The 72,089-nt window shown below is 42.3% G+C and overlaps 4 protein-coding genes and 3 pseudogenes across 5 annotated transcripts; 4 read left to right on the top strand and 3 right to left on the bottom strand.

The window, feature by feature from the left end:
- The first annotated feature begins 37,919 nt into the window (after window positions 1-37,919).
- LOC125536212 (uncharacterized) lies at window positions 37,920-40,667 on the top strand. 2 transcript variants are annotated; one of them, XR_007294936.2, is made up of 2 exons: window positions 37,920-39,555; window positions 40,412-40,667. XR_007294936.2 is itself a non-coding variant. In XM_048699393.2 (2 exons), the coding sequence occupies exon 1, from the start codon at window positions 38,054-38,056 to the stop codon at window positions 39,227-39,229; it is 1,176 nt and encodes a 391-aa protein (XP_048555350.2). In that variant the 5' UTR covers window positions 37,921-38,053; the 3' UTR covers window positions 39,230-39,246; window positions 40,412-40,667. The 2 variants fall into 2 exon arrangements, 1 of the variants encoding a protein (XP_048555350.2); XM_048699393.2 differs by having other exon boundaries at window positions 37,921-39,246.
- Window positions 40,668-44,717: 4,050 nt separating this feature from the next.
- On the bottom strand, window positions 44,718-45,434 carry LOC147984237 (uncharacterized; annotated as a pseudogene).
- On the bottom strand, window positions 45,158-45,295 carry LOC125541930 (small nucleolar RNA Z247; annotated as a pseudogene).
- A 1,171-nt stretch (window positions 45,435-46,605) lies between the features above and the next one.
- LOC125536211 (Clathrin adaptor complexes medium subunit family protein) lies at window positions 46,606-54,150 on the top strand. The gene is made up of 14 exons (XM_048699392.2): window positions 46,606-46,808; window positions 46,907-47,001; window positions 47,759-47,962; window positions 48,183-48,299; window positions 48,424-48,552; window positions 49,234-49,360; window positions 49,758-49,861; window positions 49,955-50,059; window positions 50,150-50,244; window positions 50,351-50,438; window positions 50,604-50,664; window positions 50,752-50,825; window positions 50,980-52,213; window positions 53,858-54,150. The coding sequence occupies exons 1-13, from the start codon at window positions 46,751-46,753 to the stop codon at window positions 51,076-51,078; spliced, it is 1,356 nt and encodes a 451-aa protein (XP_048555349.1). The 5' UTR covers window positions 46,606-46,750; the 3' UTR covers window positions 51,079-52,213; window positions 53,858-54,150.
- On the top strand, window positions 53,858-54,150 carry LOC125536209 (dolichyl-diphosphooligosaccharide--protein glycosyltransferase subunit 4C). Its single transcript, XM_048699389.1, has one exon. The coding sequence runs from the start codon at window positions 53,858-53,860 to the stop codon at window positions 53,966-53,968; it is 111 nt and encodes a 36-aa protein (XP_048555346.1). The 3' UTR covers window positions 53,969-54,150.
- Window positions 54,151-54,815: 665 nt separating this feature from the next.
- LOC125535304 (wall-associated receptor kinase 5-like) lies at window positions 54,816-59,896 on the bottom strand. The gene is made up of 3 exons (XM_087543441.1): window positions 58,905-59,896; window positions 56,319-56,462; window positions 54,816-56,247 (listed from the first exon to the last, which is right to left on the bottom strand). Exons 1-3 carry the CDS (start codon window positions 59,809-59,811, stop codon window positions 55,052-55,054), a joined length of 2,247 nt encoding a protein of 748 aa, XP_087399567.1. The 5' UTR covers window positions 59,812-59,896; the 3' UTR covers window positions 54,816-55,051.
- A 6,257-nt stretch (window positions 59,897-66,153) lies between these two features.
- Window positions 66,154-66,255, top strand: LOC125541228 (dolichyl-diphosphooligosaccharide--protein glycosyltransferase subunit 4A pseudogene; annotated as a pseudogene).
- Window positions 66,256-72,089: the final 5,834 nt, after the last annotated feature.

Here is a 72,089-nt window from a genome sequence, read left to right as displayed (position 1 = left end):
TGTTAGCTGAATGTCAATATGACGTTGGGGGTCTTTTACGTCACCGGTGTACTCGCACATTAAACCGGAGTGGCGACTTAATGGCAAGATACTCCAGGATATCCAGCAATGGACAAAGTCCACACCTGTTAAACCGTTGGCCATGAAAGCTTTAAGATTGGTGAGTTGTGGTGCATACGAGGCTCGTTCCTTGGCACTTAGTCGTTGCGGGAGCGGATGGGTATTGGCGAGCCGGTGAGCACGGTAACCCGGCAGACGGTTCTCATCTTCAGGAGAGGTGTCCATGCAATAGAACCAAGTTTGATTCCACTCCTTTGGGTGACTGTGAATTTTGGCATGAGGAAAACTAACATCCTTCCTTTTCTGAATGGAGACGCCACCAAGTTCAGTATTGGGCCCGTCTACGAATTCAATGCGACGGTTTAAGTGGAAGAAATCCCGGAATAGCTCGACAGTTGGTTCTTCTTGTAGATATGCTTCACAAAAAACCTGAAAGTTGCAGATGTTGGATACAGAGTTGGGTCCAATATCTTGAGGGTAGATCTGAAAGCTGGCAAGTATATCTCAGAAAAACTTAGATCCAGGCGGTTTAAAACCACGGCCTATATGATCAGCAAACACCACTACTTCACCCTCTCTAGGGGTAGGAGGATTTTCCGGCCCAGGAACTCGCCACCGGATTTCATTTTTCTTCGGTAAGGTACCAATTTTGACCATTCCGTTCAGTTGCTCCTCAGTAACCCGGGAAGGGACCTAGTTACAGGAATAGAATTGTTTGGCCATTGCAAATGAAGAGCTGGAAAAGATTACTGCCGGCTTAGGATTCGTAATTGACAAGGCATAAAGCGTAACAGGGTAAAAAGAAAGGAATTTAAGCAGTTATGAATGATAAAGTGGTAAGCAGAAGCAGAGGTATATGCATGTTCTTAAACCGGAGTTTAGCGATGGAAGAAGTGTAAGAATAAATGAATCGGTGGTTTAGGAGGGGACTAATGGTATATGCCGGATTATCATACTTCCAAAAGTTAAACCGCCTATATTGGTATGAAGAATACAGATCTACAAATACCTAAGTAAAGGAGAACAAGTTTCACAAGAGTTATATGATGATTACAGATCTGTGGTACGACAGAAAACAGGAATATATTCAGACTTAAATTTCAGATACCAGTTCATCAGGTTCAGATGAGTTTTTCCTATATGAAGGGGATGGTCTGATAAGGAAAAGGTAGATTATGGCTACGGTCGCACAAAGAGTTAATAGATCTAACTAGTCTTTGATGCTACTGGGAAGAAAAGAGAAGAACAGCACCGGAGCTTCGATGAACTCCGATGAACACTGAAACCCTAAGTGGATCTACAAAGAAAAGGGGGAAGACTTACCGAAGCTGTTGAAGCCGAGGAGGTGCACCGCGTTTTTCTGATCCAGTCAGGTTGATGCAGCGGCCGGTGATGAGGCAGAGGTAAAGCTCGACGACGGCGGCGGCGCTCGGGTGCAGAGTCGTTGCGAGGAGGAAGAAGAGACGAAGGGGCAACGCAAGGAAATGGAAGGGGTCCTCCGCCCTATTTATAAGGACAAAGAGATAAGCGATAGGCGCGGGAATCGAGGAGCCCAAAAAATGGATAGATAACGAGATTGTTGCCTCGATTTTCGAATGCTCATTAATAAAAGGGGTATCTTCGGCTTTAAATAAGCAGGTGATGTCACAGCGGTTTACTACAAATCCGGAGGATGATGTTAGGGCGGCTTACAAGATTTATGCGAAGGTGCAAGGGCAGGAATTTTTCTAAGTATTAAGGATCGACATGAACAAGTTCAAATCAATCTAGGGCCTAATGTTGGGGATATTACTACTAGACGTAAACCAGCCAGGAGTGGCCGGGTTAACTCTATGAGGATTAGAAGCCCAGGAAGACAAAGGATGGTGGCGCTTTATGAAGGCCCAAGGCCCAAAGGTGGGTTAAGGCCTGTAGATGTAAACCGACATTACCATGTAACTTGTATTGTAAGATAGGAGGAATAGAGACTGAGTTGGACACGTTGATGATCCGGCCTCGGGACTCTGTAAACCGACGGGCGTCGACCTATGTATATAAAGGGACGACCCAGCGGCGGTTTAGGGACAACACACAACAACTAGAGACCCAGGCAAAGCGGATTCGCTCCCTGGTCATAGAAACCCTAGCAATTCCATCACAACTGGAGTAGGCTTTTAACTTCATCGTAAGGGGCCGAACCAGTATAAAACTCTTGCGTCCCTTGTCCGCTTTAACCCCTTTAAGCTAACCTGTAGCGATGGCTCCACGACTAAGTCCTTTCACAAGGACATCTGCCGTGACAAAACCACAACAATAAGTATTGTGATATAATGTGTAATAACAGCCCATAATGCAATAAATATCAATATAAAAGCATGATGCAAAATGCATGTATCAACTCCCCCAAGCTTAGACCTCGCTTGTCCTCAAGCGAAAGCCGATATCGATAAATATGTCCACATGTTTAGAGATAGAGGTGTCGATAAAATAAAATATGGACATGAGGGCATCATGATAATCTTTAGAACAACAACATAAAATGGCATATAATTTCTTATGCTAAAGTAACAATTCGTTCACAAGGTAAAGTATGAATCAGGAACTTTATTGAAAACTAACAAACTATGATCTCAGTCATTGGAGCAATTGCAATTTATCATAACATCAGAAAGAGTCAATATAAGAGCTTTTCAGCAAGTCCACATACTCAACTATCATTTAATCTTTCACAATTGCTAACACTCACGCGATACTTACGGGTACAAAGTTTCAATCAGACACAGAGAAAGATAGGGGCTTATAGTTTTGCCTCCCAACTTTTTACCTCAAGGGTAATGTCAACAATATTACTTTATGAAAACCTACATCTGAGGGGATATATATATATCCAGATCTCTCCAACACATAGATCTTGCCAAAGGAAAAAGTATAAAAAGGAAAAGGTGATGATCACCATGACTCTTGTATAAGGGTAGAAGATAAAAGTAAAAGATAGGCCCTTCGCAGAGGGAACCAGAGGTTGTCATGCGCTTTTATGGTTGGATGTACAAAATCTTAGTGCAATAGAATGTCACTTTATATTGCCGCTTGTGATAAGGACCTTTATTGTGCAGTCCGTCGCTTTTATTTCTTCCATATCACAAGTTCATATAAAGCTTATTTTCTTCACACTAATAGATCATACATATTTAGAGAGCAATTTTTATTGCTTGCACCAATGACAACTTACTTGAAGGATCTTACTCAATCCATAGGTAGGTATAGTGGACTCTCATGGCAAAACTATGTTTAGGGATGTTTGGAAGCACAAGTAGTATCTCTACTTGGTGCAAAGAATTTGGATAGCATGAGAGGGAAAGGCAAGCTCCACATGTTGGATGATCCAAAACAATATAACTTCTATTCGGATATAAGAAAACATAACCCATTATGTTGTCTTCCTTGTCCAACATCAAATTTTTAGCATGTCATATTTTAATGAGTGCTCACAATTACAAAAGATGTCCAAGATAGTATATTTATATGTGAAGCCTCTCTTTCTTTATTACTTCCTATTAATTGCGACAATGACCAAAAGTATGTTTGTCAACTCTCAATAACTTTTATTCATCATACTCTTTATATGTGAAGTCATTACTCTCCATAAGATCAATATATTATCCTTTTTATTTCTTTTTTATTCTTTCTTTTATTTAATTCCCTCAAGATCATAGCCAAAAGGCAAAGCCCTTAACTCAAAACTACTCTTTATTATATATCTCATGGACTCGATTACATAGAGGGAACATAAAGCAAAACTCAAGGCTGGATCATACTGAAACTTTATTCTACTAGATCAAGATATAACCAAAACGATCGAACTAAGAAAAACGATAAAGATAAAGATGTGATGGTGATATGATACCGGGGCACTCCTCCAAGCTTGGCAGTTGCCAATGGGAGTGCCCATACCCATGTAATTAGATCTCTTTCTTCGGAGGTGGTGATGTGATATTCTTGGCGATGATGCCCCTTGGGATACGATTCTCTTCTTTGAGCTTATTAATTTGCTGCTTAAGATCCATTACTTCCTTGCAAGTTTACCCGTGACGGCTAGAGCTCCATCCACACATGGATGTTTCCTTGCTGCGGGAGAAAAAGCAACACTCTTTTTCATATTTTCATAAGAGAGAAATCTATCATTGGGAGGAATAACAAAATTTGGTTTTGTTGAGCTCTAAAGTTCCTCCAGCATGAATCTGGTTTGAAGGCGAGAGGTAACTTCTTGATCCTCCTCCATTGGCATCCACTCTTTTCAAGTCAGCCTCCATCTCTTCCTCCGTTGCTGGCCCAAAGTGGTTAGCATCGTTGTATGCTCTTGGACCTGGTGCCGGGTGAGATACCTGACTCTCCCCGACCGACTCTTGCGAAGACATCTTGCTCCAAATCTGCTGCAAGAACAACTCAAAATGAAAACAGAGGATTTTGTCGTGGTACTGTGGTCAAAACCATTGGGAGATTATATAATGAATTTTTACCGACCAAAAGAAGTATCGTGCAAGAAAACGGAGTCTGGAGGGCACACGAGGTGGCCACAAGGACGGGGGCGCGCCCTCCACCCTTGTGGTGGCCTCGTGTCTCTTTCAGACTACTTTTAATTTTCCTAATTTTTTAAATATTCCAAAACGGAGAAAAATTATCATTGGAAACGTTTTGGAGTCGGTTTACTTACCGTACCACATACCTATTCCTTTTTGGAGTCTGAAACATTCTAGAAAGTGTCCCTTATTTACTCCTCCGGTGCTACGGTATCAATTATATTGGTCTCAACATTTATGGGAGTACCTCAGATGTAATGTTTGATTCCTTGACTGTTTACCACCTTCGGATTTGTGCCTTCGGCGTTGTTGATCTTTATGGCACCGGAACAATAGACCTCCTCGATAATGTAAGGACCTTCCCATTTAGAGAGAAGCTTTCCTGCAAAAAATCTTAAACAAGAGTTGTATAGCAAAACATGATCACCTACATTAAACTCACGCTTTTGTATCCTTTTATCATGCCATCTTTTAACTTTTTGTTTAAACAACTTGGCATTCGCATAGGCTTGGGTTCTCCATTCATCAAGTGAGCTAATGTCATATAACCTCTTCTCACCGGCAAGGTTGAAATCATAATTGAGCTCTTTAATAGCCCAATATGCCTTATGTTCTAGTTCAAGTGGTAAATGACATGCTTTTCCATAAACCATTTTATACGGAGACATCCCATAGGATTCTTATAAGCGGTTCTATAAGCCCACAAAGCATCATCAAGTTTCTTAGACCAATTCTTTCTAGATCTATTAACAGTCTTTTGCAAATTTAATTTAATCTCTCTATTGCTCAATTCTACTTAACCACTAGACTGAGGATGATATGGAGATGCAATTCTATGATTAACATCATACTTAGCAAGCAATTTACGGAAAGCACTGCTACCTCTTGAGCACTGCGTTGGTTTCCCTTGAAGAGGAAAGGGTGATGCAGCAGAGCAGCATAAGTATTTCCCTCAGTTTTTGAGAATCAAGCTATCAATCCAGTAGGAGGCCACGCACGAGTCCCTCGCACCTACACAAACAAATAAACTCCTCGATAAAGGGGTTGTCAATCCCTTCACGGTCACCTACGAGAGTGAGATATGATAAGATAATATTTTTGGTATTTTTATGATAAAGAGAAATAAAGATGCAAGTAAAATAAATGGAAAAGGAAATAACTAAGTATTGGAAGATTAATATGATGGAGAATAGACTCAGCGCCATAGGTTTCACTAGTGGCTTCTCTTGAGAGCATAAGTATTACGGTGGGTGAACAAATTACTATTGAGCAATTCACAGAATTGAGCATAGTTATGAGAATATCTAGGTATGATCATGTATATAGGCATCACGTCCGAGACAAGTAGACTGACTCCTGCCTGCATCTACTACTATTACTCCACACATCGACCGCTATCCAGCATGCATCTAGAGTATTAAGTTCAAGAGAACAGAGTAACGCTTTAAGCAAGATGACATGATGTAGAGGGATAAACTCATGCAATATGATATAAACCCCATCTTGTTATCCTCGATGGCAACAATACAATACGTGCCTTGCTGTCCCTACTGTCACTGGGAAAGGACACCGCAAGATTGAACCCAAAGCTAAGCACTTCTCTCATTGCAAGAAAGATCATGTAACATCCCAAATTTTCAATTTGGAATGTTATACATTAGATCATCATTGCATATCATATTTTATTGCATTTTGGTTGATCTAGAAATTTCACGCAACTCAAGGACCCTCGAAGAGAGTTGGGGATTTCGTTATTTTCATATTTGAGTTTTTCTCAAATTTTGAAAATAGGATCATTTGATTTTATTTATTTTATCTTCAATTATTTCTATCACAAAAATATGAGAGAGGGAATAAAATGACTTTCCCAAAATAAATAAATATTGAGGATTTAATAATAAAATCAAATAAGATTTTATTTTGGTTTTACTTGCTATTTTATTTGAATTTAGGAAAAATGCGCGTTTTTCAAAATTGCATTTAGGCCCCAAATAAATGTTCATCCTGTGCGGCATGATTTTAGAAGCTGGGGAAAATTTATTTCAGGATTTTTAGAGTCCATTTAGTATTTCTTTTGTTTGTTTTTCTGCATGAAATTATTATTAAAAAAACGGAACTGACTACGGGCCGGGATCAACTAGGACTCCCTGGCCGGGGCCCTTTATATAGCGCCGCCCCGGGCCGCTCCAGCCCACCCGAGCCGCCGCGCCTCCCCAAACCCTAGCCCGCCCGAGCCCCAGCCGCTGCCCGCCGCCGGACCCGCCCGACGAGGTTGACCCGCCGCCGGTTTTTTTAGAAAACCGTTGGTTTCGCCGGTTTTTTCGTTCGGTTTTTTTTAGTTTCCGTTTTTTTATTAGATCGGTTTTGTTCCGGTTTACGTTAATTAGCGAGTGTTTGCTCGTTCGTTCGTTTTAACGAACGCGTTCATCGTTTAGATCCAGATAACGAACGTTCTTTCATTAATCTGTTTGTCGTTTTTCTTTTTCTCAGATTTTCCGCGATTATTTCTGATCGTGATTTCTGATCCGATTTTCGTTCTGGTATAACTTTTTGCTCGTTTATCGGAATGAGGCGATTCAAGCGCCTAGAGTTTCGTCTCGAAACCCCCTTTCCGTTTAACCAACTCAAACAAGTTTTTGCCTCTGTAAAATTTGAGTTAGATCCAGAATAGTAAGCGAAGCCTGTTTCTTTTGTCGTTTGTCTTTCGTTGCTTCGTTCGATTTGTTTCTTTTTGCCAACCGGAGTTCTTAAGTTAAACTTTCTGGTTAGATCTCTTATTTGAGCTTTACCCGTGCATTAGATGAGTACTTATTGTATGCTTGTTTGTCTGCGATAGAGTAACCGGAGTGCACCGCTTGCTACTTCGAATCGCTAGGTTTTGCGGATCATCAGCAAGGCAAGTAACACTTTGATCATACCTCCTACTACCCAGTTTTTATTGCATTAGATCAATCCTCAAATATTGCATGATTAGGATCTAATTAAATTGTGGGTTTGGGAAGTAGATGAGGTAGTACCTATTACTTGTTTTATTATCAAACCCTGGGAGTTACTTCTACGTTTTCTTATATTGCTATGCTGTGCTAGTAGACATGGATTGGTTGAGTGTATCCATGACAGATGTGAGATTGATAATTAATGGTTTATCTAAGGTGGCAACATAAACACACATCTGGGTGGATTGACGCACCTGCGTATTCCAGCGGTTGCATGTTTTTCTTTTGGACCGCCACCCAGGCTCAAAGGGATCATGAGATTATTCATACTAGAAACTTCCGTGTGCAGCCACAAGCTACTATGGGCTCTAGCATAGTTGATTAAGTCGTGCGAACTCTTACAGTGGTAGACTAGCAGATGTAGGGGAAAGTAGGTGTAATGGTCTACCCGATCGTAAGGTGCTAGCGCTTCTGAAAGACTATGTCTCGGTCATCCGTTTCTCAAACACCATGTAGTGCGAGAATCCTAACGGAGGAGATCGAGTCTTGTGGGGAAAAGTGCGCAAACCTCTGCAAAGTGTATAAACTAATCATGGTTAGACGTGTCTCCAGTTATGGACAACTTGAGTATATAGTACTTGGATTATCATGTGAATCTCATTATGTTACTTTAATTAATATTGTTGGGTTTTAATGTTGATGCTTACTTGGGATTGAGAGCGTGTCTACACTCTCAATGTTTAACAACTACCATGATAGTTAAATAAAATTTATTCCTTTGCAGTAGGGAAAAATTGGCTTTATGCAAAACTGTAACCATAGAGCTTTCCACCAGCCAAATATGCATGTAGTATAGTCTTATTCTTTCATTACTCTCTATGTGTTACTTTGCCAGCATATTCCATGTGCTGACCCGTTTCGGGCTGCAACGTTCATGTTGCAGACTTTTCAGATGATGAGTAAGGTGCCTTAGGTCGTGGTTCTATACTCAGTGATGCCGTTGGAGTTGATGGACTCACTTATCTTCCAAGCCTTCCGTTGTTATCGTTATTATATGGCCTTAAGCCATATTTATTGTAATAAGTTCTCTTTTGAGACACTCGTTGTAATAAGTGTGTGATTGCTACTCTGTTATAAATCCTTCAAGTACTGTGCGGTGTTAGCATTACTGATCCAGGGATGACACTGGAGCACAGAGATTGGACCGTTTGAGGTCTGGTCGCTACAAGATGGTATCAGAGCACACACTGACTGTAGGACACGACCACTAAGCTAAAGCCCTAGATCACTACTCACTCTTCTCATTCTGACTCCTCATCTTTTCTACTCTTTTAGGATGGCGGATGCAAGGAACAAGTTCATGCAACCGGATGAAGATACACCCTTTGGACGTCATTTGAAGGAAGCCACTAGATACCTGAACATCAGAGTACCAAGCTTCACCAGAACCTACAACGCCACTTTACCTGAAGAGGAGCGCTGGATGATTCAAGTTCAAGTTCCAGGAAGGACGTTCATGCCAGTCACCAAACCCATAGAGTTTTCCTTTGATGCACCAACCTAGAATCTAGGAAAGAGCATGGCAGCTCACATCGCCATGGGACGTATTAGAGAAGTTTACCGCAATGATCTCAAGGATACTATCTACCAGATTTGTGGGCATCGAGATGAGCAATGGGAGATGATCAGCACCAAGAAGGATAGATCAATCGCAGCTTTCATCCAGGAGTTAAACCAGCACATTCGACGACAGGAGAACCAGATGTGCGCAGATATGATAGATCTGAAGAAGGCGAGGACAAGAATCACAGAACTGGAGGAAGAACTCAAGGCTACACGTGAAGATTATATGGAGGAAATCGAAGTAGTAGTGGAGAAGAATGACGATCTGATCAAGAATATCGGAATATTCATGGGAGGCCCTACACTAGTAGAAGAAGATGAAGAACCCAAGGAGATTCGCCCGGAAGACTACAACATCATCGACGACACCGACTCAGACCCAGATGATATCGATGATGACTATGTTGATGAAGCTGGAGCAGATATCATGGAGTCTACAACCGAAGAATATTTCTAGTAGACCACCCCATCAGTAGTAGTAGTCCACCATGTAAATATAGTAGTCCGAGCACTTTTGCGATAGTTAGACCGATTGTATGCCCTTGTTTGATTGAATGAAGTGATTTTGTTTGCAATTGCCTCATGTGCATATGGGTAGTGTTTTCTCTTTAGATCCCTCTCTATTCTTAAATCTCATCTTTTCTAAACCCACCAGATGCCTCCGAGACGTGACCCCGAATTTACCTTCCCATCGGAGCTCACTCAGTTGATCCAACAGTAGAATACGTTGATGCAGTTACTAGTCCAGAATCAGAATCAGGGGAACAACAACAACAACCCACCACCACCACCACCACCTGTTGACCACTTAGCCCGTTTTCTTAGGCTGAACCCGCCAGTGTTTTCCAGTAGCACCGAGCCTATAGTAGCAGATGATTGGCTCCACAAGACAGCAAGGGAGTTGACCACGGCAGGATGCACAGATGCGGAAAAGGTGAAGTTTGTCGCACATCAGCTTGACGGACCTGCATCATCATGGTGGGAGAATTTCACAGCCACTTTCCCTATCGACACTGTCACATGGGACTAGTTTCAGCAGGCTTTCTGTACTGCCCATGTTTCAGCAGGAGCCATGGCCATGAAGAAGCGTGAGTTTCACAACTTGCGCCAAGGAGGACGGACAGTTGGCCAGTATGTGGAGGACTTTAGTAAGCTAGCACGTTATGCCCTAGATGACGTTGCTACGGATGCAGCTAAGCAGGAGAAGTTTCTGGAAGGACTGAATGATGAGTTGAGCATGCAGTTGATGGTAGCAACCTTCAACAACTACCAGGAGTTGGTAGATCGTGCTCTTATGATTGAAGGGAAGCAGCAGCAAATTGAGAACCGCAAGAGGAAGTATGGACAAGGGAAGTACAATTCTGGAGCTCAGCAGAAGCCACGTTTTACCCCTAGACCGGGAGGACATTTTCAGCATACCCATGGGGGAGGTAGCTCACACAATCATAATGGCCCCAAGAATGGTAATGGGAATGGAGGAAGCAACGGTCAGAACCGTACCAACCCATCAACCCCAGCCAAGAGAGACCTGAGCCAAGTCACTTGCTTTAAGTGTCAGAAGACCGGACATTATGCCAATGAATGTCCTGAAGCCCAGAATGGAAATGGCAATGGAAGCTCTGGGAAGAAGCCGAACCCTTTCAATAGGGGACAGGTGAACCACGTTAACGTGGAGGAGGTTGAAGAGCAGCCGGATGCAGTAATCGGTAAGTTTTTGGTTAAGTCTTTTACTGCAATCGTTCTTTTTGATACTGGTGCATCGCATTCATACATATCAAGGGAATTTGCGGATAAGTATAACCTGCCCACCAAAGTTCTTAGAACACCAATGTTAGTAAGCTCACCAGGAGCGGAGTACATGGCCAGTAAAGGATGTTTTCAAGTGCCATTGAGTATAGGTAGGCATGTGTTTCCCTTGGATTTAATCATTTTGGAATCACAAGGTCTGGATGTAATTCTGAGTATGGATTGGCTATTGTTGTATGGAGGAAACATCGATTGCGCCAGTAAGTCGATTTTTCTCACCACCCCAGAAGGAAGAAGGATCAAGTATGTATCCGGCATGTGCCGAAGAGGACTCGAGTAAATTCTTTAACAGGAGTTGTGCAAGAGGAAGTACCAGTGGTAAAGGATTTCCCTGATGTGTTTCCAGGGGAATTGCCAGGCATGCCACCGGATAGAGACATTGAGTTTTTAATTGAGCTTTTGCCAGGCACAGGGCCAATATCTAAGAGACCATACAGGATGCCCACAAAAGATTTGGAGGAGATTAAGAAGCAGATTAAGGAGTTACTGGATAAAGGTTATATTCGCCCAAGTTCTTCGCCTTGGGGATCGCCAGTACTTCTAGTGGAGAAAAATGATGGATTGTTACGGATGGTTGTTGATTATCGGGGATTGAATGAAGTAACAATCAAGAAAAAGTACCCACTACCAATGATCAATGATCTGTTTGATCGATTGCAAGGAGCTAAGGTATTTTCCAAGATCGATCTGTGATCAGGATACCATCAGTTGAAGATTCGAGAACAGGATATACCTAAGACGGCTTTTACCACCAGGTATGGGCTGTACGAGTACACCGTTATGTCATTTGGACTGACTAACGCACCTGCATATTTTATGAACATGATGAACAAAGTGTTTATGGAGTTTTTGGATAAGTTCATCGTAGTGTTCATTGATGATATTCTGGTTTACTCGAAGAATGAAGAGGAGCATAAGGAACATTTGCGTTTGGTACTTGGTAAGCTCAGAGAACATCAGCTATATGCCAAGTTTATCAAATGTGAATTTTGGTTGAAGGAAGTTGGATTCCAAGGACACGTTATATCCGGAGAAGGTATAGCAGTAGATCCCACCAAGGTTGACACTGTGACAAGTTGGGAAGCGCCAACAACAGTTGGAGAGATCCGGAGTTTTCTTGGACTCGCAGGATACTACCGGAGATTCATTGAAAATTTCTCGAAGATTGCGAAGCCTATGACGGAGTTTTTGAAGAAGGATACCAAGTTCAAATGGACTGAGGAATGTGAGGCCAGTTTCCAGGAGTTGAAGAAATGTTTGGTTACATCACCAGTGTTGATTTTGCCGGATCAGAACAAAGATTATGAGGTGTATAGTGATGCTTCATGTTGAGGACTTGGAGCAGTGCTTATGCAGGAAGGAAGAGTTGTTTCGTATGCTTCACGACAACTTAAGCTGCATGAGTTAAATTATGCCACGCATGATTTGGAGTTAGCAGCCGTAGTGCATGCATTAAAGACTTGGAGACATTTTCTCATTGGAAACCATTGTGAAGTATACACGGATCACAAGAGTTTGAAGTATATTTTCACACAGAAGGAGTTGAATCTCAGGCAAAGGAGATGGTTGGAGCTCATCAAGGATTACGATATGAGATTACATTACCATCCCGGAAAGGCTAACATAGTAGCTGACGTGTTGAGCCGTAAAAGCCATGTCAACACCCTAATGACGGGAGATGCACCAAGGGAGTTAGCCGAGGATCTTCGTGATCTATGTTTGGAGATAGTTCCGAGAGGCTACGTTGCAGCATTGGAGATTCAGTCTACTTTGATGGATAAGATCAGACAAGCTCAGAAGACCGACAAGGAGATTGCCTATATAAAGGAGAAGATGAGCAAAGGAAAAGCTAAAGGATTTCGTGAGGATGAGCACGATACCTTATGGTTTGAAGACCGTGTTTATGTGCCCAATGAACCAGAGATCAGGAAGTTAATTCTGCAGGAAGCCCATGATTCACCATATTCGATTCACCCAGGAAATATCAAGATGTATTTGGATTTGAAGGATACTTTCTGGTGGGCCGGAATGAAGAAGGATATTGCGGAGTATGTAGCAGTTTGTGATGTATGTCAGAGAGTAAAGGCGGAGCATCAGAAGCCAGCAGGATTGTTACAGCCATTGCCAATACCCGAATGGAAGTGGGATAAGTTAGGCATGGATTTTATTACGGGATTACCTAGAACTCATTCAGGCTATGACTCGATTTGGGTTGTAGTCGATCGTTTGACAAAGGTAGCTCATTTCATCCCAGTGAAGACTACCTACACCAGTGCTAAGTTGGCAAAGATATACATGACCAGGATCGTATGTCTGCATGGAGTTCCAAGGAGAATTGTATCAGATAGAGGAACTCAGTTTACCTCAAAGTTCTGGAATCAGTTGCACGAAACTTTGGGTACCAGGCTAGAGTTCAGTACGGCTTTCCATCCGCAGACAGATGGACAGACCGAGAGAGTCAATCAGATTTTGGAGGATATGCTGAGAGCTTGTGCGCTAGATTATGGATCTAGTTGGGACGATAATTTGCCGTATGCAGAGTTCTCTTACAACAACAGTTATCAAACCAGTTTGAAGATGGCCTCTTTCGAAGCCTTGTACAGAAGGAGGTGCAGGACCCCATTGTCGTGGGATGAAGTTGGAGACCGCCAGTTGTTTGGACCGGATTTGATTAAAGAGTCCGAACAGAAGGTGAAATTGATTCGCGATAGGCTCAAGTAGCCCAGTCCAGGCAGAAGAGCTACGCAGATTCTAAACGCAAGGAGACAGTTTATGAAGTCGGAGACCGAGTTTATCTTCGAGTATCTCCACTTCGAGGAGTTAAGCGCTTTGGAGTTAAGGGAAAGTTAGCGCCGCGTTTTGTAGGACTATACAAGGTTTTGGAGCGTATGGGAGAAGTAGCCTGCAAGTTGGAATTGCCCGAAGGATGGTCAGGAGTTCACGACGTGTTCCACGTTTCCCAGTTGAAGAAGTGCCACGCAGAGATGGCTGAAATACCGCTGAGAGATACAGTGTTGTTGGAAGCGATTCAGTTGGACAGTGATTTGACCTATGAGGAGAAACCAGTCAAGATTCTTGAGTATGCCAGCCGAGTCACCTGCAGCAAGGTTATCAAGTTTTGCAAAGTCCATTGGAGCCACCACACGGAGGATGAAGCCACCTGGGAGCGAGAGGAAGATCTGCTGAAGGACCACCCTCACCTATTTTCTAGCCAACCCGAATCTCGAGGGCGAGATTCATCTTAAGGGGGGTAGGTTTGTAACATCCCAAATTTTCAATTTGGAATGTTAAACATTACATCATCATTGCATATCATATTTTATTACATTTTGGTTGATCCAGAAATTTCACGCAACTTAAGGACCCTCGGAGAGAGTTGGGGATTTCGTTATTTTCATATTTGAGTTTTCTCAAATTTTGAAAATAGGATCATTTGATTTTATTTATTTTATCTTCAATTATTTCTATCACAAAAATATGAGAGAGGGAATAAAATGACTTTCCCAAAATAAAGAAATATTGAGGATTTAATAATAAAATCAAATAAGATTTTATTTTGGTTTTACTTGCTATTTTATTTGAATTTAGGAAAATGCGCGTTTTTCAAAATTGCATTTAGGCCCCAAATAAATGTTCATCCTGTGCGGCTTGATTTTAGAAGCCGGGGAAAATTTATTTCGGGATTTTTGGAGTCTGTTTAGTATTTATTTTGTTTGTTTTTCTGCGCTAAATTATTTAAAAAAACGCGAACCGACTACGGGCCGGGATCGGCCAGGACTCCCTGGCCGGGGCCCTTTATATAGCGCCGCCCCGGGCCGCTCCAGCCCACCCGAGTCGCCGCGCCTCCCCAAACCCTAGCCCGCCCGCACCCCAGCCGCCGCCGCCGCCCCGCGCCGCCGCCGCCGGACCCGCCCGCCGAGGTTGACCCGCTGCCGGTTTTTTTAGAAAACCGTTGGTTTTCGCTCGTTTTTTCGTTCGGTTTTTTTTTAGTTTCCGTTTTTTATTAGATCAGTTTTTTCCGGTTTAGGTTAATTAGCGAGCGTTCGCTCGTTCGTTCGTTTTAACGAACGCGTTCATCGTTTAGATCCAGATAACGAACGTTCGTTCGTTAATCTGTTCATCGTTTTTCTTTTTCTCGGGTTTTCCGCGATTATTTCTAATCGCGATTTCTGATCTGATTTTCGTTCTGGTATAATTTTTCGCTCATTTATCGGAATCAGGCGATTCAAGCGCCTGGAGTTTCGTCTCGAAATCCTCTTTCCGTTTAACCAACTCAAACAAGTTTTTGCCTCTGTAAATTTGAGTTAGATCCAGAATAGTAAGCGAAGCCTGTTTCTTTTGCCGTTTGTCTTTCATTGCTTCGTTCGATTTGTTTCTTTTTGCCAACCGGAGTTCTTAAGTTGAACTTTCTGGTTAGATCTCTTATTTGAGCTTTACGCGTGCATTAGATGAGTACTTATTGTATGCTTGTTTGTTTGCGATAGAGTATCCGGAGTGCGCCGCTTGCTGCTTCGAATCGCTATGTTTTGCGGATCATTAGCAAGGCAAGTAACACTTTGATCATACCTCCTACTACCCAGTTTTTATTGCATTAGATCAATCCTCAAACATTGCATGATTAGGATCTAATTAAATTGTGGGTTTGGGAAGTAGATGAGGTAGTACCTATTACTTGTTTTATTATCAAACCCCGGGAGTTACTTCTACGTTTGCTTATATTGCTATGCTATGCTAGTAGACGTGGATTGGGTGAGTGTATCCATGACAGATGTGAGATTGATAATTAATGGTTTATCTAAGGTGGCAACTTAAACACACATCTGGGTGGATTGAGGCACCTGGGTATTCCAGCGATTGCCTGTTTTTCTTTTGGACCGCCACCCAGGCTCAAAGGGATCATGAGATTATTCATACTAGAAACTTCCGTGTGCAGCCACAAGCTACTATGGGCTCTAGCATAGTTGATTAAGTCGTGCGAACTCTTACAGTGGTAGACTAGCAGATGTAGGGGAAAGTAGGTGTAACGGTCTACCCGATCGTAAGGTGCTAGCACTTCTGAAAGACTATGTCTCGGTCATCCGTTTCTCAAACACCATGTAGTGCGAGAATCCCACCGGAGGAGATCGAGTCTTGTGGGGAAAAGTGTGCAAACCTCTGCAGAGTGTATAAACTAATCATGGTTAGCTGTCTCCCCGGTATTGGACAACTTGAGTATCTAGTACTTGGATTATCATTTGAATCTCATCATGTTACTTTAATTAATATTGTTGGGTTTTAATGTTGATGCTTAATTGGGATTGAGAGTGTGTCTACACTCTCAATGTTTAACAACTACCATGATAGTTAAGTAAAATTTATTCCTTTGCAGTAGGGGAAAATTGGCTTTACGCAAAACTATAACCATAGAGCTTTCCACCAGCCAAATATGCATATAGTATAGTCTTATTCTTTCATTACTCTCTATGTGTTACTTTGACAGCATATTCCATGTGCTGACCCGTTTCGGGCTGCAACGTTCATGTTGCAGACTTTTCAGACGACGAGTAAGGTGCCTTAGGTCGTGGTTCTATACTCAGTGATGCCGTTGGAGTTGATGGACTCACTTATCTTCCAAGCCTTCTGCTGTTATCGTTATTAGATGGCCTTAAGCCATATTTATTGTAATAAGTTCTCCTTTGAGACACTCGTTGTAATAAGTGTGTGATTGCTACTCTGTTATAAATCCTTCAAGTATTGTGCGGTGTCAGCATTACTGATCCAGGGATGACACTAGAACACAGAGATTGGACCGTTTGAGGTCTGGTCGCTACAGATCAATCTAGTAGGGCAAACCAAACTGATAATTCGAAGAGACTTGCAAAGATAACCAATCATACGGAAAAGAATTCAGAGAAGATTCAAATATTGTTCATAGATAAACTTGATCATAAAACCACAATTCATCGGTCTCAACAAACACACCGCAAAAGAAGATTACATCGAATAGATCTCCACAAGAGAGGGGGAGAACTTTGTATTGAGATCCAAAAAGAGAGAAGAAGCCATCTAGCTAATAACTATGGACCCGAAGGTCTGAAGTAAACTACTCACACTTCATCGGAGAGGCTATGGTGTTGATGTAGAAGCCCTCCATGACCGATACACCCTCCGGTGGAGCTCCGGAAAAGGCCCCAAGATGGGATCTCGTGGATACAGAAAGTTACGGCGGTGGATTTAGGGTTTTGGCTCCATCTCTGGTAGTTTGGGGGTACATAGGTATATATAGGAGGAAGGAGTACGTCGGTGGAGCAACGTGGGCCCCATGAGGGTGGAGGGCGCGCCTGGGGGGTAGGCGCGCCCCCTACCTCGTGCCTTCCTGGTTGATGTCTTGACGTAGGGTCCAAGTCCTCTGGATCATGTTCGTTCCGAAAATCACGTTTCCGAAGGTTTCATTTCGTTTGGACTCCGTTTGATATTCTTTTTCTGCGAAACTCTGAAATAGGCAAATAACATCAATTCTGGGTTGGGCCTCCGGTTAATAGGTTAGTCCCAAAAATAATATAGAAGTGTATAATAAAGCCCAATAATGTCCAAAACAGGATATAATATAGCATGGAACAATCAAAGATTATAGATACGTTGGAGACGTATCAAGCATCCCCAAGCTTAATTCCTGCTCGTCCTCGAGTAGGTAAATGATAAAAACAGAATTTTTGATGTGGAATGCTACTTGGCATAATTTCAATGTAATTCTCTTAATTGTGGTATGAATATTCAGATTCGAAAGATTCAAGACAAAAGTTCAATATTGACATAGAAATAATAATACTTCAAGCATACTAACTAAGCAATTATGTTTCTTCAAAATAACATGGCCAAACAAAGTTATCCCTACAAAATCATATAGTCTGGCTATGCTCCATCTTCACCACACAAAGTATTTAAATCATGCACAACCCCGATGACAAGCCAAGCAATTGTTTCATACTTTTGGTGTTCTCAAAATTTTTCAATCTTCACGCAATACATGAGCGTGAGCCACGGACATAGCACTATATGTGGAATAGAATGGTGGTTGTGGAGAAGACAAAAAGGAGAAGATAGTCTCACATCAACTAGGCGTATCAACGGGCTATGGAGATGCCCATCAATAGATGTCAATGTGAGTGAGTAGGGATTGCCATGCAATGGATACACTAGAGATATAAGTGTATGAGAGCTCGAAAGAAACTAAGTGGGTGTGCATCCAACTTGCTTGATCACGAAGACCTAGGGCATTTTGAGGAAGCCCATCATTGGAATATACAAGCCAAGTTCTATAATGAAAAATTCCCACTAGTATATGAAAGTTATAGCATAGTAGACTCTCTATCATGAAGATCATGGTGCTACTTTGAAGCACAAGTGTGGAAAAAAAGGATAGTAGTATTGCCCCTTTTTATTTACTCTTTTTTGGGGGCCTTTTTTTATTTGGCCTTTTTTTGGGACAATACTCTATGAATGATGATCATCACACTTCTATTTATTTACAACTCAATGATTACAACTCGATACTAGAACAAAGTATGACTCTATATGAATTCCTCCGGCGGTATACCGGGATAGCAATGATGCATGAGTGACTTATATGAAAGAATTATGAATGGTGGCTTTGCCACAACTAAAATTTCAACTACATGATCATGTGAAGCAATATGACAATGATTGAGCGTGTCATAGTAAACGGAACGGTGGAAAGTTGCATGGCAATATATCTCGGAATGGCTATGGAAATGCCATGATAGGTAGGTATGGTGGCTGTTTTGAGGAAGGTATATGATGGGTGTATGATACCGGCGAAAGGTGCGCGGTATTAGAGAGGCTAGCAATGGTGGAAGGGTGAGAGTGCGTATAATCCATGGACTCAACATTAGTCATAAAGAACTCACATACTTATTGCAAAAATCTATTAGTTATCGAAGCAAAGTACTATGCGCATGCTCCTAGGGGGATAGATTGGTAGGAAAAGACCATCGCTCGTCCCCGACCGCCACTCATAAGGAGGACAATCAATAAATACATCATGCTCTGACTTCTTAACATAGCGGTTCACCATACGTGCATGCTACCGGAATCACAAACTTCAACACAAGCATTTCTCAAATTCACAACTACTCAACTAGCACGACTCTAATATCACCATCTCCATATCTCAAAACAATTATCAAGTTTCAAACTTCTCATAGTATTCAACACACTCATAAGAAAATTTTATTATTAATCTTGAATGCCTAACATAACTAAAGAAAATTACCATGCTGTTTTGTAGGACTCTCAAAATAATCTAAGTGAAGCATGAGAGAACAATGGTTTCTATAAAACAAATCTACCAACATGCTCTAAAAGATATAAGTGAAGCACTAGAGCAAAAACTATATAACTCAAAAGATATAAGTGAAGCACATAGAGTATTCTAACAATTTCCGAACCATGAGTGTCTCTCTCAAAAAGGTGTGTGCAGCAAGGATGATTGTGAAAAACTAACAAATAAAGACTCAAATAATACAAGACGCTCCAAGCAAAACACATATCATGTGGTAAATAAAAATATAGCTCTAAGTAAAGTTACCGATAGAAGTAGACGAAAGAGGGGATGCCTTCCGGGGCATCCCCAAGCTTTGGCTTTTAGGTGTCCTTAGATTATCTTGGGGTGCCATGGGCATCCCCAAGCTTAGGCTCTTGCCACTCCTTGTTCCATAATCCATCAAATCTTTTACCCAAAACTTAAAAACTTCACAACACAAAACTTAAAGTAGAAAATCTCGTGAGCTCCGTTAGCGGAAGAAAACAAAACACCACTTCAAGGTACTGTAATGAACTCATTATTTATTTATATTGGTGTTAAAACTAATTTATTCCAACTTCTCTATGGTTTATAAACTATTTTACTAGCCATAGATTCATTCAAATAAGCAAACAACACACGAAAGACAGAATCTGACAAAAACAGAACAGTCTGTAGTAATCTGTAGCTAACGCAAGCTCTGGAACCCCAAAAATTCTAAAATAAATTTCTGGACGTGAGTAATTTATCTATTAATCATATGCAAAAAGAATTAACTAAATAGCACTTTCCAAATAAAAATGGCAGCAGTTCTAGTGAGCGCTGAAGTTTCTATTTTTTACAGCAAGATTAAAAAGACTTTCCCCAATTCTTCCCAACGGTTCTACTTGGCACAAACACTAATTAAACACAAAAAAACACAACCAAAACATAGGCTAGATAAATTATTTATTACTAAACAGGATCAAAAAGCAAGGAATAAAAATAAAATTGGGTTGCCTCCCAACAAGCGCTATCGTTTAACGCCCCTAGCTAGGCATAAAAGCAAGGATAGATCTAGGTATTGCCATAATAATAGGATAGATCATTAAAACTCATTTCATATTCTCTACGTTCGGCTGCAAGTTTTCTTTGAGGCAAGCAAAAGTAATCAAAAGGGCTAAATTTAATGGGACAAAAGTCCCCAAGATCAACTTTAGGAGGTATAGGTTCTTCCTTCGGCCCCTCGTATTGCACAACCAATTCATCATTATAAGCATTCTTTTGACAGAACTTTGTGAGCCTATACTCGAGATAATATCCTAGCTAATTATTTCTAATAGCCAAATCATTATTAAGTTCAGAAATTCTATCAACTAGAACATTGGTAGGAACCCTTTTTCTAAGGTTTTCATTGAAAGCAACATAGTCTAGAGATTGAAAACGCATTATTTATTCTTGATCAAAGAGAATAGCCTCTATGGGAGGACGGCCAACGTCCACCCTATAATGCGCAAATATTTCTTTGGCTTCTTCTATTATAAATCTAAACTCATGAGCCAAAAAGATAGTAGCGGCACGCTTAACAGAAGAATGCTCAATATTAGAAAATTCTAGGAAAATCCTTTGTATGCAAGGATGCATGTGCATAAATTGTCTTTCAAGTTCAACTACAAGCATGGCGATAGCCTCCGCAAGACTAGTGTGAAGAATAGAACTACCCATAGAAGGCAAAGCACCAGCACAAGTAAAGAAATCTTGGATAACTCCTTTTCCACCAATTCGGAATTTTTTGTATGTAACATAGGGGGTTCTCAGCAGGAGCATCAGAATTTTCCATGATATTATTATTGTCCATATCGACAATAATTTCCCCAATTTGGGACATAACGGCAGAAAGTGCAAGGGGCAAAAAGAGGCAAATAGAGAAAGAGAAGGAGGACGGAGAGAGAGGGCGAATAAAATGGTAAGGGTGCGGTGGGGGAGAAGAAAACGAGAGGCAAATGGAAAATAATGTAATGCAGGAGATAAGGGTTTGTGATGGGTACTTGGTATGTTGACTTTTGCGTAGACTCCCCGGCAACGGTGCCAGAAATCATTCTTGCTACCTCTTGAGCATTGTGTTGGTTTTCCATTGAAGAGGAAAGGGTGATGCAGCAGAGCAGCGTAAGTATTTGCCTCAGTTTTTGAGAACAAAGGTATCAATCCAGTAGGAGGCCACGCACGAGTGCCTCGCACCTACACAAACAAATAAACTCCTTGCAACCAATGCGATAAAGGGGTTGTCAATCCCTTCACGGTCACCTACGAGAGTGAGATATGATAAGATAATATTTTTGGTATTTTTATGATAAAGAGAAATAAAGATGCAAGTAAAATAAATGGCAAAGGAAATAACTAAGTATTGGAAGATTAATATGATGGAGAATAGACTCGGGGCCATAGGTTTCACTAGTGGCTTCTCTCGAGAGCATAAGTATTACGGTGGGTGAACAAATTACTATTGAGCAATTCACAGAATTGAGCATAGTTATGAGAATATCTAGGTATGATCATGTATATAGGCATCACGTCCGAGACAAGTAGACTGACTCCTGCCTGCATCTACTACTATTACTCCACACATCGACCGCTATCCAGCATGCATCTAGAGTATTAAGTTCAAGAGAACAGAGTAACGCTTTAAGCAAGATGACATGATGTAGAGGGATAAACTCATGCAATATGATATAAACCCCATCTTGTTATCCTCGATGGCAACAATACAATACGTACCTTGCTGTCCCTACTGTCACTGGGAAAGGACACCGCAAGATTGAACCCAAAGCTAAGCACTTCTCACATTGCAAGAAAGATCAATCTAGTAGGCCAAACCAAACTGATAATTCGAAGAGACTTGCAAAGATAACCAATCATACATAAAAGAATTCAGAGAAGATTCAAACATTGTTCATAGATAAACTTGATCATAAACCCACAATTCATCGGTCTCAACAAACACACCACAAAAGAAGATTACATCGAATTGATCTCCACAAGAGAGGGGGAGAACTTTGTATTGAGATCCAAAAAGAGAGAAGAAGCCATCTAGCTAATAACTATGGACCCGAAGGTCTGAAGTAAACTACTCACACTTCATCGGAGAGGCTATGGTGTTGATGTAGAAGCCCTCCGTGATTGATACCCCCTCCGGCGGAGCTCTGAAAAAGGCCCCAAGATGGGATCTCGTGGATACAGAAAGTTACAGCGGTGGAATTAGGGTTTTGGCTCTGTCTCTGGTAGTTTGGGGGTACGTAGGTATATATAGGAGGAAGGAGTACGTCGGTGGAGCAACGTGGGCCCCACGAGGGTGGAGGGCGCGCCCCCCCTACCTCGTGCCTTCCTGGTTGATGTCTTGACATAGGGTCCAAGTCCTCTGGATCATGTTCATTCCGAAAATCACGTTCCCGAAGGTTTCATTCCGTTTGGACTCCGTTTGATATTCTTTTTCTGCGGAACTCTGAAATAGGCAAAAAATAGCAATTCTGGGTTGGGCCTCCCGTTAACAGGTTAGTCCCAAAAATAATATAAAAGTGTATAATAAAGCCCAATAATGTCCAAAACAGGATATAATATAGCATGAAACAATCAAATATTATAGATACATTGGAGACGTATCAAGCACCATGAATAAAATGTGAACCACCATCAGTCATTAAATATCTAGGGACTCCAAACCTCGAAAAAATAACTTCTTTAAGCATCTTAATAGAAGTGTTATGATCAGCACTACTAGTTGGAATGGCTTCTACCCACTTAGTAACGTAATCAACAGCAACTAAAATATGTATATACCCAATAGAGGAAGGAAAAGGTCTCATATAATCAAAGCCCCAAACATCAAATGGTTCAATAACAAGTGAATAGTTCATAGGCATTTCCTGACGTCTACTAATATTACCAATTCTTTGACATTGATCACAAGACAAGACAAACTTACGAGCATCCTTGAGGAGAGTAGGCCAATAGAAACCGTATTGCAATACCTTCTGTGCAGTTCTATCTCCAGCGTGGTGTCCTCTGTAAGACTCGGAGTGGCACTTGCGTAGGATCTTTTCATGTTCATGCTCAGGTACACAATGGCTAATAACACCATCTACTCCTTCTTTATAAAGGTGTGGGTCATCCCAAAAGTAATGTCTTAAATCGTAGAAAAACTTTTTCTTTTGCTGGTATGTGAAACTGGGTGGTATAAATTTAGCAACAATGTAATTAGCATAATCAGCATACCATGGAGTATTATGAGAAGCATTTATGACATTTAATTGTTCATCAGGAAAATTATCATCAATAGGCAGTGGGTCATCAAGAACATTTTCTAACCTAGATAGATTGTCTGCAACGGGGTTCTCAGCTCCCTTTCTATCAATAATATGCAAATCAAATTCTTGTAACAAGAGAACCCATCTAACAAGTCTAGTTTTAGCATCTTTCTTTTCCATAAGATATTTAATAGCAGCATGATCAATGTGAACAGTTACTTTGGAATCAACAATATAAGGTCTGAACTTATCACATGCAAATACAACTGCTAAAAATTCTTTCTTAGTGGTAGCATAATTTCTTTGGGAATTGTCTATAGTTTTATTAGCATACTGAATAACATTTAATTTCTTATCAACTCTTTGTCCTAGAACAGCACCAATAGCATAATCACTAGCATCACACATAATTTCAAAGGGTAAATTCCAATCAGGTGGCTGAACAATAGGAGCACAAATCAAGGCTTTCTTAAGTAATTCAAATGCTTCTACATAATCATCATCAAAAACAAAAGGGACATCTTTTTGCAAGAAACTAGTGAGAGGCCTAGAAATTTTAGAGAAGTCTTTAATAAACCTCCTATAGAAACCAGCATGACCAAGGAAACTTCTTATACCTTTGATATCTTTAGGACACGGCATCTTTTCAATAGCATCAACTTTAGCTTTATCAACTTCAATACCTCTTTCAGAAATTTTATGCCCCAAGACAATACCTTCATTAACCATAAAGTGGCACTTCTCCAAATTCAAGACAAGATTAGTTTCTTCACATCTCTGCGAAACTCGATCAAGGTTGCTTAAGCAATCATTAAAAGAAGTTCTGTAAATGGAGAAATCATCCATGAAAACCTCAACAATCTTTTCACAGAAGTCAGAGAATATAGTAGTCATACATCTTTGAAAGGTAGCCGGTGCATTACATAAACCAAAAGGCATACGTCTATAAGCAAAGGTACTGAAAGGGCAAGTAAAAGTGGTTTTCTCTTAATCATCTTTTGACACAGGTATTTGAGAGAAACCATAATGACCATCTAGAAAGCAAAAATGTGTATGTTTGGATAGCCTTTCTAGCATTTGATCAATAAAAGGTAGAGGGTAATGATCTTTTCTAGTAGCTTTATTTAATTTGTGAAAATCAATTACAATTCTATAGCCTGTAACAATTCTTTGAGGGATCAATTCATTCTTATCATTAGGAACAATAGTAATACCTCCCTTCTTAGGGACACAATGAACAAGACTTACCCATTGACTATCAGCAGTAGGGTAAATTATACCTGCCTCCAGAAGCTTTAGTATTTCATTTCTTACCACTTATTTCATCTTAGGATTTAACCATCGTTGATGATCAACAACTGGTTTAGCATCTTTCTCCAGTTTAATTTTGTGCTGACATAAAGTGGGACTAATGCCCTTAAGATCATCGAGAGTATATCCAATAGCGGCACGGTGCTTCTTCAGAGTTTTCAGTAATTCCTTTTCTTCATGCTCTGAATGGTTAGCAATAATAATAACAGGATATATCTTCTTTTCATCAAGATAAGCATATTTCATGGTATCAGGTGATTGTTTAAGCTCAAACACGGGATCACCCTTGGGTGGAGGGGGATCCCCAAGGATTTCAACACGCAAATTGTGTTTCAAAATAGGTCCTTTATTAAAGAATACTTCATCTATTTCCCTTCTTTCATTCATAAACATATCATTTTCATGGTCTAGCAGATATTGTTCTAAAGGATCATTAGGAGGCACGGCAATCGAAGCAAGGCCAATAATTCCATACTTACTAGGCAATTCTTTATCATGGGGTTGTCTACGAAATTTAGAGAAATTAAAATAATGAGACATATCCCCTAAACCAACAGTAACAATATCTTTTTCGCAGTCTATCTTAGCATTAACCATATTCAAGAAAGGTCTACCAAATATAATGGGACAAAAATTATCTTGTGGGGAACCAAGAACAAGGAAATCAGTAGGATATTTAATTTTCCCACACAAGACTTCAACATCTCTAACAATCCCAATTGGTGATATAGTATCTCTATTAGCAAGCTTAATAGTAACATCAATATCTTCTATCTCAGTAGGTGCAATTTCATTCATGATTTCTTTATATAAGGTATAAGGAATTGCACTCACACTAGTACCCACATCACATAAGCCATGATAACAATGATCTCCTATTTTAACAAAAACAACAGGCATGCCGACAATAGGTCTATGTTTATCTTTCATTTCGGGTTTAGCAATTCTCGCAGCTTCATCACAGAAGTAAATAACATGCCCATCAATATTATCAACCAAGAGATCTTTAACAATAGCAACACTAGGTTCAACTTTAATTTGCTTAGAGGGTGTAGGTGTTTTAGTATAACTATTACGAACCATAGTTGAAGCTTTAGCATGATCCTTTATTCTAACAGGGAATGGTGGTTTCTCAATATAAGCAGTTGGAACAATAGGATCAACATTATAAGTAATAGTTTCTTCTTCAACTTTAATAGGTTCTACTACTTTAACTTCAATGGGGGGATGATATTTAAACCACTTTTCCTTGGGGAGATCAACACGAGTAGCAAAATATTCACAAAAAGAAGCTACTATCTCAGAGTGAAGTCCATATTTAGTGCTAAAATCATGAAAAGCATCGGTATCCATAAAAGATTTAACACAATCAAACTTAAGGTTCATACCTGACTCTTTACCTTCATCGAGATCCCAATCTTCAGATTTGTATTTAATTCTTTCCAACAAATCCCATTTGAATTCAATATCCTTCTTCATATAGGAACCAGTACAAGACGAGCATGGATCGATCATTGTGAGAAAGTTGAGCATAAAAGTTTTGAATAATAATTTCTCTTGAGAGCTCATGATTGGGGCATGAATATAACATTGCCTTAAGCCTCCCCCAAGCTTGAGCGATACTTTATCCTTCAGGAGGCCAAAAATTATATATATAATTCCAATCACGATGAACCAAACGCATAGGATAAAACTTCTGATGAAATTCCAATTTCAATTGGTTGTAGTTCCATGATCCAATATCATCCAATAGCATGTACCATACCAATGCCTTTACCTTAAAAGATAAAGGGAATACCTTATTATTGACAACATCCTTGGGTATACCTGCAAGCTTAAATAATCCACAAACTTCATCCACATAGATTAGGTGCATATCGGGATGTAATGTTCCATCTCCTGCATAAGGATTAGCTAGCAGTTTCTCTATCATACCCGAATAAATTTCGTAATAAATATTTTTAGTAGGTGTAGTAGGTTGAGGAGTAGCTAATTGTGGTTCCGGTCGAGGTGAAGATACCCCGAACAAACCCCTCAAAGTATTATTTTCCATACTAACAAGTGACAGTAAATTTCAGCACACTATGTAAATGTTTCATTACCAAATTCCACTTACCAAACGCACTTCATTCCCCGGCAATGGCGCCAGAAAAGAGTCTTGATGACCCACAAGTATAAGGGGTCTATCGTAGTCCTTTCGATAAGTAAGAGTGTCGAACCCAACAAGGAGCAGAAGGAAATGATGAGCGGTTTTCAGCAAGGTATTCTCTACAAGCACTAAAATTATCGGTAACAGATAGTTTTGTGATAAGATAAACCGTAACGGGTAACAAGTAAATAAAGTAACTAAGGTGCATCAAGGTGGCCCAATCCTTTTTGTAGCACAGGACAAACCTGGACGAACTCTTATATAATGCAAAGCGCTCCCGAGGACACATGGGAATTGTTGTCAAGTTAGTTTTCATCATGATCATATGATTCGTGTTCCTTACTTTGATAATTTGATATGTGGGTGGACCGGTGCTTGGGTGCTGCCCTTCCTTGGACAAGCCTCCCATTTATTATTAACCCCTCTCACAAGCATCCGTAACTACGAAAGAAGTATTAAGGTAAACCTAACCATAGCATGAAACATATTGATCCAAATCAGCCCCTCACGAAGCAACGCATAAACTAGGGTTTAAGCTTCTGTCACTCTAGCAACCCATCATCTACTTATTACTTCCCAATGCCTTCCCCTAGGCCCAAATAATGGTGAAGCTTCATGTAGTCGACGTTCACATAACACCACTAGAGGAAAGACAACATACATCTCATCAAAATATCGAACGAATACCAAATTCACATGATTACTTATAACAAGACTTCTCACATGTCCTCATGAACAAACGTAACTACTCACAAAGCATATTCACAATCATAATCAGAGGAGTATTAATTATCATTAAGGATCTGAAAATATAATCTTCCACCATATAAACCAACTAGCATCAACTACAAGGAGTAATCAACACTACTAGCAAGCCACAGGTACCAATATGAGGTTTTGGGACCAAGATCGAATACAAGAGATGAATTAGGGTTTGAGAGGACATGGTGCTGGTGAATATGTTGATGGAGATTGACCCCCTCTCGATGATAGGATCGATGGTGATGACGATGGCGATAATTTCCCCCTCCCGGAGGGATATTTCCCCAGCAGAACAGCTCCGCCGAAGCTCTAGATTGATTCTGCCCAGGTTCCACCTCGAGATGGCGGTGCTTCTTCCCGAAAGCTTCTCTCTGATTTTTTCCAAGGAAAAACACACCATATAGCCAAAGATGGGCACCGGAGGCCTGCCAGGGGCCCACAAGGTCGGGGGCACGCCCAGGGGGTAGGGCGCACCCTCCACCCTTGTGGCTGGCTGGTGGCCCCCCTCTGGTTCTTTCTTCGCCCAATATTTTTTATATATTCCAAAAACATGCTCCATGAAGTTTCAGGACTTTTGGAGTTGTGTAGAATAGGTCTCTAATATTTGCTCCTTTTCCAGTCCAGAATTCCAGCTACCGGCATTCTCCCTCTTAATGTAAACCTTATAAAATAAGAGAGAATAGGCATAAGTATTGTGATATAATGTGTAATATGATGCGGCTTGAAGCTATGTCGGTATTTACCCAAAGAGGAAGGGATGATGCAGCACAACCACGGTAGGTATTTCCCTCAGTGATGAAACCAAGGTTATCGAACCAGTATGAGAACCAAGCAACAATACGTAAATGACACATGCACACAAATAACAAATACTCACACCCGACGTATTAAAGGGGTTTGTCAATCCCTTTCGGGTAACAGCGCCATAAATTGGCAAACGTGCGTGAATAAATTGTAGTAGATTGATAGATCGAACACCAAATAAAATAAATAAGAATAAATTGCAGCAAGGTATTTTTGTATTTCTGGTTTAATATATCTAAAAATAAAAGGCAAATAAAATAGATCGCAAAGGCAAATAATATGAGAAAGAGACCCGGGGGCCATAGGTTTCACTAGTGGCTTCTCTCGAGAGAAATAGCAAACGGTGGGTAAACAAATTACTGTTGGGAAATTGATAGAACTTTAAATAATCATGATGATATCCAGGCAATGATCATTATAGGCATCACGTCCAAGATTAGTAGACCAACTCCTGCCTGCATCTACTACTATTACTCCACACATCGACCGCTATCCAGCATGCATCTAGTGTCTTAAGTTCATGGTGAAACGAAGTAATGCAATAAGAACGATGACATGATGTAGACAAGATCTATTTATGTAGAAATAGACCCCATCGTTTTATCCTTAGTAGCAACGATACATACGTGTCGGTTCCCCTTCTGGCACTAGGATCAAGCACCGTAAGATAGAACCCACTATAAAGCACCTCTTCCCATTGCAAGATAAATAGATCAAGTTGGCCAAACAAAACCCAAATATCGGAGAAGAAATACGAGGCTATAAGCAATCATGCATATAAGAGATCAAAGAAACTCAAACAACTTTCATGGATAAAAAGAGATAGATCTGATCATAAACTCAAAGTTCATCGGATCCCAACAAACACACTGCAAAAAGAGTTACATCATATGGATCTCCAAGAGACCATTGTATTGAGAATCAAACAAGAGAGAGGAAGCCATCTAGCTACTAACTACGGACCCGAAGGTCTACAAAGAACTACTCACGCATCATCGAAGAGGCACCAATGGAAGTGGTGAACCCCTCCGTGATGGTGTCTAGATTGGATCTGGTGGTTCTAGACTCTGCGGTGGCCGGAACTAATTTTTGTCGACTCCCCGGGGGTTTCTGGAATGTTGGGGTATTTATAGAGTAAAGAGGCGGTTCAGGGGGCACCGGAGGTGGGCACAACCCACCAGGGCACACCTGGGCCTCTAGACGTGCCTGGGCCTCCAGACGCGCCTTGGTGGGTTGTGCTCCCCTCGGAGCATCCCCCAGGCGCTTCTTCAGCCCATTGGTTGTCTTCTGGTCCAAAAAATCCACAAAGTTTTGCTGTGTTTGGACTCCGTTTGGTATTGATTTCCTGCGATGTAAAAAAACATGCAGAAAACAGCAACTGACACTTGGCACTATGTCAATAGGTTAGTACCAAAAAATGATATAAAATGATTATAAAACATCCAAGATTGATAATATAACAGCATGGAACAATCAAAAATTATAGATACGTTAGAGACGTATCAGCATCCCCAAGCTTAATTCCTGCTCGTCCTCGAGTAGGTAAATGATAAAAATAGAATTTTTGATGTGGAATGCTGCCTAACATGTCATCTCATATTCTTTTCTTTATAGCATGGACATTTGGACTTTTATATTGTTCGAAGCAATAGTCTATTTTTGACATGATAACTTAAATACTCAAGCATATCAACAAGCAACCATGTCTTTCAAAATATCAATGCTAAAATAAGCTATCCCTAGCCCATCATGCTCAATCATTGATCCATTCGTGAAACACACTCGCATATTAACTACACCCAATGCTCAAATACGATCATAGTGCCTCCTAGTTGGTGCTTTTATAAGAGAAGATGGAGACTAATTCAAAAATAAAAAATGCATAAAGTAAAAGAAAGGCCCTTCGCAGAGGGAAGTAGGGATTTGTAGAGGTGCCAAAGCTCAAAGCGAAAATTGACAGATAAAAACATTTTGAGAGGCATACTTTTCCCACCAATGAAAATGACTTAGAGTTCCCAACACTTTCCATGCTAGATATATCATAGCCAGTTCCCAGACAGAAATTAAAGTTTATTCTTTTTTCCACCGTACTTTCACTTTCCATGGCTAACCGTATCCACGGGTGCCTTCCATACCAACATGTTCCAAGGAATTTATTATTTGACAACATAAAGTAAATTCATTTTTCATTTCGGGAATGGGCATCCCTAATACCTTTGCCTTACTCTCGTGCAATGATAAGTGAATAAACACTCATCGTGAGAATAACACATCTAGTATGGAAAATATTAGCCACCCCTCACCGCCTCGCGAGCGGTACGAGCACACAAAAGAGAAATTTATTTTGAATACTAGAGATGGCACATACAAATTTGCTTAGAACGGCAAAAGAATGCCGCATATAGGTAGGTATAGTGGACTCATGTGGCAAAAATGGTTTAAAGGATTTTGGATGCACAAGTAGTGATCATACTTAGTGCAAAATGAAGGCTAGCAAAAGATTGAGAAGCGACCAACCAAGAAACGAATAATCTCATAAGTGAGCATTAAGCATAATTAACATCGAATAATGCACCACAAGTAGGATATAATTTCATTGCATGACTATTGACTTTCGTGCTTACATAGGGAATCACAAACCTTAACACCAATATTCTTACTAAAGCATAATTACTCATCAACATGACTCACATATCACATCATCATATCTCAAAAATATTACTAAGAATCAAGTTTATTTTGTCCAATGATCTTCATGAAAGTTTTTATTATATCCTTCTTGGATATCTATCACTTTGGGACTAATTTTCATGTGTTGCTTTTGATAAGCTCAAACAAATATAAGTGAAGATCATGAGCATTATATTTCTTTCTCTCCAATTAATTTAAGTGGAGCAAGAGAGAATTTCTTCAAAATTTTACTAACTCTCAAATAAATCTAAAAGAAGCAAGAGAGCATTTCTTCAAAAATACCAAAGCGCACCGTGCTCAAAAAGATATAAGTGAAGCACTAGAGCAAGTCTATAGCTCTTAAAAAATTTAAGTGAAGCATAGAGAGCAATTCTAACAAGTCATGGCATAATTTTGGCTCTCACAAATAGGTGTGTCCATCAAGGAATCAAGACTTAAAACACAAAATAAAACAAGCAAAGACTCATATCATACAAGACACTCCAAGCAAAACACATAGTATGTGACGAATGAAAATATAGCTTCGAGTAAAATACCAATGGTCGTTAGAAGAAAGAGGGGATGCCACTCGGGGCATCCCCAAGCTTAGTTGCTTGCTCTCTTTGGATAATAGCTTGAGATGTCGGGGCATCCCCAATCTTGGGCTCTTCTTACTCCTTATTTCTTCATCCATCGTAAGATAACCCAAAACTTGAAAACTTCAATCACACAAAACTCAACAAAACCTTCGTGAGATCTGTTAGTATAAGAAAGAAAATCACTACTATAAGTGTTGTAGAAAACCAATTCATATTTTGTTCTTGCATTATATCTACTGTATTCCAACTTTTCTATGGCAAAAACTCATCAAAGAAAACCATAGAATCATCAAAACAAGCACACAACGCAAAGAAAACAGAATCTGTCAAAAACAGAACAGTCTGTAGCAATCTGGATATTCTGAATACTTTTGAAACTCCAAAAACTCTGAAACATTAGGATGACCTGGGCAATTTTTATATTAATCTTTTGCAAAAAGAGTAGGTATTTTATCGCTCTCTGGTTACAAATGAGAATTGTTTTCGTGAGCGCGAAAGTTTCTATTTTTTAGAAAGATCAAACAACTATCACCCAAGAAGATCCTAAACGCTTTACTTGGCACAAACACTAACTAAAACATAAAAACACAATCATAACAGTATTATGATTGTGCTAACACTCAAGAACAGAAAGAAAAAAGTAAAAATAAATTTTATTCATTGGGTTGCCTCCCAACAAGCGCTATCGTTTTATGCCCTTAGCTAGGCATAAGATTTCATTGATGCTCACATGAAAGATAATAATTGAAACAAAGAGGGCATCATAAAACATGTGCCAAACATATTTTAGTCTAACATACTTCCTATGCATAGGAATTTTATAAGCAAATAAATTATTAAGACAAGAAATATCTAGCATATGCAAAGGATAGGAATAAAACATTGAAAATCTCAGCATAACAAGAAGTAATTTAGTAACATAGAAATTTCCACAACCATATTTCCCTCCCTCATAATAATTACATGTAGGATCATACTCAAATTCAACAATATAGCAATCATATAAAAATTTCTCTTCCTGATCCACATGCATAAAAGTTTTATAATCTTCCAAGATAGTGGGATTAACATCAACTAAAGTCATGACCTCTCCAAACCCACTTTTGTCAAAAATTTCATAATATTGAACACTCTCCAAATATGTGGGATTATTTTTAGCTAAAGTTGACACTCTTCCAAATCCACTTTTAATATTATCACAAGCATAACCATCATGAGATTTAAATAAATTTTCAAGATCATAAGAATCATTATCACCCCAGTCATGATCATTGCAACAAGTAGTGGACATAACAAAACAAGCATCCCCGAGCTTGGGGGTTTGCATATCACTAACACAATTGACATTAATAGAATTTACAATAACATCATTGCAATCATGTTTTTCATTCAAGGGGCTATCATGAATCACTTTATAAATTCCTCCATTTAAAACTTCATAAAGATAATCTAGTGAACTCAATTCACTAGCAATTGGTTCATCATAATTGGATCTTTTGAAAAGATTAGCAAGTGGATGAGGATCCATATCAATTGATTTTTTAGCAAGCGAAGATGCAAGCAAATAGAAGACACATGGCAACACAAGCAAACATGAGATCTGACGAGGAAACAGTGAACGAAAAAGAGGGTGAATAAAACAGCAAATTTTTGTGAAGTGGGGGAGAGGAAAACGAGAGGCAAATGGCAAATAATGTAAATTGCAAGGAGATGAGATTTGTGATTAGGAACCTGGTAGATGTTGATGATCCTCCCCGGCAACGGCGACAGATATTCCTTTTGATGCGGCTTGAAGCTACATCGGTATTTCCCTAAAAAGAAAGGGATGATGCAGCACAGCGACGGTAGGTATTTCCCTCAGTGATGAAATCAAGGTTATAGAACCAGTATGAGAACCAAGAAACAATACGTAAATGGCACCTGCACACAAATAACAAATACTCGCAACCCGACGTATTAAAGGGGTTGTCAATCCCTTTCGGGTAACGATGCAAAAATTGGCAAACGAACGTGAATAAATTATAGTAGATTGATAGATCAAACGCCAAATAAAATAAATAAGAATAAATTACAGCAAGGTATTTTTGTATTTTTGGTTCAATAGATCTAAAAATAAAAGGCAAATAAAATAGATCGCAAAGGCAAATAATATGAGAAAGAGACCCGGAGGCCGTAGGTTTCACTAGTGGCTTCTCTCGAGAAAAATAGCAAACAGTGGCTAAACAAATTACTGTTGGGCAATTGATAGAACTTCAAATAATCATGATGGTATCCATGCAATGATCATTATATAGACATCACGTCCAAGATTAGTAGACTGACTCCTGCCTACATCTACTATTATTACTCCACACATCGACCGCTATCCAGCATGCATCTAGTGTATTAAGTTCATGGAGAAACGGAGTAATGCAATAAGAATGATTACATGATGTAGACAAGATCCATTTATGTAGAAATAGACCCCATCGTTTTATCCTTAGTAGCAATGATACATACGTGTCGGTTCCCCTTCTGTCACTGGGATCAAGCACCGTAAGATCGAACCCACTACAAAGCACCTTTTCCCATTGCAAGATAAATAGATAAAGTTGGCCAAACAAAACCCAAATATCGGAGAAGAAATACGAGGCTATAAGAAATCATGCATATAAGAGATCAAAAAAACTCAAATAACTTTCATGGATAAAAAGAGATATATCTGATCATAAACTCAAAGTTCATCGGATCCCAACAAACACACTGCAAAAAGAGTTACATCATATGGATCTCCACAAGACCATTGTATTGAGAATCAAACGAGAGAGAAGAAGCCATGTAGCTACTAACTACGGACCCGAAGGTCTACAAAGAACTACTCACGCATCATCCGAGAGGCACCAATGGAAGTGGTGAACCCCTCCGTGATGGTGTCTAGATTTGATCTGGTGGTTCTGGACTCTGTGGCGGCTGGAATTGATTTTCATCGACTCCCCTGAGTTTTCTGGAACATTGGGGATATTTATAGAGTAAAGAGGTGGTTCAGGGAGCACCCGAGGTGGGCATAACCCACCAGGGCGCGCCTGGGCCTCCAGACGCGCCCTGGTGGGTTGTGCTCCCCTCAGAGCAGCCCCCAGGCGCTTCTTCAGCCCATTGGTTGTCTTCTGGCCCAAAAAACCCACAAAAAGTTTTGCTGCATTTGGACTCTGTTTGGTATTGATTTCCCGCGATGTAAAAAACATGCAGAAAACAACAACCGACACTTGACACCATGTCAATAGGTTAGTACCAAAAAATGATATAAAATGACTATAAAATGATTATAAAACATCCAAGATTGATAATATAACAACAAGGAACAATAAAAAATTACAGATACGTTTGAGACGTATCATAATAACATCCCATAATGCAATAAATATCAATATAAAAGTATGATGCAAAATGGACGTATCAGTACGCCGCAAGGCTGCTCCACCCCCTTCTAGTTCTCCAGCGGCATCTACTTCTGGATGTCGAAGCGTTTTCGGATTGATGATCTCATATGTGTGTGTGATCCATAGAGAGATCGTGTTTTTCGATCTTTGTTCGAGGGACAGTCCAAGGGAGGAAATTATCACTGTTGGAGGTTGTAAATCATAGCTGCGGGAAGATGCATCAACGGATCTTCACCAACTCTTCTTCCGCTGCTACTCTGAGTTGGTAATGATATGATCTAAACCCTTTGCATCTTCATAGTGTTCCTATGAACTTGATCCGTAGGACGATTTTTTTGGTCTCTACTATGTTCCCAGAAAGTATAGTGTCATGTACACCCGATATTGCAAAAATGCAATGTAAACCCAACATTGAGTGCTTTTAACTATCCAGCATGTAGTGACATAGAGTCTACAACTCAAATAAGATCAAATAAGGTCTAGCCCTCTCAAGGATAGGGGCGGTGTCCTTATCCACCGTGTATGAGCATTGTGACTTGGCGCCGTGAATATATAAAACTTGGATCGAAATCAAAGCCCTCTTTTAAGCACATTAGTCACATACAAAGTGGGATATATCAATGTTTGCATCATCCAGGGGTGTGTAGACTCATGAATTGAGTCACACACCCTATTTCTACACATACATCCAAATTAGATAACAATTTAAGTATAAGTGTGTGAGCAATATTTCACTCCAAGCTTTGAGGCTCGATGATAGTGAGCTCATGCCTTAACACACAAAATCTAGTTTCACCCTAGGGGCTTGGTGAAGATGCCCACTAATTGTTTATCCATCCCCACATAACTTGTCCCAATTTTTGCTCGAAGCACATGATCCCCAAAGAAGTGTTAAAGATTCTATGTGTTTGGTTTGGAAGTATTGGACGAGGTTGTTGGATATGGATATTGCAGTTTCATTATCACGCAAAAGAGGCACCTTGTCAAAGATCACATCAAAATCCCTCAGTGTTTGCTTCATCCACAATAATTGGGCCAACAATTACTGACGACAATGTATTTGACTTCTTCTTTTTGCGAGAAAACTTCTAATCTATCCATCTTCAATCACAATAGTGTATTCTCTTCAATGGTGTAAACGGAAACAAAGATTTGTTTCTTCGAGGCCCGACTAACTAACATCTCCCAAGGAATTGGGATGTTATGGAGGTGGACTTCCTATCTACGCGATCTCTCGTGTAATTTGAATATGAATAACTTACGAGATCAAAGGTGGCATCCTTAAATATACCAAAGCCCAAATTTTCAGGTATAAACAAGATATCTAGGGTTTCTTAACCATCATAAGACGTCTCTCTGGAGTGACTTGAAATATGGCACACATGCACAAAGATAATGCAAGGATCTAATCATAGATCAATATATCTTTTGATCCACTGGTCTACCTTCTTCATCAATGTTAGTGAAACCAGATTCATGGAAGGAAAAGACTGACCGATGAATGAGGATAATTTATTGGCGCAAAATATGTCTACACACCAGCTTGGTAACAAGCAAACATCAAATTGTTATTTAGGGATGATTTTTTTGGAAATCCCTTTTGGAGCTCGGGCTGCAGTGAGGCCTCCAAATTCAAATTTGAAATTTCATTGAAATTCATATTTTTACATTTCAAAAATTATGAAAAAAATTACAGGTATATATGAAGGCATAATACATATGTGTGCTTATTTTCAGTTGAAAATACATTGAAATAAGGGCTGTGCAAAAAAGATAAATCTGAGGCTGTTTAACACATGATACTATCCATCCTCCCAGGCCATGAATTTGTCTTTTTTGTAGAGGTCGCAACTCAAGGTATTTCATCATGAATTTTTACACACATGTGAGTAACATCCTTACATACACGCATATTTTTTTCAGAATTTTTTGAACCATAAAAGTTTGAATTTGATTTTTTAAAAATAAAGGCCTCCATGGAGCTCGGCCTCCAAAACGCCTTTCTCTCTTTTTTTTGTTACTACGATGCGAACAAGAATTCATCTTAATCGACGCATAATCAAAATGCTCCTAGTTGTCATTTTGGCATTCAATAACATATGAAGTTATGGACACACTATCATGTTATTCTAAATTTAGATCAAAAGAAACAAACAAAGACAAGATATGAATCTACCTTCTTAATTCGATTCCAACTTCATACACATTGTGTGCTAATTTAACATGACATTTTTTTATTTGTGCAACAATTTAGGCACATGCTTTGTACAAATTCCTGTTTCTTTATGCTTTGCATAAATTCAAAGATTTCAAATAGGCGTCTTAACATCAACACATTGCTAGCACATTAGCATGATCAAAGTGGAAGAATCATGTCTGAAAATGTGGTCGGTAAAAAATAGTACTCCGTTAGATGTGGAATAAAGCCGTTGAAAACGAACCGTTAGAATAGAGCTGTTGAAAAAAATGAACGTTTAAATTATTACCATTGGTATTGTAACTGTTACGAAACAAATATAATCTTTGTAAATCGTAGTAAATAAATCGCTGTAAATAGGGGTGATTAGAAATTAGTAGAGAGGAAATCTTTTTAACGGTGGTCTATATAAACAGGGAGGGTGAGAGAGATGCTCACCATCAAGCCTCCAAGCGGCGATTTTGCTCTCACAACACTCACCAGCTGTCTCGTCGGAACGAGAAGGTCTTAAGCGCCGGTCTGACAGCTGTGCCCCCACAAGCACTCGCTGACTTCCCCCACCCCCACCCGCACCCGCACCGCATGGATTCCTCCGCCGGTGGCGGCGGCGTGGAGCCGGCCCGGTCGCTGGAGATCGCTGCCAAGCTCCTCGCCGCGCGCGACCTGGTCGGCTGCAAGCGCTTTGCGGAGCATGCGGTGGACGCCGACCCCCTCCTCCCCGGCGCCGACGAGCTCCTCGCCGTCGCCGACGTCCACCTCGCCGCCCAGCGCCTCCTCCCCTCCGGCCGCCCCGATCCCCTCGCCATCCTCCAGCTCCAGCCCAACCCCGACAGCGCCGACGTCAAGCGGGCCTTCCGCCGCCTCGCCAACCTCCTCGCCCCTCGCCGCAATCCCCACCCCGGCGCCGACACCGCCCTCCGCGCCGTTGAAGAAGCCTTCGCCCACCTCTCCGAGAGCACCTCCACCGGCGCCGCTCCCGCTCCTGCTGCTCCCGGCGGCGCCTCCGCCGCAGAAGATACGTTCTGGACGGTCTGCCCCCACTGCTGCCATGTGCACCAGTACGAGCGCCTGCTGGTGGGGCGCTCGCTCATGTGCGCGAGCGCCGGGTGCCGGCGAGCGTTCGTGGCCACCGAGCTCCCGGCTGCTCCGCCTATTGTGCCCGGCACCGACTTTTACTACTGCGCCTGGGGTTTCATCCCAATGGGGTTTCCTAAGCCCGCTGATCTGAGTACTGACTGGAAGCCCTTCTTCCCGATGCCACGGGATTCATCTGCTCCACAGCCAGCATCTCAGCCAGCACCTACGGATAATTTTGGTAAGCAGAATGTTGGGAATAATGTTGGAGTTGGACATCCTAATGCCAATGCACCGCCATCAAATGCACATCCTGGGAATAAGAGTGCTGGTGGTGGCACTGTGGCAGGGCCGCCTAGAGGTAAAATCAAGAAGACAGCAGCCCGCAAGAAGGTTGGGGGAGGCCTCAAAAAGCATGCTTCTGGCGGTGTGGAGAGCGGCATTGAGCCATCTTTGCTTGGGCCTGATTGGAGTGAAAATGCAGAGACTGGACACACTGAGAATTCAAGAGGAATTAACATAAATGAGGTGGCAAAGGCAACTGATGACAGCATGATGTTGCATTTTGGTGCGGATGGTGACATTGGGTTTGATTTGGATGTTGATGCATCAGATGATATAATGGAGAATTTGCAGAATCTGCCGTTCCTGAGGGAAGATGACAATTCCAGGAGGATGTTTTAGTTGATGCGATTGGTGAGGTATATTCCATCAAAATGGTGTAGGATAGCATGGTTGGAGGAATTCCTACATAGACTGCTCCTTTGCTGTCACTTCTGCTTTTAATTTCGTGTCTGTCATGTTAGTCTTATGTTGTGTGGTAATCAATCCTACGTCTATGGGTAGCTGGTAATCTGTTGTAGCATCTAGATGAGTTCTCCCAAAAGTCTGTAGACTGTAGAATATCCCCAGATTAGTTTGGGGATTCATAGTATTTGTCGTCCCCGAAGCAAAGCAACTTAGGGAACTTATGGTGAAGCAAATAAGGCACCCTGCATGGATGAAAGAAAGTAAGTTTAAGGCTCGCCTTTATTTGTAAGGCCATTGTTTGCAATTAGCTCCTGATTGCATGATTCTATTTGCACTCTTCATACTACATAAAGTTGATTATGTGATGCTTTTGATTTGCGGATGCATGCCCATGGCTATTAAATGGTGATCCCTATTCAACAATTCACCAGCCTTATTGTTGTCCTGATCATCATGTTGTTAGTACAATTCATCTTATTGATATTTCATTTTATTGCCTGTTTATCATATAATTTATTTTGATCAGAATTTACATCAGAAAAGCACATTATTACGTTTTTGCTTGAATTTTTTGTAAAACTGTGAAGCGTATGCAAATGTTACACTGGTCACGTGGAACAGTTATGAATTAGACTTGTGATAAAGCTCGTAGGTGGCTATAGCAAAAAAAAAGTAACAGTAACTAAATGTCAGTTTGCTTCTTTTATGTGGACTTAGGTTCTGTAACACTTGGTGGGCTTACAATATGTATTGTGCTAATACTGTATCATACAGTCAATGAGCTGCATTTTATAATCTTTCAAGTTAGCTTTAAGTTGTGTTTTCGTATGCTCCTATCAGGAAGTTTAATAGAATAATACTTCATAAAAATGGTCCATAGAACCGTCTAAAAATTGTCTGCAAAGTTTAATTGAAACTGCAGCAAACCACAGCTGTGGTAATTTCCAGAGATGTATTGAACTTTTTATGCAACAAATTCTTGTCCTGAAACTGTGTCACCGCATCCCTTTCTCTGTGTGGTTCATCATATCCTCGAATTGCATGGACTATCTACTGGCTTTTTGCTCGGATGAATATATTCGAGTTTGAACTGATGTTTACGCCCTTTTGTTTCAGATATCTGGACTGCAAAAGCTTTTCTCTGGTGACATCAGTGGAGCCTTCACCACCCATCAAAAAGCTGAATAAGAAGAGCGAGCGGATTGGTTTAGGGACTATCAGACATCAGTAGCTTGCAAAACATACTTGCTCTTTTCTGTTGTTCGCTTAGATGTTCGTCTCCTAGCCTGAATCGTGAGCGGAAAATTCTAGCGGTGTCTGTTTTTGCGACTTGTTCGCCGTGTTAATTATCAGGCTCCAGTGTCGCGTTTTATCCTCGAATCGCAGTCCTGTCTTTTGCTGCTGGAGTTGTTGTGTTTCTGTGAGCGGCAACTCTCTCGAGTGTTTCTTTCGTTCCCTAGAAAAAAGAATAGTTTGTTGCCTGCACCCTGCATGTTTGTTGTGTGCCTCGAATCCTGAATTCCTGATGTTGGAAGTGTGGGAACGAAACGTCGTACCCAGTTCAGGGCGACGGCTACGTGTTATAAAGACAGGTTCAGGGCGACGGCTACCTGTTATAAAGACAGGGGCGCAACTCCCTGATAGCGTACAAGTTGTTGGGATTGAAACTTGAGATACAAGGGATAAGCTACTTGGAGTACAAGAGATAAACTAGAAGAAGAATATTGTTACAGCGAATATCTATCTAGTCTATGCGGTTGCACCAGAATATATGGCTGAACCGAACCACCTTGACACCATAGCAACGCTGTTTAACACTCTTCCTTAATCACAACTTGGTCAAGTGATTGCGCTTAAATTCTTCAAAAAAAAAATCGTAGGCAATGCTTTTGTGAAGCCATCTGCAACTTGATCTCGTGAATGCACAAAGCGGATATCCAATTGTCTCTTTGCAACTCTTTCTCTGACAAAATGAAAATCTATCTCAATGTGTTTTGTCCTGGCATGAAAAACTGGGTTAGCAGACAGATAAGTAGCACCCAGATTGTCACACCATAAACATGGGGTTTTGGTGTGCTTCACAACCGGCCCTCTCAATATGGACTGAACCCAGATAATCTCAGCAGTAGCATTTGCTAATGCTTTATACTCAGCTTCAGTGCTAGATCGTGATACAGTAGCCTGTTTCTTTGCACACCATGATATAAGATTTGGTCCAAAGAAAACTGCAAATTCACCAGTGGAGCGTCTGTCATCTATGCATCCTGCCCAATCAGAGTCAGAAGAAGCACTGACAAGAGTTGATGAAGATTTGGTGAATGTAAGACCAAGACTCATAGTATTTTTCACATATCTCATTATGCGCTTGGCAGCAATCCAATAAACAGTAGTGGGTGCATGAAGAAATTGACATACTTTGTTGACTGCAAATGATATATCTGGCCTTGTTAAGGTGAGGTACTGAAGTGCGCCTACTAGACTTCTATATCTAGTACTATCCTCTTTGACCCAAGAGATCTCCCTCTTCAAGTGACAATTTTTTTGTGCTAGATAAAGGAGTTGGGGAGGCTTTACATCCTTGCAAGCCAACTCTTCTTACCAAATCAGCAGCATACTTTTCTTGAGAGAGATGAAAACCATCTTCGGTTTTCTTTACCTCAATCCCTAGGAAAAAGTGTAAGTCTCCCAAATCTTTAAGAGCAAACTCAGCACTTAGGTCTTTCAACAATCCTGTCACTGCTTCATTAGATGAACTTGTGACAATAATATCATCAACATAGATAAGAACAAAAATAGATGTTTTGAACTTATTATAGATGAATAGAGACGTATCAGATTTTGAAGGAACAAAATCAAGTGCTTGTAGTTTCTGACTGAGACGAGAATACCATGCCCTGAGAGCTTGCTTCAATCCATATAGAGCTTTACAAGCTTAGACACATGAAAGGGTTTATCATTGTTCTCAAAATCAGGAGGTTGTTTCATGTATACTTCCTCTTCCAGAACACCATGAAGGAACGCGTTTTGTACATCTAGTTGTCTGAGACTCCATCCCCTGGAAACAGCAATAGACAGTACAAGACGAATAGTAGCAGCCTTAACCACTCGACTGAAGGTGTCCTCATAGTCTATGCCATATCGCCGTTTGAAGCCTTTTGCAACAAGTCTGGCTTTGTAGCGATCTATGGTTCCATCGAACTTCCTTTTGATCCTATAAACCCACTTACAATCAATCAAATTTTTACCTCGCCGTGGAGACACAAGATGCCACGTCTTATTTTTCTGAAGTGCCATGTATTCTTCTTCCATGGCCTTTTCCAGCGTGTATCCCTGAGAGCTTCATCAAGCGTACCAGGTTCACCTATAGTACACGCTAAGCCGAACTTAGTTATTTGTTTGTAATTGACGGGTTGAATTACTCCCTTCTGTAGCTGTGTACGAGGTTGATCAAAAGAGGCGGCGTCGTTGGCGAGCACAGAAGATCCAGCCTCTGGATCAGACAATCCCGAGGCAGATCCCCCTGGCGCTCCTGACGCACCAGCCGCGCCAGCAGCTGTGTCAGCGGGATCTTCTGTGGCGACGGGTGATGCTGAAGCTGTGACGGGAGGCGCAGAAGATCCAGACCGCGTGGAGACCATGGGCCTGACCGGATCCGCCTCGGATCGCACGCTTGTCGTGGGCTGGGGCGAATCCGTGCCGGATCGCGCGCCCAGCTGGCGACGTATGTAGTGGCGGGGTCCGCCCGTGGGCTAGCGGGCTGAGGGCTCCTGCCGCGTGGCCTCCAGGGATTGGTGCGGGCCGGACGCCGCTTCTGGCCCAGATGAGGCGAGCCGCGTGGCCGCTGTTGGGTCGCTGTCGCCACGCCTGACGGGCGACACGGGATCTGGCGCGCTGGCGCCCTGCTGCGACACAGATCCCGGGGCAGATTTGCTGCCACGCTACTGGAGCTCCAATCCCGATGAAGATCTGTTCCCCGCTGTGTGACACATGAAATGTGGGTTGTTTGGGTTGATTTCTTCACCGTTCTCTGTGATTCCTTCGCCATTTTCTGCACCATTGCCATCTGCATCATCACAAAGCTCAAGTGCACGGTTATGAGGATTAGTCATCACATGATCATTACAGTTATTTCTCCCTTGATCTAGACCGGTGAGACTAGGTGGTAAGAGAAGAATTTCTTGACGAAGTAAGGCACCGTCATTGGGATGAAGGGTGGCAAAGGGAAATTTTGTTTCATCAAAAACAACATCTCGTGAAATATAGACGCGTCTGGTTGAAACATCAAGGCACTTTACGCCTTTGTGTTGAGCACTATAGCCAATGAACACACATTGTTTGGACCTAAAGCTGAGTTTTCGATCATTGTAAGGGCGAAGATTGGGCCAACAGGCGCATCCAAACACACGGAGAGAAGTGTAGTCTGTTTTGGTGTAGAGAGGCCTTTCAGTTGGAGTTTCATTGTTGATAACACGACTAGGTAGCATATTAATGATATGAACTGCTGTGAGAAAGGCCTCGTCCCAAAATTTTAAGGGCATGGAGGCGCCAGCAAGAAGGGAAAAACCAACGTCGACAATGTGTCTGTGGTTGCGTTCAGCAGACCCATTCTGCTGATGGGCATGAGGACACGACACATGATGAGATATGCCAAGTTTTTGAAAAAAGGAGTATAGCTTCTCGTATTCGCCACCCCAATCAGATTGGAGGGCTATGATTTTGGTGTCGAATTTCCTTTCAACTAAAGCTTGGAAATTAAGGAAAACTTGGCATACATCAGATCTTTTCTTAAGAAGATAGATCCAGTTAAATTTGCTATAGTCGTCAATGAAACTCACATAGTATGTACGTCTACCAACAGAGGAGGGAGCAGGTCCCCACACATCAGAAAAAAAAAGTTGCAAAGGCTTGGTAGAAATACTTGTAGAAATAGGATAAGGCAACTGATGACTTTTAGCTCTCTGACAGGAATCACAAATTATTTCAACATCACGCTCTCCAACATATGGGAGCTTATTTTTCTTAAGCAAACGCTCAAGTAAAGAAAAGGATGCATGTACTAATCGATCGTGCCACCGTGTAGAGGAGACTTTGGTGGCACTAAAAACTTGTTTATTGAATCTTCGAATCTCCGGAATCAATGGGTAAAGCCCGCGAACACATCTACCTCGATATAGCACCCTCCTCGTGGCCTGATCCTTGATCAAAAAGAAGAAGGGGTGAAACTCAAGAAAGACATGATTATCAATGGCAATGTGATGAACGGAAAGAAGACTCTTGGAAGCACTAGGAACATGCAAAAAATTTCTGAGATGAATTTTTCTATGAGGGGTTTTAATAATAGAATGGCCAATGTGACCAATCTTCATACCTTCTCCACTAGCAGTGTGAATATGATCTTGGCCGCGATACTTCTCGCGCATGGTCACCTTTTCCAGCTCACCGGTGATGTGGTTCGTGGCTCCGCTGTCGACGTACCAGTTCGTGTCAACACCATATGAGGCTTCAGCTGCCCCGGCCACTTTTTCATCTTAGGACGGTGCATCATCATCATCCTCAAACCGGTACCAGCAATCTTTAGCTGAGTGTCCCAGCTTACCATAGATTTGGCACCGAACAGCGTCCGGGCACGATCTGTTGCTGTTGGAGGAGCTGGTGCCCCGACCCCTGTGTTGTTGGAGGAGGGCTGGCCGCCGCCGCGCATGTTGTTGCCGTTCTGGCCGCCGCTGTTGCCCCCGCCAGAGCTCTTGCCCTTGTGGCGAGGGGGTCCACGGTAGCGAGAGCCGCCGCGACCGCGGGTGGCGATGGTTGCCGAAGACGTGAAGCCACCTCCGGTCCCTGCCCCTGGGAACAAAGCCACCCTTTGATCAAAGTTACTCATTTGAGCAAACAATTCATCAAGCGTGACCGGGGTGGTGCGGGCGTCAAGGGCAGAGACCAGCAGCTGGTAGTCCATGTCGAGGCCGTTGAGGATGTAGGAGATCAGCTCGTCATCCCGAAGTGGCCGATCCGCCGCTGCAAGCTCGTCGGTGAGAGAGCACATGTGCGCAAAGTACGTGGCCACTGATTGCGTCCCCTTCTGTGCGTTTGTGAGGGCGGCATGGATGTTGTTGATGCGGGACATCGAGGTTGACGAGAACATCCTCACCAACACCATCCATAGCTCATGCGCGTGGGTGATCGCGGTCACCTGTACGAGTACTTTTTTGGACAGATTATTCAGAGGATAACCCAATACCTGCTGGTCTTCCCTGATCCAAAGTTGATGTAGAGGATTCGGGGTGGTCTCCTCCTTGCCATCCTTGTCCTTGGAGACGACGACCTTGGCTGGCTCTGCCATGCTCCTGTCCACATACCCGAAGAAGCCAGCACCGCGGAGTTGAGGCGTGATCTGGGCACGCCATAGGATGTAGTTGGTGCGTGTGAGACGCTCGGTGACTTGGCCAGAGAGGGTAGGGTTGGAGGCGCAGGAGGAAGCCATGGTAGGAGGTTTCGGTGAAGGAGAGAAAACCTAGATGTAATGGAAGAGTTAGGCTCTGATTACCATGTGGGAAACGTCGTACCCAGTTCAGGGCGACGGCTACGTGTTATAAAGACAGGAGCGCAACTCCCTAATAGCGTACAAGTTGTTGGAATTGAAACTTGAGATACAAGGGATAAGCTACTTGGAGTACAAGAGATAAACTATAAGGAGAATATTGTTACAGAGAATATCTATCTAGTCTATGCGGTTGCACCAGAATATATGGCTGAACCGAACCACCTTAACACCATAGCAACGCTGTTTAACAGGAAGTGGCTCGATCCTTGGATCATGATGTGCTGGAGTCTTGGGCTGTGAGGCTGTGAGCTATGGTGCATTTTTATGCATGATGATGGTTATTTGCACGTGGATCATATTTGGAAAAGGAAAGGCCCAAATCCATCTGCAATCTTGCAATCCATTGCAATGTGCAACTGTACCTTACAGGATCTAGTTTCCTTGTTTTTCATATTTACTAAATCCAGTTAAATTCATTAAAAAAAACAAATTCAGTTAAAAGGCTTTTTTACCGAATCCAGTTTCCTTGTTCCAATAAGAATAAGAATAATACTCTTTTTTTTAGGGAAAAGAATAAGAATACTCAGTTCAGCAAAAGTCTCAGTTTGATGCCTGATCTGCTGCGCACAAGACAAGACAATAAAATCCAGCTGGACGAGATAAAGAAAAACCTCGTGGCCAGTCAGCCGCCGTCCGATCAGAAATCAACGCCCGCGATCGCTTGATCCAGCGACCCGTGCAGCTGCGCGCGGCCCTCGTCGGCGTCTTCTCCCCCCCCCTCGTCTCCACCTCCCCGTGCTCGTTCACGCTGTCCGTTCCTCGAACCGCCGCGGCGTCACGTCACAGCCACGGAGCGCGGGGCCTGAGGAGAGGGGAGCTGGAGGCCGGCGAGGCAGAGGAGGGCGCGCGGGGGAGAGATGATCTCGCAGTTCTTCGTGCTGTCGCAGCGCGGCGACCACATCGTCTTCCGCGACTGTAAGATCTGGATCCTGCCCCCTTCGTTTTTTCTCGCGGAATTTGTCGTGATCTGCCGCTGATTTGGGGTGGGGATGTTGCGGGTGGGCGGGATGCAGATCGCGGCGAGGTGCCCAAGGGCAGCGCGGAGATCTTCTTCCGGAAGGTCAAGTTCTGGAACGAGGACGAGGCCGAGGAGGCGCCTCCAGTGTTCGTATGCATCTGTTCCCCTCTCCCTGCTTGTCTCTTGTTATTCGTACTGGGCAATCTGATAAACCATCCTAATTTTGAGGTTTTTGGGTGCTGAGTTGTTGTGTTACGTTGAAGTGATAGGCTGATTAGCTATGTTTATTATGGGTTGTTTGAATATGTGTTGAGAAGCTTAATAGCATCACCTATTTCCAGATAGAACATGAGCTTACGGATCGCCGGTTCTGTTTGGAGTCATTGCGCGTCCAGTATGTTTGTTCCTTGCACCATAATTGAGCATTTGGTTAACTGCATATGGGGCATCTGCATTCCTGTGTAAGTAGTTCCTAGGGCAAATGCTTTAGATGGACTGATAAAAAAGTTGACTAATCCCTCCTCCAGCAACTCTTCAACTGTTTAGGAGGTCTGGGAAGTGGGGACTAAGCTCACCAGGAAGGAAACTTTTAGTGCCTGTTCTCCATTATGGTTCTTTGGGTAGTGAGCAGGGTTATAACATGATGCATTGTTAGCTCCATATCAAATAAGCATGAAGCTTGCCTTGGAGGATCTGCTTATGGAAAAAGTTTAAGTTAGATGCAGACAGTTTATTATGATTATCTTGTAGGGTTGTAGGATATTCGACTCTTGATAAAATGAAGGATTGAGCGTTACATATGTGTATGGAAGAGACAACAATGATTGCATTCCTCTTTCTGTCGATTCACCCATTTCTTTGCCACTTGATCTGACATGTGGCATTTTCTACATTTTGTACATGACAGAATATCGATGGGGTTAATTATGTCCATGTCAAAGTTGCGGGATTATTTTTTGTAGTAACCACAATGGTCAATATCTCCCCGTCGCTTCTCTTGGAACTTCTGCAAAGGATCGCACGTGTTACCAAAGACTATCTCGGTGTTCTAAATGAAGATTCCCTGAGGAAGAATTTCATTTTAGTGTACGAGTTGCTCGATGAAGTTATTGTAAGTACTCTACATTCCACACTACCTTTCTTCATACAATATTAACTGCAACCTGTTTTGACCATGTTTTGGGGCCACTAGCAAATTTTAATGTGTGTTTATCAAGCAGTTAGTGTGGTTTTGAACTGGCTAGTATGATTCATCTGTTTAGGACAAAACACAATACTATCATCTTCTGGTAGAACTATGTAATTATTTATGTGTTGAATTGTGTAATTAGGACTTCGGATACCCACAAACAACTTCTACCGAGGCTCTGAAGTCGTACATATTTAATGAGCCAATCATGGTTGATGCCGGACGGTTGCCACCACTTGGTCCTGCTGCTATGTTCATGGTAAAACTTCTGCCTATTATTCCGAGAAAACATGGCTTTAGGGTCTCACTTGACCAAGCAGTGTGCTACTCACCATTTTACTTTGTTAATCTCATAGTTTAATTTGACAAATTGTCTAATGCAGCAAGGCACGAAGCGAATGCCGGGTACGGCTGTGACAAAATCTGTCGTTGCTAATGAGCCTGGTGGGAAAAAGAGGGAGGAGATTTTTGTTGATATCATTGAAAAAATAAGTGTGACATTCAGCTCTAGTGTAAGTTATGATATACACATACCTTGTTGTTTTTCCTTTTCTTCTTCCTGACCTGAAATCTCAAACATGTTGCAGTTCTGTAGTATTAATTAGGGCCAGTTCTTTTGGCAGCTTAAAAAATAAGCCGCCTCCTCCCCAGCTTTTTTCTCATAAGCCGCCTCTCTTATTCATTGGGGCTTCTAAACTAGTTATGTAATAACTAATTTAGAAGTCTCAACAAATTTTAGAGGCGGCTTATTTTTTAAGCCGGGGAGAGGCAGCTTATTTTTTAAGCCGCCCAAAAGAACTGGCCGTGATTACTAAGTAGTTCAAGTTGCTGCTTATAGTTAGTATGGTTAGTGGATTCTCTTTACTGTCAGTTTCTTGTCCTACTAGTATCTTTGTGTTTACAACTTAAAATTGGACATGCATAAGATGTCATCTTGTTGCCTCTTACTGTAAAATTCCAAATCCATGGGATAGGGACGACATGACCTTTTGGTTCTGAATAGCTCAAATGGGATACTTGCACTTTGTGAGGCACCACATATGATGATCCTACTCCTGAGTAGTTAAATGGCAGTTTGTTTTGTTATCTTGTTTATCGTGATATATTAACCAGGATGAATACATGCTTTGTTCTAATGCAGCAGTAGTACTTTCATGTGCTTACTATCTTCTATTTAAAATTTCATTATACAGGGTTATATACTTACCTCTGAGATTGATGGAACCATCCAAATGAAAAGTTACCTTAGTGGAAATCCAGAAATCCGTCTAGCTCTGAATGAGGATTTGGGCATTGGAAAGAATAGCTCTTCTACACATGGTACGGCTGTTAACTTTTCTTCCTTTAATCACCTGACTTAGGAAAATGTTATACTACTACTTTCATTGATTGCTGGATGTCTATAAGCACGACCTGGATTTTATGTTTCTTCGCTGTTCTTGATCTTGTGCTCATAGTGTTGAAAACGTGTTAAGTTTTTTCTTAATGGGTTATTCAATGGATACATTTAATCATTAATATCAGTGGAGACCTTCTATTTGCATTTTGTCTTATTAACAATTCCTATCTTAACCGAGATTTGGTATTCACTATAGCTTTTTACCACTTGAACAAAGTGAGTTTGATGTGCTGTTGCTATCGTGTAAATTTGATCTGGTTACCATCACTTTATTCTTACATCTTGTGAATTAACAATACTACAAATGCTTGATACCAGATTACAGAAGTTCTTCTGGAGGAGGATCCGTTGTTCTTGATGATTGTAACTTCCATGAGTCAGTGCAGCTCGACAGTTTTGACATTGACAGAACTCTGCATTTAGTAAGTACTACTGATATGATTTGTTTTTTCTTCCTTTTTTCTTCCAAATATGCACAGCAGCAAAATTTGACCATCATATTTACCAATGAGTAGATACCACCTGATGGAGAATTTCCAGTGATGAACTACCGGATGACTCAAGAATTTAAGCCACCCTTCCGTGTAACTGCACTAATTGAAGAAGCTGGCCCATCTAGGGTAAGGTATTTTGTGTTTTTGAGGTGCTGATAAAATTAATATTTCGATATTGGTGTATCTTGATTCAAGATCTTGGTTTATGTTACACAGGCTGAAGTTCTACTGAAAATTCGGGCAGACTTTCCTGCAAATGTCACTGCCAACACAATCACAGTACAGATGCCAGTGCCCTCTTACACAATGAGGTCAGTTGCAGCTTTATTTTGTCCTTTTGAGTTCAGACAAAGTTTAAACATTAAATTCTGCTTGTGATAATTGGTTAAAGGGTTGCATTATGGAATTACTTTGCAGGGCAAGTTTTGAACTGGAAGCTGGAGCAGTTGGACAGACAACAGATTTTAAAGAAGGAACCAGGAGACTGGAGTGGAATCTAAAGAAGGCAAGTTCCAAAAAGGATTTTATCTATGGTTCACTCTTGTTTTCCCCCCATTGAGTTTGAACTCTATTATATGCAAACCCTATTCGAAGATGATTACATGCGATGCAAGCCTGAATTTGTTAGCCAATCTGCTGTACTTTGCTGAACAAGTTTAACTTTTGGCAGATTGTTGGTGGTTCCGAGCATACCCTTCGTGCAAAGCTCACATTTTCCCAGGAGACACATGGTATGCTCTTGACTTCTAGCATGGCCTGTCTATGCTCTGAGTGACTATTATACTATGTTTTTGTGACACACATCTTTATGAACACAGGAAACCTCACAAAGGAAGCCGGACCAGTAAACATGAACTTCACTATACCTATGTACAATGCTTCAAAGTTACAGGTAAGACCATCTGCTGCCATCTCTGTGCCAACACTAACATGATTTAAGAATTTTCTTATCTGTTGAACAGCTAGTAGATCGATGTGTAGCTTTTATGCTTCCTGAACACCAACACCACCCACACACGACTGAACTATTCCCTTCCCCGCTGCAGGTCAGATATCTTCAGATAGCGAAGAAATCCAAAACATACAATCCATACAGGTGGGTGAGATATGTGACACAGGCCAACTCGTATGTAGCTCGCCTATGAGGACATTGCTTGTACAATTCTTCTGAATGCTCTTCCCACCTGTTCCTTGTGCAATTATCTTGGACAGACTTGAAGCTTTGGACAGAGTGACATGTATTGTAACTCTATAGTGGGGATCCCAACATCACTCTGCTCCTGTAGCTCACTTTCTTTTTTAGTGTTATATTTTCCTTCTGCAATATGCAGAAAATACATGATGGTTGTTTGTATTCTGAGAAGTGAATAAATTTCTTGTTCATCTGGTAATTACAAACTGAAACTGTCTCGCTTCGGAAATAGCACGGAAGATGAATCATATGATGGAATGCATCGGATCATTGGCTGCTTTATACTCCATTTCTAAATATAAGCCTTTTCAGAGATTTCAATACGGACTATGTACGGATGTACATAGACATATTTTAGTGTAGATTCACTCATTTTGCTCCGTATGTAGTCCATATTGGAATCTCTAAAAGGGCTTATATATTTAGGAACGGAGGGAGTATTTCTACTGGTGATGCCGGATGAGAACCCGAAATGAGGATTTTAGGACAGTGGCAATCTTGTCTGAAGCTTCATTCTTTTTATGTTGACAAACATTACAGACGTACAAAGCTACCATGCTCAATTTTGCCACTCATCAGCATGTAATTATGGGACAAACATTACGGACGAACAAAGCTACCATGTGCTCAACATTGCCACTCAGCATGTTTCAAGAAAAGGAAGATCATATGAACACGAATCCAAACGAGTAACGACTGTATATCCTTGGTGTAACGAACGAACAATCACCGACGACTTGATCTTGGCTGGCCACTGGAGCCGAGAATGCGCGACTTGTTCTCACAGAACAGTTTTTTTTTTTGACGGGGTGTTCTCACAGCACTGGAGCGTTGACATCACTCCCCAAAGTACGTGGGCCTCAAACACACGCTGCCTTAAGCCCAGATGAGCCCAGACAGCCCAGTAATCGCGGAGTCGTCACAGGACCTGTAACCCCCGGCCCACGTCTTCTTCTGCTCTTCCTCGCCGTAACTCGGCAGTTTCAGCGCAGTGCACTCGGCAGCCAGGTCCAACGACGCGGCGACGACGGCGAGCGTGACCGCGAGCGCGCCCAGTCTTCCTACAGATCCGCGCGGCGGCCGGCAAGGTGCGGCCCTCTCCCTCCGTCTCACCTGCTCTCTTCTCTCAGATCGCATAGGGAATTTTTGCTCGCGCGAAGAGTTCCTGCCCGTCCCGCCGCGGCTTCTTCTGTCTTCCTCGTCGTGGTTTACGGCAGATCCGTTCGATTTGGGGCGGGATCCGTAGTTGTCTACGTGGAGTCACAAGGGGGTGACTGAGTTGCGCGGCTGCTTGGCCACGATCTCGTGGCCGGATCAGCTTTGCATCTAGTGAGATCTCGTTCGATTTGATTCCGGAATTCCGGCAGGAAATGGTCCGGGCTCAGTCCACTCTGTCCCTTTTGTTGGATTTTGTTCGTAGGTTTAGGGTAATTCCTGTGGTGCTCTTTTGGGGATCACCCGGTGGGTGTGCCATGCCATAGGTGAGTGAACGTAATCCGCTTGGTCAGGTTCAGGCGCCAGATGCAGTAGCCTGATATCCTTTTAGGATGATTTTTTTAAGTAATTCTCCAGTTTTAGCCGTAAGAAGATTATGCAACCCACCGAGCAGATTAAGCTATATTGAGTGAACAGCTAAGGAGCTGAATTTGTACATGTTGATAATAGATGATATGATTTCCCCCCCTTAAAACATCAAACCTAAGGTAGAGGCGAGGCTGAGTTGGTGGGTTCGCAAACTCTTGCATACAAGAAGAGTTCTCTTGGCAGTAGAAACTTGGGAAGGGCAATGAAGATATGAAGACCAATGAATTGGTGCACCAGGAAGATCGTGTTATGTGTGTTTCTCTGTATAGCTATCATTGCACGTTTCCTGCATGTTCTATTACACTGCAGAGAGAGTGCTCTTGTACAGCAGTTAACTAAATTTCACACCTCCATTCATGTGTTGCACTGGATCTGGTTATCGAAATTTTGTTTCTGTTATCTTCTATCTTTCTGTCTTGCTTTCATTTGAAACTTTCTATAGATATTAGTAGTGCAGGTTCAGTCGCACCATCTTATGTAATCTAGCTCTATACATCAGTAGCAGTATGCTCTTCATAGCTTAAAGTATGGTCATTCTTTCTGATCATGCTACACCATAAAAGTTTATCTAGCTAGTCTCCCATCTCCCACGACTCATCCCTGAACTACAGTAGGCAGAGGACACCCTTCCCATCTCGGGTACATGGATGGCCTAATTTGTATTTTGTACATGCAAGGTTCCTTAATCAATGCATATCATGATAAAAGTGGATTGCACTTAACCCCAGTTTATTTGCTATTTCTACGTATCTTTTTGGAGAAAGTGGAGTCAGAGTGATGCTGACTTGGTGACATCCCAATCTGTCATCAAATTAGATTTGTAGGAACATGCCCCTGAGCTCAGAGATCTTTGTTTGGAATTATCAGGACCATATGATGGTTAAGCAGGGCTTTACCACATGTTTGACTTGCTGTGTTTTGTATTGACAGCCTATCGCCATAATCCTATAGTAGCTTAGTGCTGCTTCTTGCCTTCCTTTCTGACACCACACGCACAGCTCGTTCATACCTCTGTTTGTATGTTGTGCTTTAGCCTTTGTTTCCATGTCATATACTTCTGATAAGTGGCAACCAGTACATTTGACTATCATCATCGATTGCCTGTTTTCACATCTTAACTATCCTTTGTTTGCCAATGTTTTCTGCAGATGTTTGACGATCAAGACTTGGGTTTCTTCACCAACTTCCTGGGGATCTTCATCTTTGTGTTGGTCATCGCGTACCACTTTGTGATGGCAGACCCGAAGTATGAGAACTGATCGCCTTTTGTTTAGCAATGAGACCGTATTATACTTGGAGCAAATAGGGAAATGTGTCTGTTAATGGTAACAGAGCGCTTGACAGATCTTCTTAAGTGCAATTACCTGGCATTGTGACTTGAATCATGTTTAATCTGTTGAACAAGTGAACTGTGGAGATTTCGAAAGATCGATTTACTATCTGTCTATGTTGTACCCTGCTTGTTATTTGCTGTTTGATTATGTGATCTGTATTGCCTTTGGGGTTGCAAAATTCTCATATCTGGGACTTGAACCCCCTAGCTTCATTTTTGCTATGTTCTTCAACGATATAACTATTTTATATCTAATCAATAAAGCTTGCCGGATGGCATTCCATAAAAATGAAAAGACATTTAAGATGCACTGGAACCTTGTCGATGAAGCAGAGTTTCTCTTCTCCGCCTTGTTTTACCCATGTGAAGCAGCATCTTGCCATACACCTATGGGTTGCCGGTGCACAGATCACAATTACATGTGCTTTGTATTTCCTGCCATTTATCAGTCTTCCGTATTCAGAGAATGGAAGTTGCTAAGATTTTGGATTGTGCTTAAGCAAACCTTTTTCTACAGTGGTAGCAAAAATGAACCGTTCAATAGTTCTGGGATCTGTTTGGATGGACGTAAGGGGGCATCCGTGGAATTGACGGTACAGCATGTTTGAAAAAATGACCACTGTGGGTTATTTTAGTTCAATTGTTACAACAAACACCAGCAAGACAAAAATGGCAAAATGTTGGCATAACTCTTGCATGAAATATACTCTGAGAAGCAGAATTTATCTCAGTTCTTGCAAGAAGAAATATGCTGATAAACAGCCACAGAAAAATCTAACACTCTTGACCGCAGTACATGTGTTTGGCCGAATAAGGCATTATTCTACTCCCGTCTTCGTATAGTAATGAATTGTTCTGCAAACCCGCTACTAAGAAATATTATGACAACTATTTAGTCGCAAAGATAAAAATGAAATGTAAACTAACAACTTCAAATACTTGGGAACCAGATAAGCAAATGACATAAGCTCTCACCCCGGACATTGTCAAAAAGAAAAGAAAAAATGTCTCACCCTGAACTGAAGAAAGAACTAGATGCTTCTGAATGAGATTTATCATCCATATGAATGGCGAAAGGTTGAAAACTAGAGACAAGTGGTTGGATTTCTTCTTCGCTCCTTTGAACAACATGACATGAGGCCAACCTTTTTGTTCGCAAATATTGTAATGTACTCTCCACTTGCTTCATAGTAGGCCTTTCTTCTCCCTTGAGACGCAAACACGTCTCCGCAAGAGAGGCAATGATACAAATTTCATCCTCGCTTGCTTCTTCAAGAACTTGAGTGGCTACCACCTCTCTTACTGACTTTGTTTTAATCTCTGTAATGAAGTAGATGGACAAGTTTTGCTTTGAACCTGAATTACTTCTAAAAACAGGCTCTTTTCTTGTAAGTAACTCTATGAGCACCACACCAAAACTATACACATCGCCTTTCTCATTTAGTTGCCCAGTTTGATAATATTCTGGATCCAAGTATCCGAATGTTCCTTGTACATTTGTGGTAACATGAGTTTGGTCAATAGGAACTGTTCTTGAAGCACCAAAATCTGAAACTTTAGCAGTGAAATTTCCATCTAACAGGATATTCGAGGACTTCACATCACGATGAAAGACCGATATCGAGGCAGATGTATGTAGATAACAGAGAGCTCCAGCAGTTTCTTGAGCAACCCTCAAACAATCATCCCAGGATAAACATAGTCTACTAGTTGGCTCACCATGCAAAACATCAAATAGAGAGCCATTAGGGATAAAATCAGATACTAAGAGCGGCACTTCTGTTTCAAGACAACATCCAAAGAGCTTCACGATATTTCGATGATTTATCTGGGAGAGGATTACAACCTCATTAATAAACTGATTGATCTCAGATTCCTCAACAAGTTTTGACTTTTTTATAGCCACCACACGTTGGTCCGATAAGATGCCTTTGTATACCATGCCATGTCCTCCACGGCCTACAATACGAGTTTCATCAAAGTTGTTTGTTGCCTTCTCCAACTCCTCTAAGGAGAAAATCATTGTTCTATCACTTGCATTTTCATCTGATAATATGAGTTGTTCCAATAGAAGGCCTTGGTTTTTCTGGAAATAAAGCCTGCGTTGTTGTTTTTTGACGTATCTTTTCCATCGATAGGAGATGGACATTCCACTCAAGCCAAGAAGTAGCATTCCAAAGCCCGCACCCAGCCCAATGGTAACACCTATGTAAAACCATATGCCAATAAGCTTATTGTTGTCTTCATATACCCCATAATAATTGAAAGGTAGGTACCTATGACGAGAGTTTTCTTTTTGGTAGAGGTGCACTGCATTTTTTTGGGATCATATTTTGTTCTCGGAGGACAACAGATGAAGTCTCCAATGATATTGTGGCACGTCCCTTCACAATTTTTTGGGTCAAGGCACTCATCGACATCTGCAAAATGAGGCACATCTTGGTAAGGTGCACAAGCAAAATAATATCAAAGAAAAACCTTATTTCCCCAAGGTAATACATATGTTCTTGTCTTCTTGACAAGATTAGGAGATCTGAATCAGAATATTAGCCATGTCATGGGGCAAAAGACTGGCTTTCCTAGAACTTGGGCGGGTAATATATTGACTATCATACCTAGAACGATAAAACACGACTGCAATTAATAACACGTGCATATCGTCAGCCTTTTCCATGAAACCGACATTTCCAGTTCTACTGGTAGCTAAATAACCATTTTTGGACGAAGATAGCCAGACAACTAGGTACCTACAATCTGACTCAATTTTCTCTTTTTGTGTGTGAATAATCTGACTCTAATTCTAATATTGCCTATGAGCCACGCGGACTGTTTGATATATAATCTTAACAGCTGAGGTCACGCCTTTTTCCCGAAAAGGAGGATAACTCCTTTTGGCATATTTAACATGGTCATAGTTCCTGAAATAATGTATAACATTTTCACCTTCGTGAAGCCATTGACCTATCTTACAACGACTCTAATGTAGAACGTCAACATTGTTTTTATCATAGTGCAAATTGTGGGCTTTGATTGGGGGTTAAAAAGATTATCGTAGTGCAAATTGTGGGCTTTGAGGGATTAGGTTTACCCTTTTAAAGTGCACATAGTGATTTTTTGGGGTCGAAATTTGCTTAATTCCATGGACCACCAACATAAGGATTTTACACGCCTGTTTAAAAATTGCTTTAAAGAGAGGCTATAGGGCTCTTGATGGTGAGGTGACATAGTTTACATTAAAGGGGAGTCTACGGTTGTAATGGCAGGTTTAGTGTGTGTACATTAGTCCGTCGTCTCTCAAAACCACATCCTAAATTAACTCAATTAAATCAAATCTTATCAAGACACCAACTAAATCAAAACTTTCCTTGCTTCTCATACCCTATCCAAATCAAGTTGAATCTTAGCAAAACCTCACCTAAATCAAAACATTCCTTGCCTTCACTAACCATACTCAAATCAAATCAAATCTTACCAAAATCTAGAATATGGTGGGTGTAAGGTATATGTCGGACACGATTGGTGTTTTTTTTGTGGGGGTGGGGGGTGGGGGGGATTTCTAATCTATTCATCAAACATAATGGTAGTAAGAACACTAGAAGTAAAATAAATTACATTATGTTTGTAGACCACCAGCGATGACTATAAGCACTGATGCGAGTCAAAGGCGCGCCGCCGTCATGACCCCTCCCTATTGAAGCCGGACAAACCTTGTTGTAGTAGATAGTCGGGAAGTCATCATGCTAAGGCCCCAAAGGACCAGCGCACCAGAACAACAACTGTTGCTGATGAAGAGAAGCATAGATCGAAAGAATACAATATGTAGGCACACATATGCGGATGAACGAAGACCGAATCCCAACAGATCCATCGAAGACAAACATCGAACGTATCCCATAAAATCCGCCGGAGACACACCTCTACACACCCTCCGATGACGCTAGACACACCACTAAGACATGGGCTAGGCGGGAGAACCTTATTCCATCTTTAGGGAGTCGTCGTCGTCTCGTCTTCCCGAGCAGGACAAAAACCCTAGACAAACTCCAAATAACACCTAAAAAGGAAGCAGGAGCCTCCCGCCGGCGAGGGCCGGGATCCACCACGCCTCCATGGCCCTAAGGTCGTAGGATGCAAGGCAGATTGGCGCCAGCGTGACAGGAGGCAGGGAAACCCTATTCATTGGGTGCTCTTGTGTGAGGAGAAGCGAAAGGGGTAAACATACTACATATCACAGACACGATTGGTGTTGAACCTATGTCCCCATTGCAACGCACGGGCAATTAGTTAGTAGATGAAAAATTGGTATTACTGCCACTTGAAAATTCGATGTTGTGTCAAATTTACTGTTTCGTAAGAATATTCTTCCATTTTTTAAAATCAGAAAACTAATTTCAAGTTGTATTTTGCTTTGAAAAAAATCAAATTCGTTCTACAAGGATGGAGAGGGAGTAATAAGTTACTACCATGCAAAAGTAAATTAAGATTGGAACCTCGGTTTGGTGCAAGAATTGTCATTACTTGGACCAGTAGATGGTTTGGTGCAATAGTGAGACTAATCTTGGAAAATCTTGGAAAAGGTAAAAGAAACGGCATGTCAACAAAATTACCATTTCTTGCTAAAAAAACACAATTACCATTTTACAAGAATATTCGTCCATTTTAGAAGAATATTCGTCCATATTTTAATCAGAAAACCAATTTCACGTTGTATTTTGCTTTAACAAACCGAATTCATTTTTTAAGAGAAACAAACCGAATTTATTCCGCAACAGATGGATTAATAAGTTATCCTGAAAATTGAATTAAAGACTGGAGACTTGGTCGTATGGTAAGTGTGGAATTGTTGTTAGTCTTTTTGTTACCTTTGCATCCGTATGGAAGGTAAGGATTTCCTTGGTACCCTTTCTTGCATCTGCAGAAGTAGCCTCGTCCAATAGGCGAGTCGACGCACACGCTGTCGTTGCCGACGCACGGATAGGACTCCGGCTTGGCGCGTGCTGACTCGCAAGTCTCCCCTTGCAGCGTTCCAATAGCCCAGTCCACCACCAGCGGCGCCTGCCCGCCGTAGGCGTCGACGAACGCCGACGAGGAAAGGTAGGCGGACGAGAAGGTGAAGTTGGACGCCTCCACCAGCGCCGCGTAGCTACAGCGGCCGGTGCTGAAGCTCCCGTCGAACCACACCCGGTAGTTCTCCAGCCCCCTCGGGATCGCCGTCCGGCAGCAGCCGATCCCCTCGCAGGAACCGTTGGTCAGCAGCGAGAGGTTGCCGTCCTTGCATGTGGCCCCGCACACGGCCGTGTACGACGTGACGTTGTCCGTGTCGCCGATGTAGGCGAGCGTCTTGCAGCCGAGCACGGTGAACTTGTTGGCGGTGTCGGAGAGCCGGAAGATGGAGCCCTCCAGGTCCATGTTCGACGGCGGGCTGTTGACCTCCATCTCCCCGGCGGTGGCGTTGTAGCAGTAGGAGGAGATGTTGTTCAGCCACCGGACCTGGCCGTGCTCCAGCGAGATCTCCAGCACCTCCTGGTTGATGTAATGTAGCCTCTTGCCACGGCCGCCCCTGTCTAGGCAGCGGAGCTTGAAGCCTTGCCGGCGGTCAGAAAGTTGGCAGCCATCCTCGAGGTCGATGCCAAACGGGTAAGGGATCTCCAGCCCACCGCATTCCCTCGTGCAGTTGCCTGGTGGCAGAGAAGCTCCAACGCCGGTGAGGCGGAACGCCGTCAGCGCTACGATGAACCCTACTGCAGGTGCTAATTTTTTGAAAGCCATGCTGAGTGGTAAGGCTACAATTTGCAGCAGCTTTTCTGATCTAGTGATTTCGGGCTACCCAGTCGCTTGTTAGTCTGAATAATGTTGCCATGATTATATACATATATTCACATTTTGAGGGTAGGGTAGGTGGGACTGGACTGGTTCCTCTTGTTATCCTTCCCTGCTGTTTCGTGTTTCCTATCAAGAAAAAAGGCAGAAGGAGAATAGTCCATGGAGCTGTTCTATGGAATACGCGGTGTGACATACAGTATTCGATAAGAAACATGCACCAAGTGTACATCCTAAACAGTGCAGTGTATTGGTGCTGTGGTAAGTATGTTTATATTCCATCTATAATAGGGCCGTATTATCTTTGTTACTGGGCTACATCGCGAAAGGAAAGTTTAGGTAGAGAGAAAATGATTCAGGTTCCATCGACATCACCATGTTATATAGGGCTTCAAGCCTTCAACGCGGACCACATTTCAAAAGGAATTTAAACAAACCAGGCAAATTGGACAGTTATCATTAGAACCATTACATTTTTGACATATTTCAACTAAACAAAAGCGAATGGCATTTTTTTAACTTAGTCTATATGTTCGTCGACCGTTGCGTCCTCCGTGTTCTACATCATGCCTTCCTCATGTCCGGCAAACTCACCGGCCATGAGCCCCAGGAAGTGAAGCTGCGGGAGAGGGGGAGGGAGAGAGAATAGGACGTGGGGCACGGCCCACATGGGACACTAGGCGTGCCCACGTCCCATGTCCTACTCTTTCTCGCCGGAGTTCACCGTGTCGACGACGTCTGACATGGATGGGTCGGCCTTGTGGTTGTTGTGGCGGGGCATGAACAGTAGGGGCGGCGACATCTATGGTCACACGCGCCTCCTCTTCGCTCCCCTTCGCATCAAGGTCCATGAACAAGGCGCCACTCTCCACCCTTAGGACCCGCAGCCGCCATTGCTTGCGGCAGATGTCGCGGGTGATGCGCATGGACTGTTACAATGCCCGCTGCTCATCCAAGAAGCCCAGATCCTCCACGACCATGGCCACGGCGATGTCATCGTTCTCCTACTCGTCAGCGATTTGCCCCTCCGCCAACCGATTCTCTGCCAATCGCCAGGTTCCGTACAACCGGTCAAACAACCACGGTGGTTGCATGCTAGGCCATATTTTGTTCTGCCTGCGGGGTTAGTTCCAACACAACATATAGGCATGTTTATAGGCATTCAAATGTCGCTACAACACACAATAATTTTGCGCAAGACAAAGGCCTCATTAGAACAACTCTTCTCAACTTATCCTCCATGATAAAACTTCAACACTCTTTTATTGAAACGAAAAACAAAAACTTACTTTTCTACCTTATTCGCGTGGGTTGCCTCCCACGAAGCGCTTGTTTTCGGTCAGATAGCTCGACCATAGTGATTCACTTGGGTAAAAATACACCGAGCCCATAGCTTCGAGCATTGACGATAATGCCGTCTCCGGTGTATGTCTTCATTTTCTTTTTCCCGGGGAAATGTCTCACAAAAGATCCTTCCCAGTAAGGTCAAATCTCACATTTCCCTCAAACACATTAATAACAGTCTTTATGGTCATAAGAAAATGCCTACCAAGAATTATAGGAGCAATGAGATCTTCAGGCATATCAACTATAGCAAGATCAATCGTGACAGGGCAATCATTTATTTGAATGATAACACCATGCTTAATCGTGACAGGTCAAACCAATCTCAATCTCACGCTCAAAATCATCTTCTTGCTTAGCAGGTAACTTATTGAATAGTTTTTTTCTTTGATCGTCCAACTCGCGTACCTTCGCTGCAACATGATTAAGAAAGACATTATATGCCTCATCATTTGATACCTCAGGTAGTGGGTGTTTCATTGCTATCATCTTTACGAAGTCTGTAACCGTATAAGTATACTCTCGCACATTGCACTCTCTTCGTTACTTCTCATCATCTTGACATCTTCAACCGGGTTAGGTTCTGGTTTACCTACATAGAATCAGAGTTTGGCTCTCTGCAATTTTAGCCACTTGTGCTTCCATGCTATTAATTCTTCCATCTAGAGCCTGCACATTGTTAGTGAATCCAACAATCTTACTGGTCAATTGACCAAGTAAGTTATCATGATTCTTCAAGATATTTTTAAAGGTTTCATTCTGCTCACTCTGACTAGCAATAAAAAAAATTCTAAATTTCTTCTAGAGTATTTCTATTTCCATTAAAATTGTTAGGTGCTCCACTATTATTGGGATAAGGTAATCTAGATGCAAACCCATTATTTTTTCAGTTGGGATTATAGCTATTACGAGCAATAAAATTGACATCATTAACCTCTTCATCAGTAATAACGTTCACATTTACCTCTTGTTTGCCTTTCATGGCGGAGATGAGTTCATCAATCTTAGCGGTCAACTCTCTTGGTGGTAGCCCTCTCAACATGCCACCGGGCATAGTTTTCTTGCATTTCATCTAGCAACTTTTTATCATCAACGATGGGCTTACCCATAATAGTTCCTCCTGCAGCAGTATCAATCATAGTTTTTGACATAGGATTTAAGACATTATAAAACATATGAAAAATTAACCACTGTTCCATTCCATGGTTACGACAATTTCTTATAGCATCCTTCGTGCGAACCCACACAAGCGCTAGTGGCTCGCGATCTTCCTGCTTAAAACTTGTTATCTGTGGACGAAGTTGCATAATTTTTGCAGGTGGGCAAAACTTAGATAAAAACTTACTGAATCAATCAGTCCATGAAGTTATATTACCTGTAGGCAAAGATAGAATCCATTCTTTTGCTTTTCTTCTCAAGGAGAAAGGAAATAGGTGCAACTTCAAAGCGTCAAGATCATAATCTTTAATGTGTGTCATGTTGCACAATTCAGAAAAATTATGCAAGTGCATACTGACATCCTCAGAAGCAAAGCCTCCAAATTGATACTATTGAACCATAGAGACTAGGTTCGGTTTTATCTCATACTCAGCAGCAACAACATCAGGTTGTGCTATAGGTTCACACATGAAACTATTGCTAGGAGTAGCAAAGCTTCCTAGGTTATGACTCGTAGTAATATTTTTTAGGTTTTCTACTGACAAGACTTGCAACAAAAAGTAAACTAAAAACTCAAACAACACTCTTAATAAAAACTCTAAACACAAAGACTAGGCACACAAAGCCTCCTCGGCAACGACGCCAGAAAATGGTTCGATTACTTCCTTTAGTGAGCCGAAAATGGAGCAGAAAGGATTCTCGCCTTTTTCCCCAGAGGTGACCCTGAGTTACCGAACCCACGAGAGGATGGTGCCATTTAAGCTAGGGTATCAAACAAGGTCTTGCTAGAGAATTAAATTCTATCTTTTGACCAGATCGTAAATCAAGCTGACACTGAAAACACTTATAATAAAAATAGGCATGGGTATGAGGACTTATGCTTACAACCATATATTTGTGTCGGGACCATCATGAATCATGATCTTAATTTGTACTCTGGAAGTCATCCATCAAGATGTGCTTGCTACATATCGAAGTGGGGCATGTGTCCAAATTATTTCTTAACCGGCACGCGTCCTGCATCAAGAGTCAGTTGTCCAACGAAAGCCTTGTCCGTTGCACGGGGTTGCACTGTTAATTAAGACTACAATAATCAGACAAAAGCATTGGGCATTTAATGACTACACCTCTTGAATCTCCAAGGATACGACTTGTGTTATCACACTAAACATTTCTGGCATTGGTGTTTGGAATAACACGTCACGGTCTCCCTACCCTCAGCATCTTTGTGACTCGCTCTCCATGATCTTGGGTACCTGCAGGGATGAAGAACGCGAACGAGACATGATACAACAATGGAACATTTTTTATGCTATGCATACGAGACGTTAATTCAACGTACTTCCATTGAACTCTCCAAAAAAATACATCGGGTTGCAAGACCCTTGCCTCAACCCATGACCTTACCGAACTACCCACACATGAAGATCAGATCAAACGAAGAACACATCATGAAGATTTATTGATTGATAATATGTTTTACAATGGATGCCGTGTGTGATACATGATTACAAGTATGACTAGATTGCTGAGAACTATGGTGGTGGTGAAGGTTGTGGCTACGGCGATGGAAAATGGTGGCGGCTATGGTTGATGGAGATGGCTTTAGTGAAGATGAGAATGACTGGCTTGTTCTGTGATGTTCTGGTATTCATTTGGCGCTAGGCCCTTTATAAATGTCGTTCACGTAGACCAGTCGCCTCGGTTGCCATGCCATACAACTATCCATAAGAGCGCGGATAGTCATATGGAAGGTCGCCTTTTGCTCTGTTTCCTCTGGTGCACCACCCACTTGATCTCTTCTATCTCCACTTTACCCCTTTTCATGTATTGGCTTGATTTTGTCCATAAATAGCCAATTTCTCGTGGAAATAAAATAAAGATCGAATATTTAGAATCGTTTGCATTCATTAGTCATTAGTAGCAATATCAGAGCGAATATCTCGGTTTTAATAAAATATTTCTGCTTAAACTTAGGTTAGAGGAGTGTAAAAATAACACTCATCAATTATCTTATCACAAAACAAAACAAAATTGTTGTGCGAACGATGAACACATGCCGTGGAGATACACGGTCACGACAACAGGAATGGAGTTGAAGATGCATGTTCCCGTCGGATCCTCGAATAGTTTCTCACAGTTTGTCCAAACTATGAATCTTCGACGTCTCTAAGATATCTATGCGTGCAGGGAGAAATGTCGGGCAGCAAACTGCTAGGTCCACTCGCACGATGTCAACATGCGACTGACGATGACTAGGTCGTGGAACTGGTCGAACTCTTTTCAAGGTCTTGCCCCTCCAATTATATAGACGTTTGAGATGGACTCAACACGTGATATCCATTATCCACACCCAATTCAACTTGGATCCAATCTGAGTGGGTTCCTGCCCCTTAAGCACGCAACCCTATATGTTCATGCACACATGGACACGATGCAAGTCGATAGCTGGTAGCGGCTCCTAGTAGAATGCGACTATGAATACGGTTCATGATTCGAACAGAAAAAGAATGAGAACAGAGGGAAAGAAGCCCCCTGTCTTATTCTTATAGGAAAATGAGGAGACTCGAACCCAGGCCGGCGACAACAACCTTTGTGCTGTCGCAACTATGAATACACCTTCTCTCATGATTCGAACAGATGATTCAAGGGATAAAACATTTTGAGAAAACAAATCTATGAGAAAAAGACAAACAAGCAACCGACACATGCGTCCCGTGCATGCGAAGAAAATCCCACCAAAACTTCCAGATTGCGGTAAGTGCCGCATATGCAATGCATCACTTGTCATCATGAGAGAAGGTGTGAGTGACCTTTGCACGGGGTTAACTAGTGAGTTTGCTCATCCCTGCAAACGCCAAATGAGTTGCTCTAGTATGTATTGCAGTGACGATTATTTATATTCATTTCTTGGCCAATTTTTTATTTCAACCAGTTTTCTTTAAAATACTTTCAATTTTTAAAAGTAAATCAGGAATTTAAAAAAACCATGAATTTTAGAGAATATTCCCAATCTAAAACATTTTCCCAAATCAAAATAATGTGAATATAAAATTATTCCCTAATTTTTAAAAATGCTTCCAAAATTTAAAAATTACAAAAAAAGTAAATTTCATGAATTTTAAAAACATTCTCAAACTTCAAAGAAATGAAAAATTAAAACAATATTCATGAATTTTAAAAAATGAATTTAGAAAAATCATAAATTTAAGAAATGTTGCTGTATTTTAAAAAGTAAAATTGTAAAATAAAAATAATAGGAAAATGCGAAATAAAAACACAGTAAAAAGGAAAAGTTGTCAAGGAATGTTCTACTAGTAGAATCTTTCAAAACCGGAAGAGAGAGTCTTCCGAAGTCTGCTTGAGCTGGCCCAGTAATGGTGGGTAGCGTCAGGTGAGCAGATTATGCGAGGTTGACAAACCTCGACCTTTGTCTCAAAAGTAAAAAGGACAAACCTCGACCTATGCGTTGAATAGGATCACCTCAGAAAAAAAGAAGAAGCGTTGAATAGGATCAAGTTCAAGGACCAAAACGCTGTATACTTGAAGCGAGGTGAGCAGATTACGCGAGGTTGACTTGCTGCATTTTTTATTGATAACCTGTGGCCATGATCCTATAGTAGACACTAGGCGCACAGCTCGTTCATAACCTCTGTTCGTATGTTGTGCTTTAGCCTTTGCTTCCATGTCATATACTTCTGACAAGTGGCAACCAGCACATTTGATCATGTATCATGGCTAGCTTGTTTTCAGACCTTAACTATCCTTTGCTTGCAATGTTTTCTGCACATGTTTGACGACCAAGACCTGGGTTTCTTCACCAACTTCCTGGGCATCTTCATCTTTGTGTTGGTCCACTTTGTGATGGAGGACCCGAACTACGACAACTGATCATCTCTTGTTTTGCACCGTCTTACTCGGAGCAAGTTGGGAAATATGTCGGTTAATGGGGACGGAGCGCTTGACGGTTCTTCTTAAGTGCAAAGTATCTGAAGACTTTTTTTTCTTTTTTTTATCGAAAAGGGGGAGTTCCCCGGTCTCTGCATCAGAGTGATGCATACGGCCATCTTATTAACCAAATAAAGTTCGAACAAGGTTTCAAAGTCTCCAACTGACAGAACAAAAAAAGAAAGCTCACACAGAGCTAAAAAGGCTAGAAACACCAACTAGCCAAGAAAGAAAAGCCACAACCGGCTGGCTAAAGAAAGATAGGTAAACTAATTGCCTATCCTATTACATGACCGCCATCCAAACCAGTTGAAGATATCCCGAGCTACCATCTCCCAGCAGACAGATCCAGTAACCAAATGCTCCCTGGCCTCCGTCAGAGTGAGTAGCGACCACGAACGGATCAGTGTGGTGGCTCGGAAAATAACCCGCAAAAAGTGAATACGTGATATTCTGTTAAACACCAAATCATTTCTGCAATTCCAGATAGTCCACAGCAAGGCGCAAACTCCAACACGAATATGTCTCACTAAGTCTGGCTCAATCCCATTAAGCCATATCCCAAATAACGCATTGACAGAGTTCGGTGGAGTAATCTTAAAAGCAATGTGGACCGTCCGCCATAGAACTTTGGCTAATGGGCAATTAAAAAAGAGGTGTTGAATCGTCTCATCCCGATCACAGAAACTACACCTAGTAGTTCCTGTCCAATTACGCTTTATCAAGTTGTCCTTAGTTAAAATGACTTGTTTATGGACAAACCACATAAACACTTTTATTTTGAAAGGCACTTTAACCTCCCAAACATGCTTAGAGGTAGGAATGGAGGACGAATTAATAACATCAATATACATTGATTTAACCGTGAAAACTCCAGACCTAGCCAGCTTCTAGCGTAATTTATCGGGTTGTTGAGAAAGCTGAACCTCCATCAGTCTCCTAACTAGACGGAGCCAAACTTCCCAACGATTGCCCGCTAGCGACCGTCTGAACTGAATATTAAGGGGGATAGATTGAAATACCGTTGCAACGAACACCTCACGTCATTGAACAATACGATATAAAGACGAATATTGAATGGCCAAGGGTGTCTTTCCGAGCCAAGTATCCTCCCAAAAACGCGTACTAGCACCGTTGCCAATAATGAACTTTGTCCTATTAAGAAAGGACTGTTTGACTTTCATCAGTCCTCTCCAAAAAGGCAAGTCGGTTGGCCTGACTGTAACCTGGGACCAAGTTTTTGTGTGGAGGTACTTGCTACGAAGGATTTGCGCTCACGTGGCATCAGTCTCAGAAAACAGTTTCCACAGCCACTTACTAAGAAGACATCTGTTCTTAACTTCAAGATTCTCGATCCCGAGACCCCTTTGGTCTTTCGGTCTATAGATAATATCCCATTTAGCTAGCCGGTACTTTCTTTTTAAGTCATCACCCTGTCAAAAGAAACGCGATCGATAGAAGTCCAGTCTTTTCCTGACACCAACTGGGACTTCAAAGAACGATAAGAGAAACATAGGCATACTCATGAGTACCGAGTTAATCAAAATTAATCGGCCACCGTATGACATGAGCTTGCCCTTCCAGCAACTCAGCTTCTTCTCAAATCGGTCTTCGATGCACTTCCATTCTCGGTTCGTCAGCCTACGATGGTGGATCGGGATACCTAAGTAGGAGAAAGGTAACTCCCCCAACTCGCACCCAAACAATTGCCTATAAGCGTCCTGTTCATCCTTTGCTCTACCAAAGCAGAACAACTCACTCTTATGAAAGTTAATCTTTAACCCGGTCAATTGTTCGAACAGGCATAACACCAGCTTCATATTTCTCGCCTTGGCCAAATCATGCTCCATGAAGACGATTGTATCATCAGCGTACTGCAGGATGGATACACCTCCATCAACAAGATGGGGTACCAAGCCACTTACTTGACCATTCTCCTTAGCCCTCCCTATCAAAATTGCTAACATATCAACCACAATGTTAAACAATATAGGGGACATCGGATCTCCTTGCCTTAGGCCTTTATGTGTCTGGAAGTAACGACCAATATCGTCATTCACTTTAATTCCCACACTACCTTTTTGCGTGAATGATTCAACCTGGCGGCGCCAGGCTTCATCAAAACCTTTCATACGCAATGCCTGTTGGAGGAATGGCCATTTGACCTTATCGTACGCTTTCTCGAAATCCACCTTAAAAATTACTCCATCTAATTTTTTTGAATGGATTTCATGGAGCGTTTCATGAAGGACGACCACCCCTTCAAGGATGTTTCTGTCCGTCATGAAAGCAGTTTGGGACTGTTGCACCACAGAAAGCGCAATCTGTGTAAGCCTATTAGTCCCGACCTTGGTGAAAATTTTGAAACTAACATTAAGAAGGCAGATTGGCCTGAACTGCTCAATTCTCACAGCATCCGTTTTCTTAGGGAGCAGTGTGATAGTTCCAAAGTTCAAGTGAAATAAGTGAAGCTGTCCAGAGAACAGATCATGAAACATAGGAAGCAAATCCCCCTTAATGATGTGCCAGCACTTTTTGTAGAACTCAACCGGAAAACCATCCGGTCCAGGAGCCTTATTATTTTTCATCTGTGCAATAGCATCAAGCACCTCCTTCTCAGTGAACGGGGCAACCAGAATATCATTATCAGCAGCCGACAGTTGAGGCACATCCTCAGCCCTGGACTCATCGAGGGACACACAGCTATCCTCCGGCGGTCCAAACAACTGCCTATAATACTCTGTTATATAGGTTTTGAGGTTGTCTTGTCCTAAAATAGTGCCCTCATCTTGTTCAAGTTGAAAGATCCTCTTCTTTCTGTGCTTACCATTAGCAATCAAGTGAAAGAATTGAGTATTTGCGTCCCCTTGGACCACTCTGCGGACCTTAGCCCGCAACGCCCACTTTAGTTCTTCTTCGTGGAGAAGTTCTTTCAACCTCTTCTCCGCCTCAGCTTTAACCTGAAGCTCAGCAGGCAACAAAATCGTGGATTCGGCCTTTATGTCTAGTGCATGTATAAGAGAAAGGAGCCTGTCCTTTTCAATCTTATACACTCCGCTAAGGTGCTTAGCCCAACCCCATAAGAAACTTCTCAAATTCTTAATCTTATTCTGCCAGCGCTCGACCGAAGTCCTCCCTCCTGCACCCTTAGCCCATTCCCTGGCAATCAGGTCCAAGAATCCTTCGCGTTCGAACCAGGCCATCTCAAAAGAGAAGGTGTTTTTGTTCCCCACATGGCTCGACTCACCAGAATCCACGAGCAAGGGTGTATGATCGGAAATGCCCCGCGAGAGAGGTTGTACCGTTACAAGAGGGAACTTCTGTTCCCACTCCACACTCGCGAGAACTCGATCAAGCTTTTCATAAGTCGGGTTTGGCAAAGCATTAGCCCAGGTAAACTTTCTACCAGAAAGCTCTATCTCCCTCAGATCCAAGCTTTCAATAATGGTATAAACATAAACGACCACCTGCCGTCAAAGTTATCATTGTTTTTCTCCTCTCTCCTCCTAATGATATTGAAATCACCCCCAACTAAAATTGGGAGCTGCTCTGACCCACAGATTCGAACAAGGTCCGCCAGAAATTCCGGTTTAAGCTCGGGCTGTGCGGCACCATAAACTGCCACCAAAGCCCAGTTGAAACCATCTACTTTAGACCTGACTCGAAACTTAACCGCGAAGTCGCCCATCACTACACTTCGGACTTCAAGCGAATCGCATCTCACACCCAGCAAGATACCACCCGATCTTCCTCGCGGGGGGAGACAATGCCAATCGAAATCAACACCACCCACAAGATAGGAAAGAAACTCGGGCGCAAAGTTAGCTCGTCCAGTTTCCGAAAGAGCAACAAAATCTAAACGTTGCTCCAAAGATGCCTCAGCCAGAAACCTTCTTTTAGCTAAGTCCTTCAGACCTCTGCTATTCCATAAGATTCCTTTCATCGATCATCATAGAATTTTTTGGTGGTTCGAATCCTAGCACTCCTACGTACTGCAGAATCGGGATAAATCTTCCATTTCCACTTGTGCTTTGGTTTACTAGGTTCAGTTTCCCGGTCCTCATAACCGGGTTCAACGGTACTAACAACTGCATCATCTATGGGCACATCATCATTCTCAGACTCATGGTTGGATGGTGCTAGATCCACACACAGATTATCCAGCATCCTGACCCCTAACGCATCAATCTCATCATCATTCATTGGTTTTACCGCTGCGAGATTACGAATTGTCTCTAAGGCACGCTCTGCCTCCAAATCTAAAAGATCATTCACCAACTTGGAAATCTCACTATCCGTAGCCCCTAGTGAAACTCCTAATTGGTTTGCATTATTTATAATGTCCTCATTAGAAAAATGCAATAAAGAATTAGATATGTTGACGGACATACCAGTAGAGATCGCAACATCATGAAGCTTGGCCGCCCCCATAGCGCACCTCTGCTGCATGTCATCCACATCCGGGAGCTCCTGAATGCGAGCACTCATCCGTCTCCCCGCCGAGACCGGGTCAGGGATCCCGCCAAAAGCAATGACCTCCTCCCTAGTAAAACCTCGCGTTGAATCCCTCAAAGGGTCAACCAAGGTCATTGGAGTAGGCGGCTGGGGGCTCCCATGCCCCTCGGATAAGTGGCCCTCACGGAGGCCCTGAGCCGCGGGCGAGTCGGGAGAGAGAAGGGCGTGGGCCGCCTGCCCGAGCCCTCCTCCCGTCCCACCCCTCGGCGCCGAGTGGCGCGCCGGCGTCGTCAGAGAGGCGGTCCTCCTGACCGCCGCAGAAGAAGGAGGAGTCAGGGCCACCTGCCTCGAACCCTCCCCCCAGCGCCACAGAAGGTGCGGACGCCGTCGTTGCCACCTGGGACGAGATAGCCGAGGCCACCTGCCTCGGACCACCTGTCGCAGCACCCGCCGACGCCTCCAAGACCGACATCACCGGCGACGGTGTAGGGATGGGAGTTGTCGAGGCCACCTGCCCCGACTCCCCTCCCCCAAGCCCCAACTCGGGCGTAGACATCATCTCCGGCACCTCGACCACAGGTGAAGCAGGGGGAGTAGAAGCAACCACAGGCTCAACGTCCCCAACTCCAACCAAAGTCCTCGGCGACGATGCCGTCACCATAAGTCCAGGCAAGGACCCGCCAGCTCCCTCGAACTCCAACAAAGGGAGCGTATGCTCGGACACATCATCAGAATCCACCCTGTCGCTCCAAAGTCTGGGAGGGGCAGAGGCTAGCTCGAAGGACCCAAACCTCATCGAAGTCATAGGCACCGATGGTGAAGGTGTCGGCTCAACTCCGGACCCAACCCCAGGCAACTGAGCAATAGGGCCAGAACCGTTAGTCCCCTCCCTCGAGGACTCATCAGTCGGTGCCCCCCTGGCACCCGCACTGTCGTCACCCTCGTGCATATCCACGTCATTCCCATTAATGGCCTCAGCAAACAGATCAGTGTCCTCAAACTCAATCTCGAGCGGGAAAACCTCTCCCCTATACGCATCAAATCCATCGTCTCCCCACTGGCCTCAGGGCGGAGCAAGCGACTCATTGGCGATAGCATTCTGCTTATTCTGCGTCGGTCCCGACCGGTTCTGAACTGGCCTCGCGACGACGTGAGGCGGAGGCGCTGCCCGAGGCTGACCGCCCGTAGTAGTCAGCACACCCCCAGGAGGAGCACCGCCCCGGCCAGCAGCAGCCACACCGGCCGGCGCAGGAGGCCGAGGTCCACCACGCCCCGCGACCGGCTGAGCAGCGGGCATCGCACCCGGCGCCTGAGGCCTGAGC

This window comes from Triticum urartu, chromosome 2A, assembly GCF_056163025.1.
Source record: "Triticum urartu cultivar PI428250 chromosome 2A, HENAU_Tu73, whole genome shotgun sequence".
Taxonomy (NCBI): domain Eukaryota; kingdom Viridiplantae; phylum Streptophyta; class Magnoliopsida; order Poales; family Poaceae; genus Triticum; species Triticum urartu.
The sequence above is the reverse complement of the archived record's forward strand: the minus strand, read 5'-3'. Positions and strand labels throughout refer to the sequence as shown.

Coding starts and splice junctions, on each gene's coding strand:
- LOC125536212 (XM_048699393.2), top strand. CDS start 38,054: ATGGATTCCTCCGCCGGTGGCGGCGGCGTGGAGCCGGCCCGGTCGCTG.
- LOC125536211 (XM_048699392.2), top strand. CDS start 46,751: ATGATCTCGCAGTTCTTCGTGCTGTCGCAGCGCGGCGACCACATCGTC. Junction 47,963..48,182: donor AGTTGCTCGATGAAGTTATT/GTAAGTACTCTA, acceptor TTGTGTAATTAG/GACTTCGGATACCCACAAAC. Junction 49,361..49,757: donor GAATAGCTCTTCTACACATG/GTACGGCTGTTA, acceptor GCTTGATACCAG/ATTACAGAAGTTCTTCTGGA.
- LOC125536209 (XM_048699389.1), top strand. CDS start 53,858: ATGTTTGACGATCAAGACTTGGGTTTCTTCACCAACTTCCTGGGGATC.
- LOC125535304 (XM_087543441.1), bottom strand. CDS start 59,811: ATGGCTTTCAAAAAATTAGCACCTGCAGTAGGGTTCATCGTAGCGCTG. Junction 56,463..58,904: donor CCTTCCATACGGATGCAAAG/GTAACAAAAAGA, acceptor CTCATTTTGCAG/ATGTCGATGAGTGCCTTGAC. Junction 56,248..56,318: donor AAAGAAAACTCTCGTCATAG/GTACCTACCTTT, acceptor GGTTTTACATAG/GTGTTACCATTGGGCTGGGT.